This window comes from Peromyscus californicus, unplaced genomic scaffold (genome assembly GCF_007827085.1).
Source record: "Peromyscus californicus insignis strain IS unplaced genomic scaffold, ASM782708v3 Scaffold_22__1_contigs__length_63687245, whole genome shotgun sequence".
In the NCBI taxonomy this organism is placed as follows: Eukaryota; Metazoa; Chordata; class Mammalia; order Rodentia; family Cricetidae; genus Peromyscus; species Peromyscus californicus.
Window position 1 is genome coordinate 27506693 of NW_026294525.1, and position 71775 is coordinate 27578467.

Consider the following 71775-nt stretch of genomic DNA (forward strand, 5'->3'; position numbering starts at 1 on the left):
GGGTGAGAATGGTGGCATATGCCTTTACTCTCAGCACTTGGAAGCGAGGGGCAGGTGGCACATTGTGAATCTGAGGCCAGCCTGCTCTACATTGTAAGATCCTGTCTCAAAACAAAACAAAACAAAGCCGGGCGGTGGTGGCGCACGCCTTTAATCCCAGCACTCGGGAGGCAGAGGCAGGTGGATCTCTGTGAGTTCGAGGCCAGCCTGGACTACCGAGTGAGTTCCAGGAAAGGCGCAAAGCTACACAGAGAAACCCTGTCTTGAAAAACCAAAAAAAAAACAAAACAAAACAAAACAACAAAACCAAGCTTGTGAGGATGGACGGGAACTAGTATGTGAGACAAAGAAGAAAGTCTAGGAAGACTTTCAGTTTGGGACCTGAGCACTTGGAACGGTAGAAGACCACAGAAACATGGGCTTGGGATTCCAGAGGCCAGGAGTCTGTCTGTGGAGCTGTGAAAGTTGAGTAAGTAGATATGCGCATCTGAGGATGGGTAACAAGGTTCAGGCTAGAGACATAGACACTCACGAGAAGGGGAAACGCAATGGAACTGGGCGGATATGGAAGGAAAATCACAGGAAGTGACAACCTGGGCTTAAGGCTCCATTTGTGCCAAGAGGCCATGTGTGTCAAACATCAGTACACCTGGGCAATTGCCTGTCCACAGAATTAGCAAGGTGAGGATTTTTAAAATGCCTTACCACATCTCTGGAGATATGGCTCAGTGGTTAAGAGCACTGGCTGCTCCTCCAGAAGACTAGGGTCCAAGTCCCAACATCCAGATGGTTCCTCACAGTCATCTCTAACTCCCATTGCAGGGGACTCCAACGCCCTCATCTGGTCTCCATTGACACTGCATGAACATAGTGCACAGACGTACACGCTGGCATACCCATACACACAAAATAATAAAACAATTAAAAATAAGTAAATAAACTAAAGATGCTTTATTGTGATAGTGGGATCCTTCTCATCAAATTGTGAAATTTAACTTTGTAATGCTTTATGAACCTTCACATCAATATTCAGATACTAACTTAAATAATCTTTTACCTTTTTAAAGTTTTACCATATCCAGCCTTACTAATGCTACAATCCAGTTCAGGCCCCTGTTGCCTCAGGACTGGATTACTGAGTAAGCCCGAAATGTCCCTTTTTTGTGCCTACCAACAAACCATCCTGATGAGTCATTCTGGAACAAAGCTTTTCTTGAGGAGGTCCCAGATTCTCTGGCTTTTCTCCCAGCATACTAAGAATTTCTCTCACCCATTTCCTCACTGTTATAATTCTTTGTTTTTTAAGAGAAAAGTCCCCGAGTGAGATCATGTGTCTAAACAATTGGTCTCCAGCTGGGAAAGCTATTTGGCAAGGTTGTGGAACATCTTGGACCGAGACTGTAGCCAGCAGACTGGGTCACAGGGCTGGGCTCCACCTATCAGGGCCCCACATGGGGCCATCTTTCTGCTCCTGCAATGTCTTTGATATCTTATGCTCCCATAGCTGCAGTGGTGGGCTGTTCACCCTTCCATGCATTCCCTGCAGTGGTGAATTATATTTCCTGACCCACGAAGCAAAGGAAATCATTCTTCTACCAAGGCATTTCTGTCAGGAATGCTATCCTTGTCACAAGAAATGCCACGCACAGGTCTACCCCTCAGAGCCATGGCCTTCTGACACGTCACGTGTCCCTGTATGCCAGAGGGAACCCTCTAGTACAGCCACAGGTGAGAATGATTTAAGAGGTCTCCTCTATTCATCATAGCTTGACAGGCTCAGTCTCTGCTCCTTTAAAAGGAAACACAAGATAGTGAAAAACAATAGCACCGATTAAGTGGGGCAAAGAACTGATGTTTCCCAAGAAAATATAAGCTACCAAATGGTTAAAGTTAAGCCCGTTTTTAAAACTGACCCAATACCAGCAAGGACACACAGCAACCGGAACTCTCTTTGGCTGTTGTGGGTTTGGAATGCTATGGCCCAATCTCTATAAACAATTACTTCATACAGGACCCGGTGATCTCACTTACAAGTGTTTACTCCAACGGGATTCAAACATACTCCCCCAACCACCCCTAGACACAAACCCACTACAAATAAATGTTTGTAATCGCATTATTCATAATCTCCAAAACTGGAAGCAATCCAAATGGCCACGAAATGATGAAGGGATACCTGGAATTCTCCTCTTAAATGAAAAAACAAAAACAAAACTAAGTCCAAGTATGTAGGGCAACATTCAGCATCTCCAAACAACATTCTAAGGGGAAGCAGCCAGGTCCCAGGCCATAGAATCCAATGGTTCCCTTTAACTAGCATTTGGGAAAGACTGACTTATATAGACAGAACACACATCAGGGTTTGCCAGGGTCTGGTGGAGGGTGGAGCCTGAGACTGTCGAGGAGAGCAAAGGAGCTCTTCACTGTGACGGGAAACATGCTGCAACTGACCGTCATGGTGACGCCATGACCAAATCAATTGTCCCAAGTCAGATAGTGACCCCGTGACTGAATGGATTGTCTAAAGTCAAAAACACACACTTACAAGCAGTGCATTTTGCTGCTTACACTTACTCTGATGAGTCTAATTTTAGAAATAAAGTGCCATGGGGACAGTACTTTGTTTTCTGACCTATCTTTAGTATCTATAATGATAAATAAAAAATTATAAAAATCATTAACAAGAAGAAAGATAGGGGAGAGTAAAGGAAAGGAAGGAAGGAAGAAAGGGAGGGAGGGAGAGAGGGAGGGAGGGAGAGAGGGAGGGAGGGAGGGAGGAAGGGAGGGAGGGAGGAAAGGAAAAGTAAAGTAAGAAAGAAAAGGAAGGAGAAAGGGAACTCTAACTGGGGATTCAGGTTTGACAATTCTTAAGATCCTTTAATACATAAGTTCTGGAACTAGACTGTAGCTCATCCTTTATACAAGCTTCAGAATTTACTTATTAAACATTTGACTTGAAGTTTATCAGCTATGGTATTTTTGGATTTGGTTTTCATAGTCTGGAATGTGAAGTCACTACTTGACTGGAAACACAGAAGACATAGGAAAAGCGTACTTTTACATATCAAAATAGTTTAATCTAGAAGTTCAAACCAGTAGCTCAAACGCATACTCAAGTCTCTTGATACAGAACCACCTAAGGAACATTAGTGGGTTCAACCAGCGAGAATTTAAATATTAAAGGGAATTGCTTCTAAATTACCAGTGCGTTTTGTGTCAAACTTCTGCTGTATTGTGAAAGTGAGAACATGGACTCTGTACAGTCCCAGGGCATAAAGCATGGAGGATAATTCAGTCAGTAGCAAAATTTCAAAAAGAAAAAGAAAATATCTGCAACCAGGAACTATTGACCTAATGAGGAAAAAAATGATACCAAAAAAGAAAGATGTTAGCATGCCAGCCATTCAGCACTCTAGATTATCAACAAACAAGAGTAGCGTTGGAGCCTCTCAAGACCAGGGAGAGTGGGTCCTTATAGAGGAAACCTTTCATTAAATATGAAAAATTTAAAGATAATGACAACCATTAATAAAATTCTGGGAAGTGCTGGGATGGTTGAAATATCTGAAGGCCCAATTTTAGAATCACTTATCAATATCAGTTTGTCTTTCAATGTCAGCTACAGCCTGTCACCATTAAATCAAGCCACCTCCATTCCCTGGAAGTTACTTATTTGTGCCATTGGCCAAGCCTCCCTTTCAATCTCTGGGTGGAAACACAGACCCTACCTTTCTGAGAAGAGGCAATAATAAATAACGCAGATATATACACCATAGTTGATGATCATATAATGTGACCAGGAAAATAAATTGATTTTTATAAGAAGAACAAACACAGAACACAAAAAGCAAGTGGGCGTGAGAATGTTCAACCTCACTTGGAACTTGAGTGGTCCCCATTCAAGCCCAGTAATATGGGAATATAGTAATATAGGAATCCTTAGTACTATAAGGGGACTCAGATGGTAACATGTCAGTGTTGAGAGTATAAACCATGACAAAGTTCCTGACAACATTTTTGGAACTATTTACCTGGTTTGTCTATAATGTTCATATATTTGCCAAGTCATTGTATACTCAGATGGTCACCCAGTAAATAAGAGTATAGGAAAATAGCAAAATGTCAAGACCTGTATTTTGTGTTTGGCAAAAAAAAAAAAAAAAAAAAAAAAATCAAGAAACAGTTTCAATGCTCAGCATCAGAGCAAGAGACAAGCACATGAGTCACTTATAAAATCACAATATTTGACATTTTCAAGTGATATTTTTCCAAAACCAATTATGAGAAGGAAACTGCTAAAATACAATATTAAGTCCGGATTCAAAATTAAGTACTTGGGGTATCTTAGCTGCAAAATATTCTAAAACAGTTTACACAACTGACTAGAGGGGCCTGAGTGGGTCAGTGGTTAAGAGCACTGGCTGCTCCTCCAGCGGGTTGGGGTTTAATTCCTAGCACCCACATGGTTTCCCACAACCTTCCCTAACTCCATTTCCAGGGGATCTGGCCCCCTGTCTTGGCCTCCATAGACACCACCCATGTACCTGGTGTGTAAACTTGCATGCAGACAAATACTCATACACATGAAATAATAAAGTGTTTTTAAAGATTGGAAATAAATAACCAAAAATCTTGACAAGAGTTCTCTATGGGCAACAAAATCGTGTTTCTTGACTCCCTGGTGTTTTGGGTTTTTTTTCTTTACGTCATACCTCTATTTGTTACATGGGAATGCATTAAAAACCACGTCATAAGCCACATTTGAAGATTATTGATTAGCAAAAGAATCCACACAAAAAAAAATTGTACAGCATATGCTAGAATACAGCTCAGTTGCATAGTCCAAGTCTGGTAGGCACACAGCCTTGGATTCAATGGCCAGCCTCTAAAAAACAGTATACGTGCAACGCCACTTATAAAAGGTACAAAACAGAGTAAAAAATTAAACTTTGTTAGAAGTGAGCCTAGAGAGGACAGGGAGTGTGAGGGGGACTGGAAGATGCTGGTTCCTCAGGATTATTCACATTTCAAAGATGAACATTTTGTTCACTTCTTGCGACAAGGGAGTGACTCTGTATTTCATAACTAAAGTTTGCTTTAGGACAAGCATTCCTGTCTACTTTCCAGAAAAAAAAAAAAAGTTGGGGGCGGGGGGGGGGGGGGGGGAGCCAAATTGGACACTTGAAAGACAACAGAGCATCATCCAATTAACCTGTTTTCTTTGTAAAGAGCTTCATTCATCCTACCACAGCACCTTAGGTACAATACAGCAAGAAAAAAATAAAATAAAATAAAAGTTCATCACTTAATTCAAAGCAGCTTGCCAGATTCTCACACATGCTGCCAAGGGAGCATCGAAAGGCTGACTGCCTCCTGCTTAGTGAACCTAACCGTTCCCCCACAAAAAAAAAAAAAAATTACGGTACAGACTTGACTCACCTAGGTGTTTCTACTGCTGAGAAAAGGAGTAACCGTTTCCTCCGGAGCAGGTGAGGCCACCTCCTGTAGCTCTTTCCCGCAAATGGGTGGAGCAAGGGAAAAATGAGAATCCGCAAGCAGGAAAGGAGGGGAGAATAAGCCTCAGTGGGGTTTGGCCAGTTCAGTCCCATGCTGGACGTCCCTGGGAAAGGATTCCTGAAAACCCAGGTTCGAAAGCACGGAGACCAGCCCCGCGCAGACGCTGTCGGTGAAATAAAGCAATATGTATTTTTATAGTGGTGAGGCATGATGTGATGTCTTATTGCACGTGTGCACATGTGTGCAGAGGCCGGAGGTCAATGTCAGCTGTTTTCTCGATCGCTTCCCCCACCTTACTTTTTGACACGGCCGTCCCTGCGGGACCCTGGAGCTCATGAAATAGCTAGACAGGTTGACCAAAGAGCCCCGGAAAACTTGCTCACACCTCTCTAGCGCTGCAAGCTTTCTACCTGGGAATCCAAACTCAGGTCCTCGCGCTCGAGCAGCAAGCACTTGACTGACTAAGGCATCTCCCCAGCCCCAGCGTCACGATTGACTCCTGTATATGTTGAGTAGCGATTGGCTCTGGGTAACCATCATACCCATCTTCAACAGAAGTTCTTAAATTAGAAGAAATATAAGACGTGGAAAAACATAACAGGTAGAATGGACAGCCAAGGGAGGAGAGAGAAAAAGCTTGAGTCTGTTTCCCTGTCCTTCACCTTGGTTTTGCAGTCATGATACCATCCCCTCCAGAAAGTCCCAAGATTAAAATCTTTGCTTCCTCCGTCCTGAAGGAGTGACTCATCTATTCTGCACAGCTAATTACTTTCCTCCTCTTATGGTACAAGTGCTTCTAAAGTAGACCAGAGGCTTCAAAAGGCAAGCTTTGGCTCAGGAGCCTAAACCCAGGGGATTTTTCCTGGGGAACATGAGCCTGAAGTACGGGAGAGCAGGAAATGTCTGAGTCACACATGTGGCCAAGCATGAACCTGCTAAGACAGGACAGCTGGCTTGGGAGTGTGGGAGGGATCCTCTGAGTTGGCCTGCCTGTCTGAACCAGCACTCCAAAGTGACAGTCCACATTGGTGCAATCTGCACTTTCGCATTGTGGGAATCCAATTATAAATTAACCGCTTGTAGAAGCTTCCCGGACTGCTAAGCACATTGTGATGCATACTCTTAACTATTACTGCATCAGAAGCAAACACTGAGAGATGGCCCAAGCCTCAGGGCAAAAAAATGTAGGAAATGCAACCATCTTGCCAGGAAAGATATTCTAAAGTGTTAAATTTTAACTCTGCTGTTAAACTGTTTAAATAGCACACCCCCCAAGAAACTGGAATGTCCCCCAGGAATCTCGCGTTAGGAAAAGAAAAGGTCAGAAGACTTACACCAGCCAGAGGAGGAACTTGTCTCCCATAAGAGGCCACCTTCCAGAGAGATTGGAGTAGAGATGATGCTGAGTTTATAAAGTTTGGAGGGGGGACCACATCCTGACCAGGACTGCTTAGCTATCTGTATCTCTTGCCATGTCAAGACCAAACCTCATGTCAGGACCCTAAAGATGATCTTGGGGAGTCACTGGACCCCTTTTGCCTCTTCCCAATTTGGCCACATTGAAATAATCTGTTTCCTCTGTATTTCTTGAATTGGCCCATTGTGAAGAAGTAGCCGAGCGTGACTTGTGAGGGCTGCCAGTGCCCGGGCTCCAGCTCTAACAACTTGGGAGACAGAAGATTAGATATGGGTCTTGGACCAAAGCCCCTTGCTGAGCAAACTTCCAGGTTTAGCTAAGATTGTGGAAGGTGTGTTCCTCACGAAACTGACACATGAACAAGAATAAAAGCCATATGCATGCCCTTTAACTGCGTGAGTGCTAACAGACAAACAATGGGAGAGCTTTCTTTCCTTGGTAGACCCCAGTGTGCTTCCTCTCTGCTTCTTGTGTAAAGGCTCAGTCTTTGGAAGCCCTGAAAAGGCCCCATGTCCTCCCAACCTTCCAAACTAAATCAACATGTGGAGTTGATTTTCTCTACTTCTACCACATGGGTCCAGAGACTCAAACTCAGATCATCAGGTTTGGCAACAGGCCCCTTTACTGGCTGAACCATCTCGCCACTCTTGAATTTTTTAATTAGCCACATGAAATAAATATAAAAAGGATAAAGAAACAAGTGAAGTTGAGTTTGGTCACCTATTTTATTTAACTACACAGAAAGGAAATAAAATTTATAGTACTAAGGAAAGGCTTTGCTTTCTTCCTCGGTACAAAGTGATCTAGATCTAATTTTATCCTTCCCACTCATAGCACATGACTGTTCGGCTACCCATATTGATTAGAGGTCAGAGGTGGTGAATGGCTACCATCTTGGATAATGAACATTTAGACTATTACATCTTTAGATATTTTTTACTTCAGACCTACAGGCCCGATAAAATTTACTAATTTTTAAACCCAAATCGTTAACCTTCAAAAATAGATTGAATTTATGTATTCGTTCCATTTCCTAGTTGCTATGATAAAATACCTTGACAAAAGAAATTCAGGAAAGGAAGGGCTTCTTCAAGCTCACAATCCCAAGGTTACACTCTACCATAGCAAGGGAGTCATGGTGGCAAGAACTTGAAAGAACTGGCCAGACTACATCTGTAGTCAAGAGCAGAGATCATGCCTGCTTATGCTCAGCTCACTTTCTCCGTTCCTGTATGGTTTCCTGCCTAGGGAATGGTGCTACCCACAGTGGGTGAATCTTCCCACACCAATAATCAAGGTAATTCCCATATAGATAAGCCAACAGACAAACCTGATCCAGATTATACTTCACTGAGAAGCTTTTTCCAGGTAATGCTAGACTATGTAACAGGCAGCAGCAGCTCATCACTTTAATCCATAACCTCCCATCCCTTGTCTCCAAAGTCTCATGTTTATCTCATGATGGAAAACTCAGTCTTACTTTAAATGTCTCCATGGTCTTTAAAGTTTTCAATATTTAAAAAAAATTAGCTGTGAACTTCTATACAATCAAAATCAAGTTAAATATTTCCAACATATACCATTATATGTATATGTATATATATATATATATATATATATATATATATATATATATATATATATATATATATATATATATATACACACACACTTATTCCCAAAGTAAGAAATAATCACAGAAAAAAAAAATCCAGCTGGGATAATACTAAATCCTACAGCTACAAGTCTTTCATCTGGGGTTTGTGATGAAATTAGCTGAGCTTCAAAGGGCTTAGGTAGCTTCACTCCTTCCTTGCCACCTCAGCACACACAGATTCTCCATTAGTCTGAAACTTTCCTTGGGGGACATCTCAGAGTCTTGGCTCTGCAACTGAGTCATCACCTTCATGGATTCATGCACTGGCCTCTCAGGGCCTTCCCTGCTGTGACTCCAAGCTTGCCACACAGCACCAGACCTCAGCAGCTCTACTTGGCTACCTCCATTTTGCATCTCTTATGACCTTCAAAACCAGCACCATGTATATAACACTTTCAACATTGTCAGATTCTGCTGCCAGCTTGAGGTATACCCCAAGTCTTCTTGGACCACAGCTGTATCAGCTTCTGTGTACTGACTCTAGAGTAATACTTTACAGGATGCTCCCCTGCTATGGTACTGATCTCTCTATCAATCACAGCTGCTTCTTCAGCACCAGCCTGAGTACCATCTTGCCTTGAAATTTCATCTGCCAAACAAATCAGTCCTTTGTCCTTAAATTTAACATCTAAGTTCTCAGGATACTGGCAGAGCAAAGCCAGATTCTTGGCCAAACTATCACATGAATAGCCCCTATTCTGACTCCAGATAGAGTCTTTGTTCCTGTCTGAAACCTCATAAGCTGAGCCTGCTCTGTCCATATTTCTCTTAGCATTCAGCTTCCAAGCTTCTACTAGAATGGCCTATTAACCTCTGCTTCCAGCATTCAATAGCTTTTCAGCCCAAAGTTCCAATCTCTTCCACATTCCTCCCACAAAACAGTTCAAAGGACATAAAAGCCATAGAGTCAGGTTTATTACAACAACAGCCTCACTTCTCAGTTCCAATTCCTGTCTTAAGTTGGTTCCCTGTTACTGTGGTCAAAATCACCTCAATAAAATACCAAGCTGTTGTGGAATATATTTTTACACTGTGAGAAGATGTGATTGCTTTAATAAAGAGCTGAAGGGGCAATACCTAGGCAGAAAGAGGCTAGGCAGGACTTCCAGGGTCAGCTCCTCCATGGCCTCTGCACTAGCTCCTGCCTCTAGGATCCTGCCCTGTTTGAGTTCCTATCCTGATTTCCTTCAGTGATGGACAGCAATGTTGAAGAGTAAGCCAAATAAACCCTTTCCTCCCCAACTTGCTTTTTGGTCATGGTGTTCTGTTGCAGCAATAGAAACCCTAACTAAAGTAACATGTCTACACCATATCCTCTGTGGATATATTATGGCTTCCATTTTAGTGTTTTTGTGGGATTCCTTAGTGTGTGAACTAGTGGGTCTCAGATTCTTATGCCTTCTCTTGGGTTCTTTTCCTTCTGTTAGTTTGTCTTGTCCAACTTTGATGTGATAGTTTTTATTTTATCGTATGGTATTTTATTTTGTGATTTTTTTTAAAAAAAATGAATTAATGAATGAAAACCTAGCCACTGGGGTAAATATTAACAACTGAACTGTCATTTATACCTACTAGAAGAGAGAAAATAAGTTTTCTTTAATGGAGTGACACTGGTTATATCAATCATCTCAGGGTAGGCCTCATATTCAGGAGTAGTTGACCAACATATAATGGAATCCATCGTTTTTTGTGTGTGCTTTTATTTGATTATAGCTTAGTGGGGTTTTTTTTCCTTTTGGGGTGTTGTTTTGTTCTGTTTTCTTGGCTTTGGTGTTCTATTGGGTTTTGTGGGTTTTTTTTTTTTTTTTTAAAAAGAACTCAAAGTTGGGTAGGAAGGGGAAAATACCTGGAAGGACTTGGGGGAGGGGAAGCGTAAGATCAAAATATATTTAAACTTAAAAATTGTTTTAAATAATAAAAAATTTAAAAAGCCGAGACAAAAGGAAAAAATAAATTGACAAATCTGTAAACCAAAGGGACAGGGGGGAAAATTACCTCAATAAAAGCAACTTAACAAGGAAGGATTTGTTGTAGCTCACAGTTCCAGGGTATGTCCACCACACCAGGGAAGTCGCAACAGCAGGAACTAGAGAGAACTAGCCATACTGTGTCCCAGTCAAGAGCAGAGAGAACTAGCCATGTTGTATCCCAGGCAAGAGCAGAGAGCAATGAATTAATGAACACACCCACTCAGTTCATTTCCGTCATTCTTATACAGCACAGGAGCATCCACATAGAGTGTATTTTTCCATACCAATTAATGTAATCACTATAATCCCCAATAAACTGTGGTGATGCATTATTATGAAAGTATTTCTTACATTCTACGAGACCGTATTGCTGGGCCTCACACTAGCGTTAATAATAAATACACCTTGAGGTCACTTACGATCTAAGACTGTTATTCTACTGTGCACTCAGCCTATTTATTTAGCCTTCTTTTAAGACAGTGGTTCTCAACATGTGGGTCACGACCCTTTCACAAGGGTCGAATATCAGATCTTTACAATTCATCACAATAGCAAAATTATAGTTATAAAGTAACAATGAAAATAATTTGGGGTGGGGGTGGGCATCATCACAACATGAGGTTTGAAGTGTTAGGAAGGTTGAGAACCACTGTTTTAAGAGAACAATGAACCGGGCAGTGGTGGCACACGTCTATAATCCCAGAACTCGGGAGGCAGAGGCAGGTGGATCTCTGTGAGTTTGAGGCCAGCCTGGGCTACAGAGTGAGATCCAGGAAAGGCTCCAAAGCTACCCAGAGAAACCCTGTCTCGGGAAGAAAAAAAAAAAAAAAAAAAGAGAACAATGAAATCATCAACCTTACTGGCTTTGGATTTCCTGTTTAATCAACTTTTACAACATAAACTAATGCACAGCTGCACTGTTACATACTCAGAGTTGGTCACTAATTCATTTAACCCTTGCATTTATAAACACATCCACAGGCAGACTTAACCTAGACAATCCTTTTGAGACTCTTCCCAAGTAATTCTAGTTGTGTCAGGCTGACAACTAAAACCAACAATTGCAATGTCCAATCCACCTTTTGTTCTAAAATCTTCCACTTAGAGATGAGTCTATTCCTGTAAACCTGATCTAAAGCCATATTTACAGTGAGTGTTTGTGCCAAGGAAACCACAGGCATAGCTCACCAACCCTCTACCGTCAAACTGACGCACACATTTCAAACCACAGAGACAAAAAAAACCAAATCTTTTTAAGTAATTAAGTAATGATTAAAACTTAACACCTTCTAGAAAGGAAGCTCTTTGATGTTGGTATTTAAACGTCTAGACTCAAGCTCAACCCCCCACAAGGTTGAACAGAGGGAAAACAACCAATTCTACCACCCAAATATTATTATTTCCATAATTCTATTTATTTTTTCCTGAAAGAGATATAATTTAAATTTAATATAATCATCATCATCACAACCATTTTGCAACGAAACTGTTAACAGGTCATTTTTAAGAGAAGGCACAGAACACAGACAGCATGGTCTGCGGAGCTGGGACTCAACGTTTGTCCTCACACAAGTCAGACTTGGTGCCCATGTCCCGCAAAGCAAGCTCAGGACAGAACCTCCCCACTTTTCTCAACTTCAATAATTCACTGCTTATCTCTCAGACTTCCAATCTTTATAAGGCAATGTGCCTCGAATATAAGTCAAAACCACACGCTGCACGCAGATTTCCTGCTAATTTACCCTTTTCGGGACATTTTACCTCCCCAAGACCATCAACACATGTTCAGCTATGTAGCGGGGTAGCCTGCTTCTGGGAACCTGGCTGTGGGCCAGCACCTTCCCCAGCTCTCTCTGTGGTGAGTCCTCCAAAATGGCAACACAAAGACGCGGCAGGAGGAGTCTGGAGCAGGAAGCTTCCGGGCTGGAGTTGGGACCTCAGCTTGCCCCTGTCTCCAGCCTCCATCCTTGAACTGAATCGCCCATTCTTCTGCAGGTTCTTCAGGCTGCTGTTAATTCCTGAAGATTTGGCCTCGCCAAAGACTACAATCATGTCAGCCAGTTCCTTAAAATCTGTTCCCCTCTCCCCTCCCCTCCCCTCCCCTCCCCTCCTCTCCTCACCCATTCCCTTCCCTTCCTTTCCCCTCTCTTCCCTTTCCCACTCCCTACACATGAAGCAAGTGTTATAACATTGAACTACACTGCCGACACACTCCTCTCTCCACATATATCCATACCCACACATACATCCCATTGATTCTGTTTCCCTGAAGATCCCTGACTTACACAATCGTGCTTCATATATCACAAGTTTAGTTGGCAATGCAATGAACTTAGCTACTATTTATATTTCACTAACCCTCAAAAATCCCTTCTGAACAGGTTGGTTGGCCTCCCTTGCTGCATGATCCTCATGAACCTTCATACTGAGTGGAACCATGATGATAATTCACTTTAAAGTTGCTCCTTTCCCTCAGTTTCTCTCTCCAGAAGAAGTGTTTGGAATCTGTGGATGTTGCCCATCTTTTGATGTCAGCAGGAAGGAGTCTTGTGGCTCTGTTGCTTCTGCAATCCACCTTGTGATCATGGGGAAGTCCGCCTTAAGATGAAGAAGGACAGAGAAGTAGGGAAAAAGCACGGAGATATCTGTGAACCAGAAAGTCCTTGGTCCTTACACCAAATCCCTGGATCAAGTCTCGTCTAAGGCCCGTCCGCTCATTCCCAGGATTGATGCGTCTGAACACAGACGTATTCACAGGCGTGGCCTTCGCTTTGCACGCTGCCTCTGCTGTTTTACTGAGCAAGAGCCTTTACAGAATTCTCTACTGTGTACATCACCTGTCCCCCAAACTTCAGTCTGTTCAAGTTTATTTGTCTTCTCATGTCTCACCAGAACTAGAGCACTGCCCAATACAATGGCCACTCAGCAGGGTGGTTTAAAACCCTGAGCAGCCCTGGCAACAAAAAAAGACAACAGAATCCCTCCAGCCCTTGACATCATCCACCGAGGAGCGGGTGAGATAGACTCCTGGACCGGAGATACCGCTTTGCCACGGGTAATTTCCCAGCACCCGTCAGTGTTCTTATCTGCCTCGAAAGCCAACGTTGCAGCACATGTCTTCTTAGCCCCACCCTTAAAATCCTGACTTTTCCAGCTGAAGATCCACCACATTGTTAGTTCAACTCTTCAGGTGGTGAGATGCTGGGCTGTGAAGGACTAACGCCAGAAGGGTCTTTAGAGAGAGGTGATGACAAGCTGTTGAAAGAGGAAGAAACGGTGGAGGGTTCATGATCTGGACCACCATCCCTAATCAGCACAATGGCAATCCATGCCAGTTCCCTTCTATAATTTTCTCTTCCTTCCTTCTTCCTTCCTCTCCTTCTTTCTTTCTTTCTTTCTTTCTTTCTTTCTTTCCTTCATTTCCTTTCTTTAAAAAAAAAAAAAAAAAAAGACGGGCAGTGGTGGCACACACTTTTCATCCCAGCACCCTGGAGGCAGAGCCAGGCGGATCTCTGTGAGTTCGAGGCCAGCGTGGGCTACAGAATGAGTTCTAGGAAAGGCACAAAGATACACAGAGAAACCCTGTCTTGAAAAACAACAAACAAACAAAAGACCAGGAAACATACACTAATTTTATTAGAACAATAGCAACGGAAAGTTTCTAATTTCTCAGAAGGAAAATAACCGACAGCCAGGGCCATCTGAGAACTGTCACAAGACCAAACTCTCTCATACGTTCTTGTTCTGAGGGCTCCCAGCCACACTGAAGGTCATCAAGGACAGCGGCTACCAGAGCCACTGAGAAACCACTCTTGTCACTGGGGGCGGCTTTGTGGTCAAGGCCTCAGACAGAAGGCTGAGAGGATGCAGCTTGTGTTTGGAAACTTTCGCTGTGGAAAGAGCGTGTCGAGATAAGGAGCAGAACCTTGTTTCTCCAACTTTAAACAACAAAAGACAAGAACAACAACAACCAAAATTATGAATCAACCTAGCAATGTTTCTTCCATAGTCTGCCTGGGTGTTCTGTGAAGAACCCTTTTTCATCCCCACCCTCCTGGGTGACGGAAAGAAAGGATAGCTAGGGGCCAGGACACTAGCAGATGGTCCAGGTGACACTCTGGGATCCTTCTGTTCCCTTTCTGCTGGAGCAGTAGGTGTCCTTTCTGGTGTGGGGGAGGGAACTTGATGGGGGAGGGAAGGGCCACCCCCACATCACCTCTTATTGAAGCCTTTTTGTTTGCGTTCATAGAACAGGTCTGTCTTAGGGTTCCCCAAGTTGACAAGCTTTGAGCAACGCTCTCTCTCTCTCTCTCCTCCTGAATGGTGCATCAGAGACCATGGGATCGCCACAGATCACACAGCAGCTGTGGCTAGATCCATAGTTACACTCTTCACGCATGCGTACCAGGGTGCAGGGCTTACGAACCACACATCTGCCATCACTTTTTTCAGTTTTCCGGCAGCTGGCACGGACGCTCCGGGCAGCTTTTCCCACTAAGTTTTGTACATATGAAGCAACCGAGTCACTTGCCAGGACCCCAAACACAGGGGAATCTTGGAAATGCAGTATCTGCTCATCTTAATTCTACCTTAATCAAGCAAAACTTAGGGAGCAGTCAAGGTGCGTCAAAAGGCGGATTTTCCATCATGAATGGTGTCCGCTGTTTCTATCTAGTCAGTCACAGCAGAGGCTGTCGGCATGGGGATACAGATGAGTTCGTGGACAACCAGGGGGCCATCAGTGGTTTCCATTCCCTATGGAACAGAACCACTCACTCTCAGCAATAGACAGCTCAGCTTTCAACCCAGTGTGGGTGACCTCCAGACTTCTTTGCTCTCATTGTGACTACTCTGGTGATCACGAGGTGGATCTCAGAGCCCCTTTGCGCCTCCCTGCTGTAACTCCTGTCAGTTTCCATAATATATTCCTGAATCCAGTGTTCAGACAGAGCTGATTATTTCAAGAGGTGCCCAGGGATAGGAGGTTTGGGGATTATAACTCAGAGTCTATTTAGATCTCTTTACCTTTTTATGATATGCAGGAAACGATCTATTACCAGGTTGGTGACCTTGGCCGGTCACGAAGGTGTCCATTCCTTTCTGTAGTGGGTGGTTTTGCCCAGTATCGCTAGTCAGAGTCTCACCTTGAATGTTCACGTTGGGCAAATGAAAAAGGTGTGGGCTGTATATAAAGTGTGCTGGGACCTAGGGCTGAAAGAAGGTGGCTGCAGCTGTGATCAGCCAATGTAGTGGCTGTGATTTTTCCAGCACTTTCTCTCTCCCAGGCCCTGTGACCAGACTCTCATATCTATCTACTCTATGAAGGCGAATACAATGACTGAGCATGAGGCTCCCCAGAAGTGTGACAGTGGACCAAGGCCACACAGCTATCAAACGATGGGGCTGTGATTGGAACCTAGTCAATGTTTTCCTCACTGTTAGTTAGCCCTGCGTTCTGTGGCAAAGAAACTGCATAAATACCTCATTTTGGAAATGACACCCCTTATCTTGGACTTTTTAGAGACACACTGGGCAATTTTGCTTCCCCAAACATCACATTTTTTTTTTTTGCACTTAAAAAAGAAGAAAAGACAAGAAAAACCCAAGTCACTCCTTTTCCTTTCGTGTGGGGTTGTTGTTGCGATTGTTTTTAATGTATGGTCTCATTTAAATTGTTCCTCCATATTTTTTTTTGGCTTAAAAAGCACAAATGCACATGCATACAACACACACACACACACACACACACACACACGTTATGTTTTATTTTGAGAAAGGACTTTTTTGTTGTATGAGCTCAGCATGAACTCTGGACTCAAACATGTCTCCTCCCATCTCAGCCTGCTGAACAGCTACCACTCGACATCCCCACACCCAGCTCATTCTATTTTGGTTGTGAAAATGTGTTTTTATAGTCTTCTACCAAACTGTGAAGGTATTTCAATCTGAAATGAATGACTGAGAAGTTAGGTGGAGGGACAGGGCTTGTTTGGTGGGCAATATGGGAGTTGCAAGAGACAAAAGCAGAAAGCATTCCCTGAAGGCTCCTTGTCTGTCACCTGTAGCAAACTGAAATGTTAAGCAGTACGCATGCTTTGCAAATAAAGGAAACACACAGTTAAAAAGACTCAGTTGTCTCTACCACTATTTGGCAGTTGCTAGGAGCCCAAGGTAAGAGGAGAAACCAGTTTCAAGATTAAGCGCAAAGGTCCCTTCCTATGACAGGATTTCCTGACTGCTCCCAGCCCACTGGGTTAGAACTGACGTTTCCCTGTAGCCATCTCACCAGAGGCGCAGGCATTTCATAAAGCTGCAGCAAATCTTCCATTTTATAAATCCTCCCCGCCCCCCCCAAAAAAAGATTGTCTTGTTCTCTCTTGAATGACAGTCAGGATTGTCCTGACCATGTTAACATGTTCTTCTCACATGACAAGTGTCCATGAAGACAAAATTGCTTACAATAATTTATAGACTAGCAAGACATCACCTTCTCATTGCCCTCTGATTTCAAGTCAAAAGTTATGCAAGCTGGGGTTGGGGATTTAGCTCAGTGGTAGAGTGCTTGCCTAGCAAGCGCAAGGCCCTGGGTTCGGTCCTCAGCTCCGGTTTAAAAAAAAAAAAACTTATGCAAGAAATACACATTCACACGAACTCACTGCAGTAATTCTCTCATAGAGGTCTATGTGTTGAGGCATACACATTCTTAGACCCTCTAGAAACTTAGAAGTGGGTTTGGTGGAGAGGGGGAGGGATGCCTTTTCCTGCTCACTGTCTTATAAGAACCCTCATTAGGAAAGGTGAACTATGGAAACCAGAGCATGGGTTTGGTGATGTGGGTGCTTGGACAGTTCAGATAACAAAGGTGTGTTCTGACAGGAATAAACTGGGAGGGATGGAGCAATGTCTGGTCATTCACATTCTGCTCTTTGTCCCTTGCCTTGAAGGTTCAAGGACAGGTTTTTCTAGCAGACAGCAAAAATAGACCTCTGGAATGAGACTCTCGTGGCTTCAGCAGGTCAGAGAAAATTTTCATGGTCTATGCCAAAAGAGAAGGGCAGGAAGTCACAGGTTCCTGCTTTCTCTTTCCTCTTTCCACAAATGCCGAAACACCACATTCCCCGTGTCCTGAAGGTGAGAGGGGAAACCAGCTTCAAGATTAAGCTCGAAGGTCCCTTCCTGGTGGGACGTACCTAAAATAAAATCCAGTGGCAAACGCCTAAAGTAAAACCCAAGAACGTCACGTAAATCAAGAGTCGTGTGAAATGATGCCATGGTAATGGAGATGTAGCTCATTTGCAGAATTACAGGCCAAAGAGAAATATTCTTATATTTCTGTACAATTAAGATTCTTGAGAAAAGGTCACTGAGATGTGGAACCTGAGAGAGAAGAACAAGGCTCAAAGTTAAAAGTGATTATTAAAGGAGAATTCCAGAACCATTTACCTCCTCCCCAAAGGTACATGCAAGGTCAAGGGTCAGGGTTGGGGGATGGGAGGATGGTGAAGCCTCAGGACCACGGAGATACCTGATAGGTATAAAGCTCGAAGCTCCAGTCTTGCCTTCTTGAGGAAATCTATTTAGACTCCTGACCATAAGTAGCTAGGTCTCTCTTTCTTTGAATTTCCAAGGAGGATTTGTCTGTACTAAGGAAGAAGAGATTTCTCTTTATGTTCAAAGAAAGTGGGTGCCTCTTTCCTTAGGTGTAAAGGTCTAAGCTGACTTTGGGAGGTCCTCTTGCCTGCCGTAGGCACCAGTAGGTGTGGGGTGACTGACACCTGAGGTAAGAATTTAGACAAGAGGAGGCAGGCCTAGCCACATGCATTTGTATCCTAACGCTAGTAGGCTGAAACAGGAGGATTAAGAGTTTGGGGCTTAGTCCAGTTTTATGGCAGATTTTGTCTCCACAACAAACCAACAAAGGACAAAAGAAAGCCTCTTGTTTGCTACAGCTAAGAAATACCTCCTGTAGAGACCACCACTGACATCCAGTACAATAGTAATAATGCCGATATTAAACACTAAGCCGGAACGCATGCCCTCTTTCTCTCTGTCGACCAAATAAAACATATCTCCTGTTTGAATCCAATCACCAAACTGCCAATGTAACTAAGAAAAAGCACACCCCACTTTTGAAAAACGAGCTGTCACATCATGATTTGGTAGCAGTTCAAAGACTCCTTTGCCCAGGGAAAAATATATTAATTTCTGCTTTCCTTTTAAGACTCCCACTCGCCAACACCATTCCTGAAAATTCATTCTTCAGCCGACGAAAAACTATTTTAGGGTCAATGCATCTATGTGGAGTGCCAGTCCCAAAGTTATCAAATTCTGACGCCAGTAAATTAATTGATTTAATCGGGACCCAAAGCCATGTGAAAACAGCTGCCTAGATGATGCGGACAGGTAAGAGCGGAGAGAAGCTTTAAAGCAGCTGGAATCAGAGCAGCTCTGGCTAGGAGGAGCCTCCTTGTCTGCAAGAAGCGAGCAAACAGAGAACAATGTGGGGCACAAGAGTATGGAGTTCCCTTTCTGGTGTGTGGAGGGGATGGGAGTGGGGGTAGGGTGGTACGCACTGAAACAGGAAGTAATGGGGCACTGGGAACAGACTGTACTTCTCTAGGTCACTCAGTTCTTTTTAGCAACATTTTCTTTTTTTGAAGCCAGTATTTTGAGTGATGCTGGGGGCCATCTTCTCAAACTGCACAGTAGCTATCCTTTTGGGAGGTGGACCACACAGGGCTTCAAACTATGCTCACTGGGCTCTTGTAGCTGCAGAGACCCGACACCCCAGGAGACAGGGGATGTTGTAAAGACAAATGGGAAAGCCAGAAGAGAAAAGTAACCAGTGAACTAGTCTCGGGAAGGGGGAGCTCAGAGTATACAGCAGCTCCACCAAGCCTCCCAGCTGCTGCAGTTGTGAGACCTGGACAAGGCGTTGCTCTTGTCCCCATCTCCCACCCAAACAAGGGATCTTCTTTGCTTGCTAATTTTCCACCCTCTGTGCTTGAGTGGCAGCCTCTGCTTCTCTATTTTCCTCTTCTGCGCTGTGGTTTACACCCCAGCTCCTTCTCTGAAAGAGAACTTAGGACGGCCTGACCCTGGGTGAGATAAAATTCAGCACGATGAACAGAAAAATCAACTCAACAATGGTTTCAACCAATAAGCATTTATTTTTCTCTCCACGGCAACCATGCAGAGGTGAATGGTCATACACATTGGCTCAGCGACTCAATGCAAACACTGATGACTCAGGCTTCTAGTATCCACAGTCTTCCAGTTTTGTGTGTGGTGCATGAGTGCGTGCATGCGTGTGTGTGTGTGTGTGTGTGTGTGTGTGTGTGTGTGTGTGTGCGCGTGCGTGCGTGCGTATGTGCAAGGGTACATATGTGCTTGCATATATGTGCTCATTTGGGTGTGCAAGTGAGCATGCATGTGTGTTCACTGGCATAGGGCGCCAGAGGTAGACTTCAAGTATCTTCATCAATCATTCCCCAGTATATGTTATGAGGCGGGGTTTCCCATTGGTCCTAGAGCTCATCAGTTCAGCTAGACTGAGTAGCCAACGGGCTCCAAGAATCTACCGTCTCCTTTTCCCACCACACCCCCATCGCTGGTGGTACAGACTTTTTGCCTGCTGCTGATGTGGATGCAGCTGATCTGATTCAGGCCCTCGTGCTTAGGTGGCAGGCACTTTGCCAGCCAAGCCATCTCCCGCGTCGCATCGCCATTTTTAGCTGTGGCTTTGTTTTCTCCTCAGACGGATTGCATGAGGGTTGCAGATTGCCACCGCCCAGTAAACATCACCATGTGTACCCTCAAAGCAGGGACTCAGAAAAGGGTCAAGGCCAGCCTGTTCTCTGGTTTCATCTGTTCCCATGGTGCTCTCCAGTCATACACATACAGACTTTTGCTTACAGATCATGGATCAAAAGGAAGTCGTATGACTATATGTAGCTACACCTAAGGTCAGAAAGGTAGCATTGAGCGTTTAGAGGCGCAACAGCAAGAAAGCTGTGAGATAAGAGATTGAAGGGAAAACAAACAAACAAACAAAAACCTCTTGAAGTGAGATGGTGAGGTAGACCTGCACATTGCAACTCTCCATGTAGCCTTCTAAGAGAAACCATGTGAGGTGTCAGTTTCCAAAGAAACAGGGCAGGGGATGGGGGGGAATCACACTCAGTACCTGTGGCTCTTCCCAGCCCATCTCACCCCATCCTCACCTCTAAACCTCTCCAGCCCAGGGGCTGGGCTTCCCTTCCCTTCCCTTCCCTTCCCCCAGCTTCTCTTTCCTATATAAATCAGCCATTTTGGCCACTAGCTCTCTTGGTTCTTCTCTCCCTCTGGGCCTCTTGGCTCCTGGCTGGCTCACTTTTGACCTTCTGGTCTCTTGGTCTGAGGCTCCTCTCTTGGTCTGCTTGTCCTCTCCTCCCTCTCTCTTCTCTTCCTCTCTCGATCTCCCCACTTCTTTCTCTTCTCGTGGTCCAGTGCAGTCTAGACCTTCCCAGATGCCTCCGGCTGTACTCTCTCTCATATCTACAATAAAACACTTCTCAACCTGACCTAGGAGGGGTCATGTCCTCCTTTTCATTCAGTGGGTGACTTTCCTGTCCCACAAATAGCTACTTTGAGGCAGAGGATGGCATGGCAAGATCAGATAATAGTATGACAAATAAGAGAGGTATGCTAGCAAAACCAAATAATGCTTTCCTTAGCATAGCATACTGATAACATGTAAACACTTTGACCTCCCATCAGTGACCCAGTTACATCGTAGTCAACCGTAAATTAAATTACATATGATGTCACCCTATATTTCTTAATAAGCTTTTTTTTTCTTCTTTTGATTATTTGATAAAGATTGATGGGCTGTTAGATACTTGTCCAGGGCTAGGAGATGTGGCAGTGAGGGAAAGAAGGAGTTCATCTTTCTGGTAAAATTTCTAGTCACTCTCAGTAAGAAGTTTATCTTTCCAATAACAAGAGACAAGTTAAAGAAATATGTGTGCTACACGTTTACCCACATATGATTTCTTAAATCTCATATTAAGTCCCTTTTTTGTGTTCCTATAAGCCTGCTGCATTCTTTGGTAATTATAAACACAATTTCAATAATTATTTGTAGAGATCATGTCACATACATTTATACATTTTGGGAAAAAACATAGTGTGTATACAGCACAGGTGAGTGTATATAATTCACAGCGAGCTCTCCAGATGGTGATAAATACTGCATCACACAGAAAGTCAGATAAGGAGCAGTATGGAGACAGAGGCCTGGGGAAGTGTGTGGGGTTAAGAGTATTGGCTGTTATTATAGACTGGTGAAGACAATGTAAACCTCTGTGCTCTAGCTACAGATTCTCAAGCCCTCTGTTTTAAAAGAAAACAAGCAAACATGTCTGCCCTGATAAAGGGAAGGAAATGCCACAGCCGAGGCACAATGTGTGTTACTAACTGTTGTCGCTAGATCATGCTCTGTTCCTAAGCTTTCAGTTGGTGTTATTTGGCTTATTGATTTTTCTCTAAGCCATGTTGAGTTTGGCCTTCAAACCGTAGCTTTCCTCCTGAGCAGTCGTTCAATGTACATTTAGCTTTGGATGATCCACCCTCACCCCAAATTTGTTTTCATGGTTTAAAAACCTACCCAAGGCTACAGAGGGGACCAACATATACTTGGATATTCTCCAATGATTAGGCATTGGAAATTTATCAAAGAAGCCAAAACACTGGTCATTTATTCCTTTCTCTATTTACTTCACAAAATTTGTATAATTGGATTTTTAAAATATATAGATTTTATTCGTTTTCCTTCTAATCTTATTAGTCTGTAGAACCTAACTCTTCCCACCGCCCCCCACACACACCCCAAACCCCAAATTTAGCAGGCTACAACATTGTAACTTCTTTAAGAAAAGATCTCCTGGACTGCAGGTGTGGCCCAGTTGGTGGAGCGTTTGGAAGCATGCATGGAGCTCCGGGATTGCACTCCAGCATTGCCGAAACCTGGTATGATGATGCACACCTATAATCCCAACACTCGGGAGGTGGGAAGATCAGGAAGGCAGGAAGATCAGAAGCTTAAGGTCATCCCTGGCTACTGGGTGAGTGCAAAGCCTGACTTCGATACATGAGGCCCTGACTCAAACAAACAAACAAACAAACAAGACAAAACAAACCGCCTTTTTTCCCCATTAAAATCCAGACTAAACCATTCCCCTGTCCCCACTCCCCACTACACACACACTTAAAATTCTTTAATCTCATGGTTCTCCTTGAGAACCGGCACAGGTATAGGTAGTGCCCTTTCCATGCCTGTTCCCCAGTGAACGCAAGCTCCATGGGGGTAGGTGCCATGTCTGCTTTGCGCAGGTCAGCATTTAAGGGCATAGCTACCTTGGGTAGCCACAGAAGCACTCAAGAACATTTAGTGAATTCATAAGCATCCTCCGCCTCCCAGGGGCCACAACAGTGCTTTGGAAGGATGCTCTGCAGCGGCTGATGTGCTTGTGAATCTTTGTCACCGGGAGCACGACCAGTAGTCCACCTCACCTGCCAGGCTTCTTCAGGAAAGTGCTTCAGCTAAAGTCATGGGAGGCCCAATCATGTCCTGTTCTAGCTTGTATTCAGGGCTGGTGAGGCATGGCTTCACTTCTCACACTCATCTAGGGCACCCCTACAAGGCCACCCCGACTTCAGAGCAGCTTGTGAGGTTGGGATGTCCTCTTGCTCTGCTTCCTCCCACCCCCACCCAGCAGCCCCTTTTACAAGAGGTTTATCCCAGCAGCTCTCCCTAAGAAATGTTTTGCATCTTACTCTCCAGTTCCTCAGCTGCTTCCTGAGTAAGCCAGCCTGCGATAGCCACTACAACAGAGTCTGCAAATTGCATACTGTGGTCTATCCTACTCCATACTCCTAAACAGCAAAGTGCAGTAATTTATCCTTGCACCCATACAATGACTAGAAATGTCTTTCTTGGGATGTAGATCATAAACACATCAAAGGAAATAGTCTCGCAGACAGTGTAAAGCCTTCCTATTCTAAATGTGGTCCTAGCTCCGAAAATGATGGTATTCACTGTGTACTTTTCCCAGAAATTCAGAAAGCTGAAGATTCACCTGAGTCAGATCTACTGAATATGAACCTGCACAAGATCACCAAGGTCTATACTGACATCAAAGTCTGAGGAATACTGGGCTATATGTAACACACATAGCACACGTTAGCTGACAATTCCTAATCTGCACAATGTCTTCATAACCGTTTGCCTAAAGATAGGGCTTTCTTTCATTCAGCAAAGACCGAATGTCATGCCAAGATTTCAGCCTTATAGAGCTTGAATTCTAAGAAGCAGAGAAAAATTCATAAATGCGCGTATTGTAGTGTGTGTGGTGGGGAGTAGAAAGGTGTCCTTAAAAACAGAGCGGGATAAAGAGAATGGGAGAGTGGGTTGCAGTCTAAAATTTTTGCAAAGACGGTGATAAGCAGAGCACTGAAGCAGCGTGTTTGAGGATAGGTCTAGAGTGTTGTCTGTATTAAGGGCATAGGCACTAAAGTGAATGTAAGGGAATGAGAGAGGCAAACTGACAGGTGCGGGAGGTTACAGAGGCAAAAGGGCTGATCTCTTGATGAGAGATTACGTAATAATTTGCCATTTGACAATTCATTATTAAAATGGACATGCACTTTTTTTGTGGTAGTTGTTTGTTTCTTCTAAGAACAAACTGCCTACCCAAGCACATTGGATTTGCATTGTGGGAGTCCGCACAAACTGTTTTAAAAAAACCAGAGGTTCAAGTTCCGCAGACAAAACTGGCAGGAACTGGGGAAGGCTTTTTCGAACTCTTGTAAAACCTCAGACTCCATGACGCCTAGATTGGTAGATGGATGAGATAGATGGCCATGGCGTCTGGGTTGTGGATCGAGGCAAAAGTCTGCAACCCCAGGTCACTACAAAAACAGAAGGAGGAATTGCGGAAGGTGGTGTCAAGTTTAAAGAAAGTAACCTTTGGATTAGAGTTCCTCACGTATCCCAGAGACCAGGGCCTGAATACAGACGAGGCACGCCTAGTTTCAAGCCTCAGGGTAGTCCACCCCTCCTCCAACTCAGTTTACGGCTTCCGCCCACGCCCTACTCCACGAGCCAGACCTCGCCCACGCCGGGCGTCCTTATCCACGTTAGACCCGTCCAGGACCCGCCTCCTCTTGCAGACCCCGCCTCAAATCCCATCCTCGTCCCCGATCTCCAATCAACGCTTACAAATCGCGTGTTGGTCCCGCCCCTCTGCCCAGACCCCGCCCTGACCCCGCCCCTGATGGTCCGCCTCTGCCTCTACCTCCACACTTCGCCCTGACCAAGGCTCCGCCTCCCTCCAAAGCCACGCCCCTTACACGCCCTGCCTGCTCTCATAGGCTTAGACTTTGACTTTGGTCCCGCCCATCCCTCCGGCCTAGTCCCCTACACTTAAGCGCAGCGGGCGGACGTGACGCCAGTCCCGGGCCAGAGGCCGCGGGGGAACGCTGTTCCAGCTGTCTCTCGCTCAGGGATGGACCCGCAAGCCGCAGCTAGCAGCATGTTTCTGCTGGTGGTCCTGATGCTGTCTGCCGAGGCCGGGAGCGGAGCTGTGACTAGCCTGGAGAATCCAGAGCCGCCCTCCGGTAATGACTCGGAGCCGCTGCGGGCAGGGCTGGGGCAGGGTTGGGGCAAGGTTAGGGCAGGCGGCCAGGCGGGAGGCTCCCGGCCGGGAAGTCCCTCCCAGTCCGGCTGCACCGCTTTAGGCAAAGCAGTCTCGGGTCCAGGGACCTCAGGGGCGCCGGTCTCACGGTGGTTTACACGCCACTTTCGCCTCTTTCTTCTTTGCCAATACAACAGCACAAACCTTTAGTGACTAAAGTTTAGTCTGTTATAGTTAGTTTCCAGGGCAGCGTTTGGCATCGGGTGTGCAACTCACTATGTATAGACTTTATTTTCCGGTTGTCCAAAACCTTTGTGTGGGAGAGAAGAAAGATGGGCCAACTGATATTAAGGAGTTCTGATTTGTCAGTCTGGCTTTTTAAGTGTGAAAGTGTTTGGGATGCAAGGGTTCTTCTATAGTGTAACTGCTCAGAGCCTCTGATTTCACCTGCTTGTTCACATTAACCGGGGAATACATGCTGGGGATAGTTTTCAATGATTAGAGCTCTAGAGAGAGCAATACAACTTATCATCCACTCCCTCCCAGTCCCTAGTCTTAAGTGTCTGAGGTGTTCCCAGTTAGTGGCTGCTGGAAGGCCTGGGGGGATCCAACCGCTTTAACTCCAGGAGCTCCAGTTAGGTGTGCCACATTCCCATTCAGCCCTGCCTTGACTTGATCTTCAAAGGTCAAGTAAAACTATTCACAATAGCTAGGAAAAAGCCACCTAGATGTCAGTCATCAGAAAAACGGATAAAGAAAAGGAGATGCATATACAAAATGAAATTCCACTCAGGTATAAAGAAAAATGGAATCATAATTGCAGGGGAAAAATGGAATCAGAATAGTGTTAGTTGTGTTAAGTGAAAATAAGCCAGATTTGGAAAGACAAATACTATATTATCTTACCATATATAGATTCTAGATTGTGTGTGTGAAAAGGAGACCATGACAGGGGAGGGAAAGATCTTGAGGGAGGAGAAACAAAAAATCAAAACAGGGTAATAAAACACATGGGACGTGAATGCAGAAGGGAGGGTCCTCAGGGTAGGCAGGTGACCAGAAACAAAGAGGCAGGAGCAAGTGGGGGGGGGGCAAATTAGAGAGTATGATGACATGTATGTAGTATGTATGAAAATGCTGTGTTAAAATCTATTACTTTGGTAACTTAACATTTTAAACTAAATAGAGGATGCACTCATTTAAACAAAAAAAAAAAAAAAACTGTCGTGCTGGGCGGTGGTGGTGCATACCTTTAATCCCAGCACTGGGGAGGCAGAGCCAGGCGGATCTCTGTGAGTTCGAGGCCAGCCTGGTCTACAGAGCAAGATCCAGGACAGGCACCAAAGCTACACAGAGAAACCTTGTCTTGAGGAAAAAAAAAAAAACCAAAACCAAAAAACTGTCAAGCAAAGAAATCCTTAGTCATCCCTTAAGATAGATAAGGGCTAGGGAGACAAACCATGGTTAGGACTTATTGAGTGCTGGGCACTGTCTTAGCAGAGGGCATAACAGATCTATTTTCTTACCTCCCATGTAGTGTTGCTGGTATCTGCATCCATAGTGAGGCACACAGGGCTGTCCAAGAGGTAGAGGTCGCTTCCTAAGTGGCAGAGTCCACGTTCTTAACTAGCCTGCCAGCAGCCATTACCCAGGGCAAATTGCCTGTCACTGTGGGCAATTGCAGTACCCAGTGATAAGAACTTGAACTTACAGACTGCTAGAAACCAAGATAGGGGTCCCAAACCCCATCTAGGGGACTCTGGGAGGATTTCATAGAGAACCTTAACCCAGAGGTCTAGAAAGAATCGTGTTTGCAGGGATGTGAAGTGGCATGCTAAGCCAGCAGGTTGGTAAGTGTCTTATCATAGAACGTGTGCCAGGGGAGCAGGAGGAAGTTATTAAAAGTTGTGCCGTGTGTAACAGCAAGGGATGGAAACGTGGCTTTAGCTGACTTAACCCAAAAGAGAACTGTTCAGAGAATCCAAGTCAGAGTTAAGCAGAAAATGAGAGCTTTCAGCTTGGCTCAGGAAGCTAGCACTTGGAACACAAGAAGGCTACCACTTACCATTTCTCATCTCTAGTGGCCTGGCCATGGACAGATTCCCTACTTGGCAGGAATCATGGGTGCCAGGTGCCGGTAGCCTTTGAGTTTTAAAATCCTGCAACTTCTAACTGAACAAAATCCCAGGGGAAGGGAGGCTCTGATTTCCCTAGCTTCACTGAGTGCCAACTGGTGTGGAAAGGATATTGTTGAAAGGTGTGGCGTGGAATTCTCAAAAATAGAAGCATAGTGTTCCTGACAGAAGTGCAGAGCCTGAGCCAAGAATATAAAGTGCCCACCATTCCTGGGGTCCACGGGTGATTTTGTGCAGGTTCAGATAACGCTGTTTAGAAAGGCCAGGCATCATGTACAGTAGCTTGAAGAAGAAAGCCCCTTCGGCTGGAGCTCAGTGTCAAGTGTCAGGAGGATTCCACGAGAAATGACTGTGTGATGGAGGAGAGGGTGCCTTTTGAAGGGATATTGAGAAGGCGGAGTCAGTTGGACTCTGGAGGTGGGTGGAGACTAACACAGCTGCCTGGCAGGGGCAGTGCCTTAGATGGAGTGCCAGGCACTTCCTCCTCCTGAGGTGCCTTCTGTGTGACTTCATGGTTTTCAAGTCTTCAAATCCTGCCCTCTGTGATAAGATCTGTGCCCTTCTGAACTGCACCCTAGCATTTTATAATACAGGGTGAGGCAGCCCTCTCTCTCTCTCTCTCTCTCTCTCTCTCTCTCTCTCTCTCTCTCTCTCTCTCTCTTTTTCACTCTTCAGGACATTCGGTAGATCCTTAAGTGCATTTCTTTAGATTTCTGTTGTGTTCCCATGTTTGTTTGTTTTTTTTATTTGTTTGTGTACTTTTTTTTTTTTTTTTGAGGTAGTATCTCATTATGTAACCCAAGCTAGTTTCAAACTGAACTCCCTGGCTCAGCCTTCTTCTGAGTGCTGGAATTATACCCCCAGGCCACGGCACCAGTTCCTTTAAAGTGTGAACTTCTAATTCACAATCCCTACAGATTTTGAAAGAAGACATTTTGATTCTAAAACAAACCCTAAGAGACTGAAAACAAATAATAGCTTTTAGAAGCTAACATACAAAATATAGCAACACATGGCAGTAGTGTAGATGGTTTTGTTTTAATTGCACGGGTAATCAGAATGAGATTTTGATCAGTATGAAATGACTTCTTGAGAGAAAGGAATTGGTTCATATGTAATTTTTTTTTTTTTTTTTTTTTTTTTTTGGTTTTTCGAGACAGGGTTTCTCTGTGTAGCTTTGCGCCTTTCCTGGAACTCACTTGGTAGTCCAGGCTGGCCTCGAACTCACAGAGATCCGCCTGGCTCTGCCTCCCGAGTGCTGGGATTAAAGGCGTGCGCCACCACACCCAAGGCATGCTGCTGCCTCCCAAAATAGAAGTTGAAATGCATAAAGAAAAACAGCTCCTCCCTCAGATTGTGAATGACCCACTCCAGAGGGAGAGGGTAGTCATAAATTTATTTTGACAAAAAATAACGAAACCTTGGTATTTTCTCTGTAGATGAATTTCTCATTCCATCTCTCAGTTCACAGTAAGAAATCACCGTGGTGAAAACAGAGATGTCCCCATGCTTTTCCCATCTACAAGCCAGTAGATCTTTGCTCTGAAAGCCAGTCTCTTGGAAAAGGGCCCGGATGATTCATTTCACTATGACCTTTGGTTTTGAATTGAAGGAGTATGGGAGTGAGATCTTCAAATAATTCTGACCCCTTCTCTGAAAACAAGTTACAGAGAACTCTGTTTTTAAGAGATCACAAAATCTGTAAGGTTGTTTTAGTTTGTGAAACCATTCTAGCATAATCTTAAACTCCACAGATTATAGCGCCTCTTTGCTTTCTCTACATGTGTTTTTATTTATACAGTGTAAATATATCTGGAATAGAAGTTTGCTGTGAGCCTTAATTATTTTAACTACTCTGCATTGTAATTTAAAGGTCAGGTGATAAAATCTGAAACCTCGTGACAGTGGTCGTGTAAGTTTGACAAAGACAAAAGTGGTGTCTAATAACCTAACCACATGGTTTCTCTTCTGGTTATATTAAACCACAGGTGATGTCTTTTGGTATAGTAACCAAAAGTTTCTCTTTAGTAGTAATTCCTGCTATAATGCACTGAAACGTCTTCCTACTACCTGTTTGCTTGATGTGGGCTATATGGTGATTTGAAGGCTAGCCTGGGCTACTGTCTCGATCAAGAAAGTAGATACTCATAGTTAGTAAGTCATATTTTATTATGATGAGGGTCATCACTCAAGGTTCACACTCTAAATTCTTATCTATAGTCCTAAGCTTATCTGCTCACTTGTGCGACGTATCTTAACCGAAGGTCAGGTCCAGTCTCTAACAGAGGACTCTGATTCGAGGGTCAGGATCCTGGGGACAACTCTTCCAGCCACAGGGCAGGTCAAGGTAGTGTCTCTCCAGGTGTGCAGAGCAGAACGTTGCTCTTGGTCTCTGCTTATATGCTGTCCAGTGGGCGTTGTGGGGTTCTAGTTGTGTGTCTGTTATCTTGAGGGAGTGATGTCACTGGGTTGTGTTGTGGTTATCAGGTGCAGCCTTGGGTGTAGTCGGGTTCCTGACGAAGCTGTTTTTACATGTCAAAAAGGCCTTTTTTTTTTTTTTTTTTTTTTTTTTTTTTACTATGCTCATTACATCTACAGTGTGATCCTTTCTATGTGCCTTCTCGTTAAAAAAGAGGATCTTGGGTGCTAGAGAGATGTCTTGGGGTTAAAGACACTCGCTGCTCTTGCAGAGGACCCAGCTTTTGTTCCCAGCACCCTATGGCAGCTCACAACCATCTGTAACTCCACTTCCGATGGATCCGATGACTACAATGTGCTTTTCAGGCCTCCACCGGCACCAGGCACTCCTGTGACGCAGGCAAACGCTCATGCACATAAAAACAAATCTTAAAAACATTAAAAGATTTTAAAAGGAAGTAAAGAGCTTGTTAAAAATGGGAGGAGGGGCATCCCTGTGCTGTGGAGGCAGGAGGCTTAGCGGCTCTGGCCTTTAAGGATGTACAAGTAGAAACTGTGCTTTCCGAGCGAGCTGTGTGAGCTAGCCCAGGAGGGGCTTGAGCAAAGTGTTGAAGGCGCCCCCTGGTTTGGGCTCCTTTCTTCTCAAAATGCCAATGCTGACAGACTAACTCTGGAAGAGGCTGTTGAAAAGAAGGCAGGGCACCAGGTCTTCTGCTGAGGTCCCTGATCCCTTGGCAGCTTTGTGCAGGGCAAGAGGTGAGGGTCTAGCCTCAACTCTTCTGCATGCAGCTGTCCACTTTGTCCAGCACCATTTGTGGAAAATGCTGGCTTTTCCTCGGTGTGGTTTTTTTTTTTTGTTTGTTTGGTTTTTTTTTTTTGCCTCTTTGTCAGAAAGAGGTGACTACAGAAGCCTGGGCTTACATCTGGATCCTCAGTTTTATTCAGTTGATTAATGTCTCTGTTTTCATTCAGGTCCTGTGCCGTTTGTATTGCGATAGTTTTGTAGTATAGTCAGAAGTCAGGGAATGTGATATACCTCTAGCAGTGTTTCTATTGCTTATCATTGTTTAGGCTACCTTGGCTCTTGTGTATCCATATGAATTTTAAGATTGTTTTTCAATTTCTGTGAAGAATTGCATTGGAATTTTGATGGGGATTGCATTGAATCTGTACATTGTTTTTGGTAGGATGGCCATTTTTAGAGTATCAGTCCTGCAAATCCATGTGTATGGAAGGTCTTTCGTCTTCTGGTGTCTAATTTCTTTCTTCATTGTTTTAAAGTTTTCATTGTACAGGTCTTTTACTTCCTTGGTTAGGTTTATTTCAAGATAAATGGTTTTGTTTGTTTTTTAGGAGAAAGGTCAAGCTATTCAAAATCCCAGCCTGGGTGGGAGAAGGGCTCATGACCCACCCCCCCACTCCTCACCCCCCCCCCCCCAGAGGAGCTCTTGGCAGTTGTTGGCTCCTGGGGAGCAGGGGAGTCAGTTTTATTCAGGGATAATCCCCCCCCCCCCCCATAGGCTGCTCCCAGCAGATGGCCCTAAGCCCATGCAGGCGGCACTCAGGGACTCAGTGCCCTTAAAAAACAACACAAAACAGCTCCTGAGATTGGGTGATGAGGGATATGGATGGAGGGAGGGAGTGGGGATAAATTTGATCAAAGCCTCATGTGTCCGTCTGAAATTCTCACAGAGAGAGTGAGGAGGAGAGTGAGGAATGAGAACCGATGGTTTGACATTTTCAGGCTCTGCAGAGGCAGCTGATGCTGAAGTTGAGAAATGGCTTTTCTGAAAGTAGTTGAGATTCATTATGATCCCCGTCCTGACCTGGTTTTTCAGGCTAAGATCTCACAGGCTGGCTGGCCTTGGAATTCTAAACACTCCCATTCAAACTCCACTTACATGCTGGCATCACTGGTGTGCTCCCCGACACCCGGTTCTGTAAGTGTGTTGGTTTGGTTTGAGATTGTGTGTGTGTGTGTGTGTGTGTGTGTGTGTGTGTATGTGTGCTGATTGATTTAGATATGCTGTAACCACTGTGTGCTGCTTTCTTGGTAGTAATGTTGAATTGTTCTGGAGGGAAGGAGTAGCTTTTATGTCTTCGTAAGCTATCGATTATTAACTGGAACTGGGCTGTTTGGGGAGGTTGAAGTACAGACACACCCTGTGAAAGAACCCCCTCCTAAAGGAGCCCCAGGTTTCTGTGTTGTGAATGGCCACAGGCAGTCTTACAAAAAACAGGAGAGAAAGGAGCCAGGCGAGACCACTATTTTTAGGCTTGCTCTCAAGGAAGTTACTTAGAAAATCAAAGCTGATGGGTACTGATGTCCCAGCATGCATCTGTGGTGTTTCTGGGAGCATAGTAGATAGTTTTCAGTTGTCTGGCTAATGGCCCCAGAAAGATCAAGAAAATCTGCTGAGTGTCTGGATCTGGGGACAGCCATTCCATCCTCCACCTTCATAATCTCAATCTTTGCCATAAACCTCACCCTACGTTGATCATAATAGAAGTTAGGCATTTCCCCTCCCAAACACTAAAGAGCTACTTAAAATTATAAACATACGAAGCACTGTTTCTCAACTGTTATGACCAGTGGATGCTTCCGCGGTAGTTAGGCAGATTTCCTTGTGCTATCTAGAAAAAATAGGAAAGGTGTATTCCCCCGGGAGGCAGTGTTGAGAGCCTGGTGGCATTTTAGAGTGAGAGTGGGAAGCCCTGGTGCAGCCAGTTCTTCTACGGACATTGAGTGCAGTCTGTGCTGGCAAATCCCGAAAACTCTAGTGCTTCCGATGAAGTGAATGAATGATTGGTATTACAGTAGGCAGTGCGCTGCTTTATCGGAACCACTAAAATGCTGTGGGAATTGGTTGTCTTCTGCTGTCTTTGTGTTTCCCGTATATATTAGTTCATTTTCCCATTGCTGTTTCAAAATAAACCAACAGAAGCAACTTCGGGAAGGAAGACCTTGCTTTGACTCACAGTCTCGGGGTTGCAGTTTGTTGTAGGGACGCAGGGTGGCAGCAGAGGGTAGGAGGCAACTTATCACATCCAACCCAGTCAGGAAGAGAGAGATGAAGCCGATCCTCACTTCTCCCCCCACCCCTTTCTCTTTTTATTCAGTCTGGGACCCCTTAGAACACTGGTTCTCAACCTTCCTAATGTTGTGACCCTTTACAGTTCTTCAGTTTTGGTGACCCCCCAACCATCGAATTATTCTCATTGCTACTTCATAACTGTCATATTGCTACTGTTAGGCATCACAATGTAAATATTTTTTTGTAGATAAATAAATAAAAGTTGCCAAAGGGGACTCAACCCACAGGTTAAGAACCCCTGCCTTAGAATGATGCCTCCCACATCCAGGGTGGGTCTTCCCTTCTCAGCTAAACTTCTCCAGAAACTACCACCCTCGAAGACACATACAGATGTTTCTCTACTGGGTCACTCTAAATATATTCAAGACGACATTGAGGATTAACCATCACCTCTTATGTCATGAGGGTGTTTACATAACCTAAAGTGAATCGGAACTCCTCTGTACATTTTCAGTAACACGCATCCTATGAGTTTGCTGTGATTGAAATGATTTCAGTATCTGCTGGACTGACTTCCGGTTTCCTGTGCGTGTTTGTCTAACATGTCATTGACTAAGGTCTTCTGTTGTTGGTGTTCCTTTCTAACTGTGACCCGTGTTGTTTTTGAATCTCTTCCAGTGCCTGTACCAACTAATGTTCTAATTAAGTCTTATAACTTGGACGCGACCCTGTCCTGGGAATACCCGGACATGCCACAGACTCCTGTCTTTACTGCACAGGTAAAGAACTATGGGTGAGTATTGTTCATTGATTATTTCTATTCTGTTTTAATCAGAATCCTTGCATATTCCATAACTCCATGTTCCTCCATCATCCCTCCTTCCCATTCACCGAACTTTAATCAGCTGTCTGTGGACGTCACAAAATGCTCAGGATGCTGACTAGTGAAGTAGAGAAGTGCTGCTGCCTTCCAAGATTTCCCTCTAGTCTCTTAGGAAATCTCTCTTAAGAGTTATTAGCTGTTAGCAAAGAATACCCAAATGCGTTGAAGTAATGTTAGTGCGGGTAAACACCACCTTGACAGTAGTTTAGCAGTATTTCAGATTAAATACTTATAGGTCAAGTGGACTCAAATGGAAAACAAGACTTCAATGTGGATTTGTCTTCTCATGATTTAATTGAGGTTAACAACTTTTGATAGGCATGCTATGAAGGCAATCTTTGTATCTACCATACAGATCATAGTGAATGCTTATCCCAGGCATGGTATCATGAAGCCTGGTCATTTGACAAAGGTGTTAGCACTCAGATCTATCCATTGTACATTCTTTTAAGTAAATAACCTGTGGGACAAAACACCATGAGGACATGAATATCCTATTCTATACAAGTCCACAGATATTTCAAGAGCTATTAGTTACTATAACTCTGTCCTAGTTAGGGTTTCTATTGCTGCGATGAAACACCATGACCAAAGCAACTTGGGGAGGAAAGGGTGTATTTGGCTTACATTTCCATATCACTGTTCATCATCAAAGGAGGTCAGGACAGGAACTCAAACAGGGCAGGAATCTGGAGGCAGGAGCTGATGATGCAGAGACCATGGAGGAGTGCTGCTTACTGGCTTGTTCCTCATGGCTTGCTCAGTCTAGTACCACGAGCCCAGGAGTGTCCCCACAATAGGCTGGGCCCTCCCCCATCAATCACCAATTAAGAAAATCCCCCACAGGCTTATGTTCAGACCCATCTTGTGGAGGCATTTTCTTAATTGAAGTTCCCTCTCTTTTTTTTTTTTTTTGGTTTTTCGAGACAGGGTTTCTCTGTGTAGCTTTGCGCCTTTCCTGGAACTCGCTTTGGAGACCAGGCTGGCCTCGAACTCACAAAGATCCGCCTGCCTCTGCCTCCCGAGTGCTGGGATTAAAGGCGTGCGCCACCACCGCCCGGCGAAGTTCCCTCTCTTAAATGGCTTTAGCTGGTGTCAAACTGACATAAAACTCTCCAACATAGTCCCTTAGTAAATTGACAGAAACATTAAACCCTGAAAACATATTGTATTTGAAAACTGTGAGAGACAGAAACCCTCATGCATAATTAATGTGAATGGAAATAGATCTGGCCCTGGGGGAAGAACTTTTATCTGACAAAACTTAATATGCTTACCTGGGCACGATTTTTTTGTGGTGCTGGAGATCAAACCCAAGGCTTTACACTGGCTAGGTAAGCCGTCTACCACTGCGCTACACCACCAGCCCCCATGTTGCATTTGTGTGTGTGTGTGTGTGTGTGTGTGTATGCAGTAGTGTGTGCATGTATACACACATACATGTGGAGGGCAGGACAACCTCAAATGTCAGTCCTTGTGTGTTTATTTGCTTGTGTGTTTCTTTAACGTGGGTTCTGGGGATTGAACTCAGGCCCTCATGCTTTGCGCAGCCAGAACCTGATTGGTTGAGCTGTCTCCCCAGCCAGGGTTCGCTTTTAGATCTGTTGATTCCACATGACTGCTACAGAAATGGATTACTGAGTTAGCTTTGTAAAATATGAAGGAAATTTCATATTTTATGGCCCTAAATGTAGTGGCTTCCAGACTATGTTGTTCAATGAAAAGAAAAGGTAAGTTCTGTAAGGCAGATGCACTGTGCTCCACTGGAGAAGATGAATGAGATGAACTGTCTGGGTGGATGTTGTCTGGGAATGAAGGGGCGGGAGTGAAAACCCTCAAGCCAGTGAGTTTGGCTTCCTGCAAGAATGGGTAGCAATGTTGTGGGAACCTATAGGAAGAGCCTCGTGTTTTCCTTAGAGTTGCTGCTTCCAGGGTTAAGCCAAGAAACAAAATGAAGATTTTTATTGGGGTTTGAGGGAGTTTGACTTGTTTGATTGGTTTGGCAGGTTTTTGTTTCATCTTTCTGGGGCTGAGGTCCAACTTATTCACATAAACAAGCACTGTACCTTCAAACAACAACCCCAGCCTGGGAAGACAGAAAAGCAATTAGAAAGTCTCCCTCGTGGTAGAAACAGATGATGGGGACATGTCAATAGCCATCCCGAAGCAGGCTCTTACTGGCCGAAGGATGGGACAGCTTAAGCAGCAATATCAATAAGAACGTGATAAATAAGAAAGAAACCCCATTATCCATATTGTCATTAAATAATGATGAAGTTGGGAAAATGCAAAGTTCTTTTGTGGGCAAGGAACTTCTAAAATGTTGTGTTTTGTCAAGTGAAGCTGATACCTTAGGTGTTATCTCCCTGTAATGCCTGTAAATTTTACTAGAAAGATAAATCTAAAACAAAACAAAAAAACCTGATCACAATGAAGAGCTTTTGTAATGTGTCTGATTTTGTTTTTTTGTTTTTTCGAGACAGGGTTTCTCTGTGTAGCTTTGCGCCTTTTCCTGGAACTCACTTGGTAGCCCAGGCTGGCCTCGAACTCACAGAGATCCGCCTGGCTCTTCCTCCCGAGTGCTGGGATTAAAGGCGTGCGCCACCACTGCCCGGCATGTCTGATTTTGTAATTGATTCACATCTGTATTAACGGGCTCCATAATGGTTTTAAAACTTAAATATGAAATGTATTGTATGAGTTCTGTCTCTTACAAAGGAATTTACAGCAAGGGTTAAGTATGCCTTATCTCAAATGCTTGTGACCAGAAGTATTTCATATTTCTGGCTTTTTTTCAGATCTTGAAAGGTCTATATATACCTAAGTAGATATCTCAGGGGTGGGACCTAAGTGTAAACATGAGACTTAGGTCATATGTACCTTATCCACATAGAGCCTGAAAGTAGCTGTTGTAATTTGTTATGGTGTTTTATCCATTTTTTAAAATTGGATAATTTTTGTAAGGATTGGACCCAAGGCTTTGCACATGCCCCACAAACTTTCTGTCACTCATCTAGTCTCCCCTAGTCTCTATGATATTTTGAACAACAAATTTCATGCAGGAAACAAACAACTTTGCATGGTGTAGCATCTTTCCTCTGTGACATCAAATGGGTGTTCAACGCCTTGAATTTTCGAGCCATTGGAATTTCCGAGTTTTGGGGTTAAGGATGCTGGGTTTGTACATTCCATTCAAGACTAAGGGTTTCTTCTTTCATCTGCCTTCTCTGTCTTATTTTATTTTAGCTCTTCCAAGCATCTGGCTGGATGCAAAGCAAAACACAGATGAATGGCTAAAGCTTGTGTGGTAATAAGATTTCCCATGTGTCACTTCACTCTTCCTGTTCATTTCAGGAACGAATGGGTTGACGCCTGCATCAACATTTCTGATCATCATTGTAATATCTATGAACAAATTCAAGATCCTGATATGTCTGTCTGGGCCAGAGTTAAAGCTACTCTTGGACAGAAAGAATCTGCCTACGCATTGTCTAAAGAGTTTATTATGTGCCGACAAGGTAAGTAAGATTGTATGCATGGGTAACTTCTTGAAATTTTTATTTACTTATTTATTTTTATGTGTATGGCGCTTTGCCTGCATGTATGTGCACCACATTCATGCGGTGCCCTCAGAAGCCTGAAGAGGGCGTTGGATCCCCCTGGGGCTGCTATTACAGGTGTTTGCTAACTACCATGTAGGTGCCGGGAACCAAACATGGGTCCCCTGGGAGAGCAGCCGGTGCTTTTAACCACTGAGCCATCTCTCTATCCCCTACATGGATACATTTTAATTCTGAAGTACTTATACTTCTGTGTATGTTTGCTTTTATTGATGGTTGCTACAAGTGTCTAGTAAACGTATGACAGAATTTGAGGAGCCAGTGTCTTTTCCTTCTAGGCCCCACAAATAGCACTAAACTGGCCTTCGCTTTCCCACTTGAAAACCGTTTAACATCCAGTCCATTCAAAGCCTGACCAGTGCTGTTCAGCATGGCTACACTAGCCTTTCTTTCCCTGTCTGATAGGAAATTTATTTCAAAGTTAGATCACAGAGGACGTGGCCGTGGGACTCATTCCTCCTACCTCCCTTAAGTCCTTGAAAACCTTGGGAGCATAAATACCAACTTAACATACATTAACATAATACATAGAGTTTCCAGCCAGTGATGGTGGTCCACACCTGTCATCCAGCAGGCAGGCAGGAGGCTCAGGGAACAAGGGCTAATGAAGAGTTTGACGTCCGTCTGTCCCAAAGAAACACAAGTGTAGAGTTCTTTCTTGTCTCTGAATCCAAGTTTCAGCTCTTTGCCATTCCAGCATCCTACCGGTAGTTTACTGGTCTCAGCTCTCACTCCAGCTCCAGAGTGTTCAGTATCAGTTATAATCTTGGGCGGGGCATCCCACCTTAGCCTATGCCCTAGTCTGATAGACCTGATGGCATCCCTTCCAGCTTCCCTTCCTTCCTCACTCACCCTCTGTGCCTGGTTACTTCCACGCTGGCATGCCTGTGGTGTCCACGTGCCTTGATTCTGCCCCAACTCTTTGGATATATATACTCCACTGGCCCTATCTTTGCTTACTTTAGGTATTTTTATTCTCTGGGTTCATCTGGTACATGCCATCTGTATGCCAGATTTGTCTGCCACAGCTTTATCAAGGACTTTCTGTGTCCCAGAAAGTACACCTGAGGTACACTGAAGAGTCCACACCAGACCTGGGTGGAAGACAGTATGTGCACGGTACATCGGAGAAGCACATACAAACGTTCACCGCACAAGCCCCATACATCAGAGACACAGGTTGTGCACAGACTACCTGAGTCTCCAGTTCTGATTTTCACAGTAAAAACTGAATCATGAGCAAACTTTTTAGAAGTTTGCCAGACACCCGTGGGTGTTAAAGACACTGGGTTTCAATGAGGAAGATAACTAAAGAACTTTCCAGGAGCTGGACAGATGGCTCTGTGGTTAAGAACACTGGCTGTTCTTCCAGAGGACCTGGTTGTAATTCTAGCACCTACATGGTGGCTCACAGCCACCGGTCACTCCAGTTCCAGGGAATCCCAGACCTCTTCTGACCTTCACAGGCACCATGCATGCTCATGATATGTAGACATACATGTAGGCAAAATATTCATACACACAATATATATATATAGTGTGTGTGTATATATATATATATATATATATAATATATATATATATATATATGCCTTTTCAGAAACAGTTTTTAGAAAACAGGTTCCTTAAGCTACAAAAAAATAAGGATAAAAGAGAAGGTATTTCCTTGAGTTTCTATTATGTTTACTTACGTCGGGGTGGAGAGCTCGGGAATGAACCTGGGTCCTTATGTTGCTAGGCAAGCGCTCCACCCGTGAGCTACATCTCCAGCTTGCTAGTTTTACTTTTTACTTTGACACTAATTTGCCTAGGCTGGTTTCAGACTCATTCTTCAGCCCAAACATTGAGCATAATGGTCCTCCTGTGCTGTCCTTCTAAACAGCAGGTATTACAGGCGTGTACCACCAGCCCAGCCTATTCATCTTCTAAAAACCAACGTTTCTGACTAATTGTATCTTCCTAAAGACAAAGTCAGAAGTGAAATTAAATCACTAAAGCAGAGTTTAGGCAAGAGAGCTTCTCATCTGAGATTTATTAAACACTGTATTCTTAGAATGTCTTCTAGCTCTTCACAGAGTTGTTGAAATGCATCCATTGATTTGGGTAGATTTAATAGCTGTGCTGGGAGGAATTATACTTTCCTTTTCTTCCCAGGGAAAGTTGGACCACCTGGCCTGGCCATCATCAGGAGGCGAGACCAGCTCACTGTCAATGTGTTTCACCCGGCGGTTATTGTAAACGGGGAAAGGCGTGGGATCATGTTTGAGGATGAAAGCGCCTGTCACACCTTCGACTACACCATATTTGTGCAAAGAAACAGGAGTGGGGAGGTGTGTGTTCCTCTTTTCTCTTTTTTAAACATAGGAATCATTGTATTGCTTGTGCAAGCTGCTGTCATAAACTGTAAGGTAGACTGCTGCTCATGCATATGCAGATCAGATTCGTGGGTCATAGATTTCTGGTAAGGAAAAAACAAACTACATAAATACTATTGAAGGGGGCTCAGTATGGAGTTAATTGCCAACACCGGCCAGCAGATGCCTTTAAGTTTTCTCTTTGCGTGTTTAATAGCAGGGCCCTCTCTAGAATGTTGCTTTCTCTATATACCTGTTTCTGCTGGTGAGTTGGAGATCATCTTAGGATTTTTTTTCTTTTTCCTTACTAGTAATATACAGTATATAAAATAATATGCAGCCATGATTTATTTCTGAAAGGTAAGCTAGCGGTACACCACCAGTGATATAATTACACTTCTGCGGCAGTGGTCTGGAGTCCATACTTTGATTCCAACTGTACTCCCTCCGTTCTGCTCAGTGTCACCGTTTGTTTGTTTAATGGTCATCAAAACCATACGATGTGCCTTCTAAGGACACAGAACTACAGAAGCAAACGGTACAAACAAAACTCAGGATATCCCGGGGCAGCAGAGAAGGGTGGGGGCAGCCTGCAGGGCTGGAGCAGTGGCTTTGAGTGGAGGGGTCAGAGGACCCTCCCAGGAAAGGTGACCGCTGGAGCCAACGCTGGGGTCAGAAGCTGGTCCCTGCAGCTGTACGTGGGGACATCATTTGAAGCATAGGACCTGGGAAAGGCAGAGATCTCTGCAGAGGCACAGTTGGCATGTGGGGACAGCACCAGGGGCCAATGAGCTTAGGGGAGGGGTCCAGGGAGCAGGTGTAAACAGAGCAGGCATTGGGGGGTGGGGTGGCTTTTGTTTTCTTCTCTTGAGCGATATGCTGCTTGCCCATGGCTCACTGGAAGTTCCATGCACTTTCCCAGAATGCCCTTCACCATTTCCTTCTGGCACATTCCTGCTTACTCTTTGGGTTCAGGGGTTGTCGGCTCCTCTTTGTATTCTTTCCATACGCCATAGGTTTTTCATTTCGGGTGGCTCAGTTGGTTTTTCCTTGTTCCTTGTAGGAGTCATCTTACAGTGCTCCTGACTTTCTGTTACAGTTCTTACCTCTTATCTGCACTGAATTGTTAGGCACATTAAACCGACACTGTAATACACATGTATTAGTCACCTGAACGAACACCCAGGACAACTAGCTTATGAAGTGGGGAAGTTTATTTAGCTCAGTTTTAGAGACACAAAGGGTGATGTTTGCATCTGCTCAGCTCCAAGCACATCACAGCAGCACGTGTACAGGTGATGACCACTCTTTCCCCCTTTCTCCTTGAGCTGGGAACCAAACCCATGACGTCATACACATGGGGCATGCACCATGCTATGCACCACTATCACGAGACATTTTCATCTCAAAGCAGAGCAGAAGTAAGGGAGGCAGTGGCGGGGGGTGGGGGATCTTAATACATTTCAAGGGCATGACGCTATGTGTTCATTATTTTCTCATCACTGTGACCACATATCTGACAGAAACAACTTAAAGAAAGAAAGGTTTATTTTGGCTCAGTTTCTGAGGGTTCAGTCCATGGTCACCTGGCTTCATATGCTTGGACAGACATGTTGGAAGTATGAGGCAGGAGTAGCCAGGACCAGGCACCTCAAGGGCTAAACCCCAAATGACCTATTTACTCCAGTTAGACTCTACTTCTGAAACTTTCCAGAACCTCCCATAGTATCACTACCAACTGAAGACCTAGGCCTTATTACATAAGCCTGTGAGGGACATTTTAAACTCAAAGCATAACCACTTGCCATGAGGCCCGTCTCATAAAGGTCTCAGCCAGGCACACCCCAGGATTGCCACCTCAGAGACCCACCCTTTAATATACAGGCCACACTGGATACCTAGCTAAGCCACGGCAGTTGTGTGTCCAGGCCTGAGCACAGGTGAACATGGGCTCTAGCTAATAGAATGAATGAACTACAAATGTACTTGGGACCTTTTTATGTACTTACTGCACAAGGACCCTGAAGCCTTCGTATAGCTACTTTCTTATGCTTCCTGTGAAATGCTTTCCTCTCTCTCCAGCTGCTTCTGATATTCTAGGAACTGCATAACCTATTATTGGCTAGTTCCACAGCCCCTGAACATGTCCATTCTTCAAGTCTTAAACAATACCTGTTCCCATAGAGAACATTTTAACAACTGTATTTCCTCATGCTGGGTTGAAGTCACAGATCGACTTATAATTTGATATCAAAGCTGGTTTTAATTTCATATTCCCTCTATAGATGTTTTCCTTCAACGTTTAACTAGGGTAATGCAATGATTTCCCCCCTCAGATTAAAGAAGCCATACACTTTCTTATTGTTGTTTTTCCATGTAGATCCTCTATACAAGTCATAACATTGATATAGAAGATTGCAGTGAAACTCTGTGCCAGTTCAACATCTCAGTGTCCAAACTGGATTCCAGATACTGCGTTTCAGTAAATGGACACTCAGAATTCTGGGACATTACAACAGAAAAATCAGAAGACGTCTGTACTCCCCTTTTCCAAAACCACAGAAAAGGTAAGCTCTTGCCCCTCCCCTCTAGATGAAGACAGAGAATGTTAACTGAAATAGGGCAATGTGAAAATAAATGGATTGATTTATAACTTAAGCACATGTCTTTTCTTTTAAAAAATATTCAATAATCCCTTTCCCCAGAAAAGCTCCTAATTAAAAACAAGACAGTTTCTCTGGCATTGAAATGTACTACAGCAACCAAACTAAAAAGCCACTAGATGGCTGACCCAGGAAAGAAAAGATACGTAGCAAATATATGAAATTATGTACACAAATATCTGTATTTCAAGTGGTAATTTGAAAATGTGTTAACTTGAGAAAAGCCAGAAGAGGACCATGAAGATGTCACAGTGGGTGAAGGTATCTGCCTCCAAGACTTACGGCCTCAGTTGGGTCCAGGACACATAGTGGAAGAAGAAAGCCAACTCCCTCAAGTTGTCCCATAACCTCCACTCAAGGGTGTCGGCATGTGCATGCAGACATCCACACACAAATAAGTTGTGTAGCTTGTTTTTAAAGTTAGAAGAAACAATTACCATCAGTCACAGCTTGGGGTTTTCTTTGTATCCTGGTTTTATCTTGGGTTTCTCCACACAGCTGTGATGTAGTGTGTCGTGTATATAATTCTGTGTACTGCGCATGCTCTTTGGGCTTTAAAGGGAATCTCTTCCATAGAGGAGGACATTTTAACAGATGCCCTTCTATGAAACACAGCAATGATCAGCATGGCACGATGTCCCCAAAACTGAAATAGTGGTATTGACATCTTGGGGATAACCAACAGCCGCTGACTTGGAACGTAAGACATGCTAGGTAGAAGGGAACTCATGCCAGGCACTGTAAGTGTAGCCAGCCGCCCGTGACCGATGAGGCTGTGGAACCTAGATAAGAGCCTACTACTGCCCCGTGCCCAAACCAGTGTACTTCCTAACTGTTCTGAATACCATGCTTATGCACCCACAGATAAGTGCAGCTCTCACCCCTTATCAAAAAAGCTTCTTTTTTCAGCAGACAGAGACTGTTACGGAACAAAAAGCCACAACTGGCCTTAATGCAGAGAGCAGCTGAGGGGGGTGCCAAGCACCCATTGATACAACTACAACCCTACACCTGAGGCTCAGGGAGTGTTGCAAAGAGGGGGCAGGACAGTTTTCAATCTCACCAATATGGCGGCCTGAACAATGACAACACCACGTGACATGCCAAGATGGATGAGTGGAACCTTCCAAGTCCCCACCCCTAGAAGAAGAGCTATAGGCGATGGTTGACTCCTGAGAGAGGGGCAGTCAGTCTTCCCCGGGGCGTGAGCTCCCAATTATTTCTCCAATATCGAGTGGTCTGCCCTAAAAATATACACCTTCCGGCAGCTCTACCCAGTCTCAGCAGGTTGTATTTATATATTTCTATGTATGTATAACATGCGTATGTGTAGCGCTAAGGAAAAAAGACAATAGAGATACTTGAGAATCTCAAAGGGTAGCTGGAGGTAGAGAAAGACCAGACGCACTGGCCTGTCTGTGGGAGGGAGGAGCAGGATCTGCTTGGTGGGGATCCGAGATGATCAAAGTACACTATATACATATGTGCAATGTGATAATGAAGTCCACTATCTCATACAAATAATAAATGCGGATGAAAACTCCTGAAAAGAAGCTGTGTCTGCAGGGACTGATGGGGATTTCAGTGCTATAGAGAAGCTGGAATTTTATAGATTCAGAGGCTAATTACTTGGTCTTAGGGTAATTTAGCCTTCTGGAACAGCCATGCCTTGCCCCACTCTGTATCTGAACTCACACCTCGTGATAAGTTAGTAAAAACCTCTCAGAAGCTTTTCACTTAGAACACTGTCTTCCACTGGTCCTAGAGCTAGGAATGTCACGAGCATCATGGACCTGTAAGATAGCTCCCACATCTCAGTGTATCTGCCTCTTGGCTGCACCCACCAGGGTAGTTTAAACTTGCCTTGATGGGTGGCTTTCGTTCTGTAAAACTATGAAAACCCCTGAAACTGCTTCCACATTGGAACATGAACTTTGGGGTAAACTAAATCTGTGTTCCTGCTCTTTGCTCACTCTAGAGTAAACTATCTCTTGTTCTCTTTAAGGTGAGAGCTTTGGTTTTTATGTCGACAATAGTAAAAATGGGAAAAATACCACATATAGTATTTCTCAATACCAATTTTAAGTATTTCTAACCAAAGATGAGGTACTCTAGTTGGCTTTCCTGTGACTATTCTTCACTAAAATGTTGATTTTTTTTTTTTTTTTTTGTGACTAGTCACTAAAATGTTGGTTGGAGACTCTCTTAGTAGTTCGAGTTTCTATTGCTGTGATAAAACACCATGACCGAAGCACCTTGAGAAAATCAGAAGGAAAGACTTGTTTTGCTGACGTTTCCACATCACTGTCCATCATTGAAGGCAGTCAGGGCAGGAACCTGGAGGCAGGAGCTGATGCAGAGGCCATGGACGGATGCTGCTTATTGGCTTGTTCCTCATGGCTTGTTCAGCCTGCTCTCTTACAGAACCCAGTTTGCGAATATACATTAGCAGGAAAAAAAAAAAACACTAATTAAAACCCAAACAAAACTCTTTACAGTTTACTGGAATACCAATGCAAGTGTAAACTAAACATACCCGAACACTGGCCATTTATCATAGCCCTATAAAACTAGGTACGACTTCTGCTAACTTATTAAATGTTTTATGGTAAGATTTAACCCTTCTGCTGAGATTCTGTCAGTCATTCCTTAATGTAAAACATTACCAATATGCATCCCATTTACATGCTAGTGTTGTTCGAATCTTAGGTGGTCTTTTAATAAAAAAAACCCAGAGCCAGATATTGGAGTGAAAGCTGAAAGATCAGAGGAGCATGCCACAGCCAACCTCACCTCGCCAACTCCTCAGCTGATCCTGTTTCCACAAATCCTCAGACTGAAAGCCTCTGAGTCCTCACCCTGAGAAAGGGTCTCAGCTGAACTGCTTTAGTTCCTGTTTCCTCACGCCTTATATACCTTTCTCCACCTAGCCATGTCGCCTCCTGGGATTAAAGGCTTGTGTGCTTCCCAAGCAAAGGCATGAGATCTCAAGTGCTGAGATTAAAGGTGTGTCCCACCACTGCCTGGCTCTGTTTCCAGTGTGGCCTTGAACTCACAGAGATCCAGATGGATCTCTGCCTCCTGAGTGATAGGATTAAGGGTATATGCCACTACTGCCTGACCTCTATGTCTGATCTAATGGCTGGCTCTGTACTCTGATCCCCAGATAAGTTTATTAGGGTACGCAATGTATCACCACATGCTAGTCATCAAAAAACAGTAGATAGACACATTGATAAAGGTAAGACTGTTCCCGTGTTCACATATCCCCAAAGAATGCTGTCTTTATGTTCAATTTAGTTTGAGGCCATTAAATTATATGAGTGTAATTACCTTATCAACAAAATTTATCAGTTGATAGGTATCATAAACTGACTATGGCAACACAGGCAAGCACTGAACTGAATAACCATTGTCTACAGAGAACCAAGGATCCATTGTATGTGTTGTTACCATGCATTAGTGTGTATGTTAGCGGCTCAGTGTGGTATTTCTTCATACGGTATTGCAGCGCTGATCAACTCCAGCTCCCCTGTTCTCCCGCCCTTCTCCAGACTCCTTTCCCCACCCCTGTCCATCACTATTCTACACTTAGATGACTTTGGCTTTTTGAGAGAAGGTCTCTCTGTGTATAGTCCTAGCCAGCCCAAACTTTCCCTTTAACCCAGCCTGGCCTTGAACTTCTGGCATTCTTGCCTCTGCCGACCTAGTATTGGGATTACAGCCATGCACTACCATACCTCATGAAGACTGACTTTTTCAAGTTTCAAAATATGAGAGAACACTCTGTACTTGTGTGGCCAATTTTGCTTAGCATGTTGTCCCACAGCTCCATCCATTTTCCTGTAAATGACAAGATTTTAACTCATACGTATGGCTACATAGTATTGGTATGTATGTATATATAGTGTATGTGGGTATATATATGTGTGTGTGTGTGTTATACATTAGAAGATATTTTCCTCATCCGTTCATCTCCCCCTCAGGTATTATGAATAGTTCTGCAATATACATGGACATACGGTGATCTCTTTGCCATTCAGTTTCATTTAGAGAGATGATTTGCTATTGTAGTTTTGATTTGCGTTTTCCTGGTGGCTAAGGACGTTTATCATCTTTCCATGTATTCGTTGGCCATTTTACTTCCCAGGAGTGTGTATTCATTTGCCCATTCTTTAATTGGGTTACTTGTTTTGTGAGGTTTTTTTAATTCCTTATGTTAACTTTTTATCAAGTGAGTGAATGGATACTGTTTTCTCCCGTTCCCTTCACTCTGCAGACTGTCCCCTTTGATAGGCCTGATTTTACAGGATTCGTTTGCAAGGTCTTTTGTGTCCTGTCCAGAGCATCACCTATTCCTTTGTCTTCAAATATTCCTCCTGTTTTCTACTCTTAGGTCCATCTTGAGTTGATTTTTGTGGAAAATGTGGCAAGGATTATCTTCTCCACGTGGCCGTCGGGTTTCGCAGCATTTATTGAAAGGGCTCCTCTTTAGCTGTCTGTAGCTAGTGGGGCTCGTTTCTAGGACCCCCGCTCTGCTGCGCTGGGCTGCACATCTGCTGGTCTGCTCCTAGCATGCTGCACTTTGTTACCATCCCTTTAGTTTGAAATCAGGCATTTTGATTCCTGCAATTTTGATCTTTTTGCTTTTGTGGTGAATTTTGTATGAATTTTGGGATTGTTTTAGTTCTATGATGAGTATTATTAGTATTTTGGTGGAGATTGCATTCAAACTATAGACTTCAGTGCTGGTACAGATGTTTCCATCAATACTCTAATGCATAGATTTGGAAAGTCTTTCCATGTTTTGTTCTTTTGATCTGTTTTTCCAATTTTTTTTTAAATTTTCACGGGCAGAGTCTTGTACGTCCTTGGTTACATTTACCCCTAGGCAAGGTTTTGCTTTGTTTTTCTTTAAGCTATTGTGAAGGGGATTGTTTCCATTATTTTTTTCACCAAATTTAATATTGATGCTGTTGTTTTTATATTTTGATTTTGTATCCTGTACCTTTATTGTTTTCATTTATCGTTTTTTAAATTTTATTTTATATTTATGGGGGTTTTGTCTTTATATTTGTCTAATGGACCACATGTATGCAGTTCCTGAGAAGGCCAGAAGAGGGCATCAGATCCCCTGGGACTTGAGTCACATGTGGTTGTAGGCTGCTTTGTGGGTGCTAGGAATTTAACCCCCAGGTCCTCCAGAAGAGTAGCCAATGCTCTTAACCACTGAGCTATTCCTTCAGCCCAATGGATGTCTTTTTGGATGATGGAAAGCTAGGCTGAAATGTTAGACCAGACATGTAAAATTTAATATTAATAACTTTCAGGCCATTCCATGAAAGCTTCAAATATGACTTAAAACAATGTAGTGCGTTTTGTGCTAATTTGCATTAGGCTATTTGGAAAACAAAATCCTACTTTATGTACAAAATTGGTGCACTTATCCCAAATCCAATTTTGTAAAAAGCCTAAATAGGAAACCAAAGGAACTAATGTGATGATGGCATGGTGGCAGTAGTGTTTTGTCCTCTTGTCACAGGAATAGGTCTTGTGTGCTGTCTCCTCAGCCCAGTGGGATTTCAGTGGAACTTCTAATACAACACTGATAATCACTATTTATTTATTTATTTATTGCTATCATAATGATTTACTTTGTTTAACCACAGCCCATAATGGACATGGTGTAAGCATTCGTTAAGCAGTAATGTGTAGTTGCTATTCCAAAGAGGGGGCTTTCGAATAGAAACAAGAGTTATGAAATGCTGTTAAGGAGACACACACCTGTCACAACATTTAGACTACTGTTTATTTTTAGAAGAAAGGACTCTGGGAAATGCTGCTGCTGCTCCTTTGTGAATAAGAGAGCAGGGTGAGAACAAAATACACAAAGGGTGTGTGTGTCCACACAATCTTTACTGCTGTTGGATGCTCGTCTGTGGGCCTGAGCATGTGTGTGCAGGTGGCTCCTCTGTGTTTTTATAGGCACACGAGTCTTCGGATGGATAAGTGGTAAGGAGTTCTGAGGAGCAGAGCTGGATTGTTTTAAGAGTTATCAGCAATGTTGCCAGAATTGATATCTTCTCAGGAGAGGCTTTTTAAAAATGCTTTTTTAACTGAGGGGAATGTGTCCCTCGGTAACACCCTGCTGTGAGGCTGTGAAGATTTTTCAGAAGCTGTTTCAGCTACCTGTGTCATGGCAGTGTAGTCCCAGGATGCTTCAGCCCTGGGAAGAGCCTGACTTCTGGCTGGGGTACCCTGAGTTTTCAGTTTCATTGCCCAGTTCTGCTCCAGTATTCCTTCAGATACTGATGACATTGACATGTACATCTGCTGAAGAATGGTGCTAAGACTTTTTGATGCAGAATGTCTTGTCGTCTATTTGTGATTGTTCCTTTTCTTTTTTCTTTTTTAGATTCGATTTGGATTCTGGTTGTTGTACCTATTGTCCTCTTTCTAGTAGCTATCCTGGTATTTGCATATTGGCATGTTAAGAAGAATCCATTTAAAAGAAAAAGCATAATGCTACCGAAGTCCTTGGTAATATATTTAATTATTTATTTAATTGTACACCCTAACATTAATCTGAACCTTCTTTAACAGTCCCTTCAATACTAAGTATCATTCAGGAAAATGACTAGCATTCTATTTAATCTTGTTATAGTCATTCCACTGGACACTAATCTTTCAGTCTGCCGTATACCCAAAGCCCCATATATTTCACTGTGTACCAGGTACCTTTTTTAGAATGTTCAGGATGAAAACTGACAAGTTTGGTAAAGAGCTGAAGGTCCAGAAGGAACCGTTCACGCTAGTCCGATCAGTGTAAGTGTACAGTGCAGTAGAGACGTGTGCAGGAGCCGGCAAAGACCTCGCCCCACTTTCGAGGATGGGGCTTAGTTAGGCCTCTCCAAGAGGCAGTGATATGGGAGAGCCAGCCTAGAGCCCCCAAAACTTGGCTTTTGAAGAGCTGCAGACACGCAAATACTTCTCGCAGTTGGCATTTAGAAGGGAAGATGGCCCAGAGTGAAACTATGACATTTGACATTGAAGTGTAGTCACACCCCAGTCTCTTGAGATGATTTAAAGACTGCTTGAAGGTAATGAAATGATGACATGTTGACTCAGACATGACAGGAATAATATCTACGATGCTCAAAGGGCGCAGTGGGATTTGCTGAAATTAACTGTCTCTAAGGTGGCGATGGACTATATCTGCAGTAAGTAGACAGTACATATATGCTCTATCCATCCTCCTCACTATAGGGAAGCAAGAGACCACCTTGTATTGAGCCATCCCTTCCTCATTAGAGCAGGAAAATGACCTGACCCTCCAGCCGTCGTGGTCAAGACGTAACTGCATGCCCCTTGCAGGAAGCTGCTGGCCCAGCAGCCTTTTACATAATCCTTCCAGTCATTCATCCTGAGGAAATAATTTCATAAATAAGAATGTGTGAAAGATGCAGCATATTCTGTGCCTGTTAAAGAAAACATTACTCGAAAGAAATGCCGAGTCACTGACATGAAATGTACATGGGGAAGACACTTGCTGTAGCTTCCCCACAGACACATAGAAGATGGTTTGAAAAAGGCAATGTGCATTTATGAGATATTTAATGACTTCCTATTTTTAGTCTTAAATAAGTTCCATTAAAAAGAAAAGAAAAGGCCGGGCGGTGGTGGCGCACGCCTTTAATCCCAGCACTCGGGAGGCAGAGGCAGGCGGATCTCTGTGAGTTCGAGGCCAGCCTGGTCTACAGCGCGAGATCCAGGAAAGGCGCAAAGCTACACAGAGAAACCCTGTCTTGAAAAACCAAAAAAAAAAAAAAAAAAAAAGAAAAAGAAAAGAAAAGGACTGGAGAGATGGCTGAGCAGTTAAGAGCATTGGCAGCTCTTCTGGAGGTCCCGAGTTCAGTTCCCAGCAATCCCATGGTGGCTCACAGCCATCTGCAATGGGATCTGATGCCCTCTTCTGGCATGCAAGTGTACATGGAGATAATGGAGATAAAGCACCATATACCTAAAATAAATAAATCTTAAATTATTTAAAAAAAAAAAAAAAGGAAAAGGAAAAGAAAAGGCAAGCTGGGTGTGGTGGCTCACATTTAATCCCAGCACTTGGAAGACAGAGGCGGGTAGATCTCTGTGAGTTTGAGGCCAGCCTGAGTTCCAGGTCAACAGGAGCTCCATAGTAAGACCTTGTCTCTAAATAAATAAATAAATAAATAAATAAATAAATAGTCAAGCCACATGGTGGCTTACATTTTATGTCCTAGCATTTGGGAAGGCAGAAGTGTCACAAAGGAGTTCCGGGTTATCCTCTGCTACATAGTGACTTCAGGACCAGCCCAGGCTACATGAGACCTTGTCTCAAACAAACAAAAAGATCAAGAAAAAAAAAAAATGCAGTGAGCATATTTTAACTAGTTTTCCGAAATATGTCATTTGCTTTTTAGGCCTTTTCTTTTTTAACAGGCATTTAAGCTCAATAATTTTCCGTCTTGCTTTCTTTCTACTTAGCTCTCTGTGGTAAAAAATGCCACTTCAGAGACGAAACCTGAATCCAAGTATGTATCACTTGTCACATCGTGCCACCCAGCTGTTCTAGAGAATGAGACGGTGATCTGTGAAGAGCAGTTGTCCACAGTGACGGTTCCAGACAACCCAGGAGCAACAGAATGTGAAGAACTTTCAGATGAAACCACGGCTATGAACCCTGCAGGAAGCACTTCTGAGGTGGCCCCTGACGGCCCTCCCACCCCCATACAAAGGGGCAGTTCTTCTCTTTTGAGTAGTGACCAGTCGGAACCCTGTAGCATCACCACCTATCACTCCAGAAACGGCTCCGACAGCGGCCTCGTGGCATCAGGCAGCTCCATGTCTGACTCGGAATTCCTCCCACACACTAACCCGGAAACAAAGACCGAAGAGCTGGAGCCCACACCCGTGCGGAAGGCCCCCACCTCCTTTGGCTATGATAAACCACACGTGCTGGTGGATGTGCTCGTGGATGAGGGCGATGAGAAGGAGTCTTTGATTGGGTATAGACTCACAACTGATGCCAAAGAGCCATCCTGAGACCACCTGAGTTCAGCCAATGGCAAAGGATCTGATTTCCCTAGGTGGTTTTACTGCTTTGATTTCATGAAAAGAAGTTGTACCTCAGCTGGTATTAACCACATGGAATGTCTTGATTTAGATCCATGTGTAAGGAACCTGTGGGCTGTGCTGGGTTTACTCCGAAAACTCCAAGACTCTTTCAAAGGAATGTGTTGTTGCTTACGAGCTCCTTTCTGGGTGCATTACCAGCGGTGAATTTTCCTGTATTAACCCTGCTTCCTGCAGCCGCTGCTACTCCATCCTTATCACCTCAAGGGACATGTTGGACAGTTTTTTTTTTCACATGTCTTCATATTGTAAGTTCATGTATATAGCATGTTTACAAGTTTCACTTTGAAGGAAAAGCTGAAAGCTACTCAAAGTTGGACTTAAAGTTTAATTCCAGCTGATAGAATCAGATAGAACGTATCAGTGGAAGTTTGTACATATTTTTTATGGAGCATTACTTGTTATTTTTAAGTAAAATGTTTTGAAACCAAAACTTACTTGGGTATTCATTTATTGAATCACTTGGGCCAATCTTTCAGTTATGTGGCATATTTTTTATACTATTTATTGTTATGCATTAATGCTGTAGAATTATTTTCTATTTTATATGTATCTAACCTTTAAAGTAATTCTAAAAATAATCTCTTCTTTTAAAATGGGTTAGGAATGGAGGGGTGCTCAATGGGTAGGAGCTGAACTTGCTGCAGAGAACTGGGGTTCAATTCCCAGCACCCACATGGTGGCTCACAAACATCCATAACTCCAGTTCCAGGGCATCCAGCACCTGCTTCTGACCCCCATTGGCACCAGGCACACACATGGCATACAGACATCCATACAGGCCAGACATTCATATATGTAAAATCTAAAAACCCTTATAGAATGTGGCATTTCTATAGTAAGTAGTCAATGAGGAAAAGCCTGTTCCGAGTAGTTCAGAACGAAAAGCAGGTCTCACCAGACAGCGGGGGATCAAGGAAGCTTTCCCTGTGCAGTGAAGGAGAAAGCCTTGAGTGCTGAACGGAAAGAGAATGGTTGACAAGTAGGTGCCGACAGTTTCTGTTTTACAGGAACGATAGAAATCACTAAGACAGTAGAAATATGACCCCTGGCTGGAAAGATTGCTGCATGGGTGTGGTGCAGGACATGCATGAGGCCCCGAGTTCAGATCCTCAACACATAAAAAAAGCCAGGTATGGCTTCCCCTTCTTGCAACCCCCAAACAGGAGGCACGAGGATTCCTAGCTCTCACGGACCAACCAGCCTAGTTAAAAACAGAGCATCAGGTCCAGAGAAGGATGTATCTGAGAAGGTGAGTTGGAGAACAATGAGGAAGATATTTGAAGTCCAGTCCTGGATTCTGCCAAATGTGCTTGGTACCAACTTTCTGTGTTAATGACTTGATGTGTTCATGGGACCAAATACCTGACAAGAAGCGATCTAAGGAGAAAGTGTTTGTTCTGGCTTATGGGTGGAGGGGCTACATCTCATCACAGCATGGATAACTCAGTAGGAGGAGCAGGAAACCCAATAGTCGCTTTGTACAGACGTTGGGAAGCAGAGAGGCTGAGAGTTAATAGAAAGGGGAAGGGGTGATTTAAAAACCTCAAGGCCCACCTCCAGTGACCCACTTCCTCCCATAACCTTCCACCTCCTAAGATCATACAACCTTCCAAAATAAAAGTGTCACCAGCTGGGAAATGCATAGACATGACCATTCCAAGGTATAGTTAAGGGGAAGATTTTATTGGTAGATATGAGGAAGAAAACAGCCAGAAGCATCTGAAAGAGTCCAGAGGAAAGAGAGGACCAAGAAGGGACCAAGGGAAATCAGGGAAAGCATAGCCGAAATAGCAGGGTTATAAGGAGAAGGGAGTAGCTGGGGGGAGGTTTAAGGTAGGAGGGTGGGCCAGAAGCGCTGAGAACAGCATGGACTCTGTCAGTACTGTGATACTGAGGGAGCATGAGGCCAGCCTGTGCCTTGGTATGCTAATAGGGACCACAGATAGCCATTTGTCCTTTCTGCCACTGATAAGGGAACTGGCTCCTTTGGTGGAGGAGAACCAGCTTCCTGAGTTCCTGAGGAATGCTTGCTTTTGTCTAACCACCAGAATTTGGGAATGAAATTTCCTTTGGACTTGACAGGGACCCAGTGTTCAAGCTCATGAGCTGACAAGGAAGCTTTCACATATTTGGAATAGCGTAAAACATATCCCATGCAATGATGGTAAGCGAAGAGGGTGACAGATAGCCAGCTGGGAGGGAGTAGGCCTGCTATGTGGAGTGAGCAGATGAAAAGCCACTGTTAAGGCAATATTTAAACAGGCACAAAGGAGGTAAGGCAATGAGCGTGTGCATCTCAGGAATACCATTCAGGAGAGTGAGAGGGACTGTGTCTGGCATGTTAAGGCAATGTCAAAAAGGCTCTGAAGTCTGGAGAACTGTAGATAAAATGGAGAGTGTGCAGGGGATGACTTTAGAGGTAACAAAGTCAACTCATGGAGGATCCAATAAAGAACTGTAAAATTTTTGATTTTCATTCTCATTGAGATGGGCAGGTTGGCACGTTCTTGAGGGAAATGTCCTAATTTCATGTTTAAAAGGAACACCCCACTTGATGCACTGGACAGTCTCAGTAACAGGAAGGCTAGTCAGGAGGCCATGGCCACAAGTCTGCTAAAACATCATGATAGCAAGGACCCAAGATTATGATGGAGGAAGAAATGGCCAGCCATTCAAATTCCAGTGAAGTTCTTTCCAGGGTCGCCAAGTGCTTGAAGGTACTTTTGAAAGGACCTAATGGTTGATGATACCACAAAGGGTTTCCAAGGTCAGTGAATGACCTTGATCAAGAACAATCAAAATAGGCTCCCTAATCATGACCTGAACAAGGATGACAATAGTCAAGTAGACACTGCCTCCTGAGCAGTAGAGGGCAGGAAGGAGAGGACAGAAAATGTGTCGAAAGCTAGCATTTCATGACTGAAGCAAGGAGAGCAGGGGGCCCCCATTAACTCATGAATGTTCTTTTGACACAAGATGACTTCAGATTTCATTTGCCGCAATCCTGTACGTATTCCTTGGCTGCCAAGTTAACGGAGAAAGTATAATTTGTCTTTTTGTCTACCCAGCGAATCGTTAGCGATGTCGGCTCTCCACGGGTTGTCATATTACTCATCGAGAGAGCTCACTGAATGGTGACAAGACTGATTTGGTGTCTGAAATGTGACCTGACAAAAGCTTGGGGTATGGAGAGAATTTAGTTCTTAGATACATTTTTTTTTTTTTCCCTGTGATTTGGATGCTAAGGATCGAAGCCAGGATCGAGAACATGCTAGACAAATACTCTGCCACTGAACTACCGTCCCAGCCAGAATTCCGTTCTTAAGGATTCTTACATAGCTCTCTCCCCTTCCTCCCAACTTCTTATTTGTTCTCTCCAAAGTCAGCAGCTCTGTGGAAACTCTAATCTCACTCTCTGCTGCTCAACGTCACACTCTGAACTCAAATATTTCCTCCTTCTCCTTAAACTGGAACTCGGAGCAATTTAATTGCTTCAAAATAGGATTCATTGATGGTGATGATATTGAATATCATCTATGTTCAAATCCAGATGATCACCTACCATTTAAAATATCAGGGCTGGTCCTAAGTTTAAAATCCAGTGGGCAACATCAGCAAATAAGTGGAGGATGATACTGGGGAAATTGTGAGACAAGGTACACCAGAATCATGGAAGGGGAACACAGCATATGATGCATGATTCTTCAAAGAGGTAACCTTCTATACAACAGCGGCTTCCCTCGGAGAAGGGGAGGGCGTAGATTCAGAAGTCTGACAAGCACCGGGAGCTGACCGGGTTATCATCGCACACCTCCATACCATCGGCATGCATTACAGCTGTCCTCAAATAACCCTGCTGTGTATCAGCAGCACACCCTATCCTGTGGTTCTACTGTGTTCTCCCCCAGCTTCCTCCAGCTCCAGTCCTAGCTAGTCCCTGTGGTGAAGAACAGAAGGCACCTTGCAGCTGCCTGCTCAAACCTTTTCTTTCTCATTGAAGATAGAGAGAGACAGGGGAGACATGGATAGAAAGTCACATCCCAACCTTAGCTCAGTACTGTCTACATCCCTGACCCCTCTAGAACTCAGCATCTGGAACTCAAGGGCAGTCTCTGTCTTATTTACTGCTCAGAACAATGCCTGCTCTGTGGTGGGTCAGCACATATTTGCCAAGTATGAATGCACGAGGGGATGAATGAATGAATGAATGAATACCACTCAGCAGCCATCACCAAAGGAGCTCTTCAAAGAATTTGGATGAATCTGCCTGCATACTATTAGGTTTCAAACCTGGGGCAAAGGGCTGACATGCCTATTTATCATATCAAAGCCAACCTGGCTGCTAGGTTCTCCCTGCCATCCCTCCAGTTACAGGGCCCTCCTGGCTGGCATACCCTGCCCCCCAGCCTGAACTCTCCATCCCAGAGGGCTGGCTGCTCCTCCCTATACAATCCGACCATTTTGGTTACCCACTCTCTTTGTAACTTTGGGTCTCCTGGCGGCTGCACCTGGCCCCTTCTCTCCTCTCTTCTTTCCCTCCCCCCTCTCCTCACAGGGCTCAGGGTCATGCCCACTCTGGACTCTCCCAGATGTTCCTGCCTCTGGCTATGCTCTCACACATGTCTACAATAAACTTTCTCCTCCACCATACCTAGGAGCATTTGTATCTTTCCTTTTTATTTCTTTTTTTTTTCTTCCATTCATATACGATGGAAAGGAAGCCAGAGCGCATTTCATCTTTTGACCTAAAGAGCCTCTTCAAAGCAGGAAAAAAAAAAAAAAAAAAGCAAAACAAAAACAAAAAAACTATGACTTTATTGTGCTTATATGCCAAACTTTTCAATGCCTCTAAAAACACAAGGGGAATTTTTTTGGTGATGCAATATCATGAAGCTTTGACGGAGCGGATGAGCTGGTTCAATCTGATTTCACTCGAGTGATGACACAGATTTGATACCGCTCAAACCCATAGTCCTCCACGGTCACCTTCTTCAGGCATCCTTTGGTTTGGCAACTTTGAAGATCTTCCATGAGATGAATGGCTGGAAACTGTGGGCTGGAAATGGGAAAGGGAGACATTTATTGGAAGGGGCTCAAGGCCTCCTTGAGAAGAAAAAGCTAACAGTATAGCACTGTGGGGAGTCAGGAGTGTCAAGGAGCCTGAGTCATAAATACCAGGGAGACTGAGAAACTATCCAAAAAGAGTTGCCTATAACTCTTTGAACAGCTGCCAGGGGCTGGGGCAGCTCCACCTGCCAATCATATTACTCTGAAGTCCTGGTCCCCATAAACCATCCTGCCTCTTAAAGCCAAATTCCCTCAAGATTCGTTCAACTCACCTTGCACAACTCCTATCCGACCCTACCCTAAGGATTTGCTATCAAACCTCCAGATAAACATTCAGGGGTGTGTGTGTGTGTGTGTGTGTGTGTGTGTGTGTGTGTGTGTGTCTTTAGTGGTAAAATAATGTAACAAAATACCTTTTTTTTTTTTTTAAGGGAAACATTTACCATTGGTTGAGCCTACGGAAGTGACGGTCCATGTGTGGATTTTTACAGTTCCCTCTTCTCAGCTGTCTCCTCACTGACAGGAACATTGGTCGCCAGACAGGCACACTTGCAACCATGATGCTGAAGCAGTACTTTCTAGGCTTCCTCATCAGGTCCCTCCTGGCCAGTGGAACAGGTAAGTACTTGATTACTTCCTTTTAATTGGCCACTTTTGAGTCTGATCAAGACAAGGAATGGCTTGGATGATTTTCTGGACTCTGTAAGGTCACCAAATGGTCCCAGCAGACATGGGGGTCAGTTGCCTTCTGTATCCTGAATGCATAGCTCCATAGGGATTGAGTTAAGGACAGAGAGGTCACTTTCACAGTAGAAAACAATTCATAGTCTCACTCTCTCTCTCTCTCTCTCTCTCTCTCTCTCTCTCTCTCTCTCTGTCTCTCTCTCTCTGTCATTAAGTGATTATGAGCACAAGACACAAGACCCTAAGCCACATAGTCAGGACCTAGGTTTCACCTGCCATTTGTTGCCTAGAAAAACAGGCATCTTACTTAACACCCTGTACAAGACTTTTCTCATCTGTGGAGTGAAGACTGTAGGTCACTGCGTAGACTTAGAGTTAGTGTGTATGTTAAGAGCTGAAAGCAGCCTCCCCCACAAAACAGAGACCACAAACAAATTGTGTTTACTGAGAATTCTTCAAGAACATTTATCAAGACAAACCTCTCAGAAAGGCCCCTGGTGTCCCAAGTCAATAGATGGGGACTGTCACTTAAGTGGCTTAAATAAGTGCCTACAACTAGGGAGCTGTTCTATGACTCTACATTAAAGCAACCCCAGCCTCTATCTAACAGAAATATGGGAACTACAGTAGGCTATTCCTCTTGTCCTTGGTAGCAAGGACTTACTTAGCAGGAATTCAAGGGCAAGCAAAATGACCCTGCTTCCCTACCATACCACATCTGTATCCTTGGGCATGACGTGTCACTTTGTTGAGCCTGTATCCACACCTGGAAACACAGTAATAATAATATCTCTCTAACCTAGTTGTCTGGGGATACCTTGAAAAGAATGAGCGCAGCTTCCAATGAATATTTCTATCCGTTCACTAGTAAGTGTCAAGAAGGAAGAAGTTGGAGGAGGCTTATTATTCTAAAGGCTTATTATTGCTGTATTCGTCTGCCTCCACCATCAGCTCTTCTCACCCAGGACTTTACTTTTAGTTTTCAGTAGTAAGGAACAGCCTGTTGAGTCAACCTGGGCACAAAACCAGCTTTAACACTTGCTCCTGGGCAGATTCGTCACTTCTCCAAGGCTCAGTCTCTAGACCATGAGAGGAAGACTTCAGCGGTATCTTTATCAACAAGCAGATGGTGGGAAAAGCCTCTGGGTGCTTTATGCACCGTGAGTTGTTACTGAGGACAGTGGTGAAGTGAAGCTGTTAGAAAAATCAAAGACCTAAGAGACAGGGGGCAAAGAGCCAACCATCGTTAGCAAGTCAGCTCTGCGTGGGTCTTCAAGAGATGGCGCCTGTCATCTCCTGATCATTTTTATATATTTAATAGGATTAAGCAGATAGTGATCTGGGTTCACAAAATAAGCCTTGGGCATGGGCTTTTTCCAAGTCCATACCATATTCATGCATTGCAGGAGGCCTTCAAAACATATACAAAAAAAAAATAGTAATAACAATGTCAACATCATTCAGCAGGTAAGAAGAAATTCCCAAGGAAGCCATCCTTTTCTCCCTTGTCAGAAACTTTGGACCCTGAAATAAATCTTGTCCTAAATCTCTGGCATCTGTAAGATTAAATGTAGTTATAGCTAGGTCATCCATGTCATATGGTTTGAAGAAGAAAACACAAAAAATCCTGCCATGTAAAGTGTTGCCCTTTCCTGCCTATGACCTCACATTCTCACCAGAGCCCACAGCAGGTCTTGGCTAATGCCCGCTACTGTAGGTCAGTGAATCTGAACAGCTAGCTCTACTTGGGTACTTGTAGCAAGTAGACAGGCGATGGGTCTTTCATCATAGTTGTTACATCCCATCGCTTTTTGGGAATAAACTATTCTTTCCATGAGTTTTAGTTCCTTTACCCATGAGGGAGTCCTGGGGGTTGGTGGTATCATGACCTTTCTTTCCTAGTATGAAACACATCATTCTACAATTTTACCTTAGACTAAGGGTATATGTAGCTCAGTGGCAGAGAACTTGCCCTGAGTTCACTCACTAGAACTGGAGAAGGGAGGGGATTTTCACCAGGCATCAAAATCATCATACTTAAGAGTCAACAATGTTCATTTCTAACTCACGGTCACTAGTGCCTTCACTTAGGGTGACTCCCCAAGGACCCCTGATGCAGAAATTACATGAAAACCTTCTGCCTCTCACAACAATAGTGATCACAGTAATGTCCAATGCTGTCCTTCTTGCCACTTTAGAAACCTGGACAGTCCATGGATCTCTGAAGCCTCAGAAGGTCCAATTTCAGTCCAGAAATTTCCACAACGTTTTGCGCTGGCAGCCAGGGAGCTCCCTCACCGCCAATGGCAGTGTCTACTTTGTGCAGTACAAAATGTAAGTAGATTCAGTTGGCAGAGAAGACCCCGGGGTCATATGTTCTGGAGTGCAACGGAGTGTGAGGAGCTGAAAACCTCTGGATTTTGCTGTATTTGGCTTTTTGAGGAGTTCTGGGAGGGTTGAGAAGAAGCAGAGGTGGGGACAGAAGGTTGTCCTGTGACACAAAGGTGTGATGATGTGTGCTGTCTTTAAGACTGATACGTCAGCTCTAGGGAGCTCAGGAAGGAGTCCTTCAGCTACATGCATTTCCAGCACATGACAGCTTTTCAGTTTGTCCAATGAAGGTTGGCAGCCACTTGCTCAGCCCAGAGCAAACACTCATTAAGACGAAACTACTACTGGTGGTTGAACTTGAGGCAAATGTGAAAGTATGCAAAATATGTTTTTAGTTGGTAAGTTTGTGTTCGGGTAGGTTTACTATCGAGAAAATTCTTTGTAAGTATTAATGACTTCTGTGAGCATGTCCACACACTAGGACACGCAGCAGCATGCTCCTGTCATGGAATCTTCATACCTGTTTTGCTAGGTCAATGCCAAAACTCAGATGTAATCAACTCCGTTCCTTTGTCAAGGCTAAGAAATAGTCAGTCCTGATTGGAGAGAGGCTGGTATTCAGCTTACACATTCCCTACGGTTTTTTGAGGTTTTCCTTTTCCTCAATAGTTTGGGAACTTGGCTAAGCAAAAGGCAGAAGCAATTGCAGCTTAGCTTTCATGGTCTATAGTAGAAATTCAGGAAATCAAGGGTAGATATGAGCCAGAATACCGCCTCTTAATCCATAAATCCATCCATGTCCCTTCAGTTGGGGTGGGCTAGGGGGGGGATCCTTGCTCAGATTTTCCTATCAATTAATTTCAAAAAACAATTTCCCTCTGTAAAATGTAGAAATCTTTTCAGTAAAAGTTTCTCTATTTTTAAACTATGGACCCAGCTGGAGAAGCTTGCGGTATGTAGGAAATAGGGACTGATGCTCTATTCCTATGGTCTCTGCAGGCAGTACAGATGGGTCCAAAACGAGCCTGTCTGTGGCCAAAGTAATAAGAGGATTTGAAACTGTTCTACCAAAAGCGAAGATTCAACTTGAGGCTCCACGGGTCTTTAATCTATAATTCTTTAAGTTTACATAAAATTCAGCGTATCTGGGATGATTCCTGCACAAGACATATGCATAATTTTGAGAACTTTCATTTGTTTGTGTGGCTCATAGTTCATTAACATCTGCACTATTTTGAATACAAGAAACACACAATCTTACAGTAAAGGAAACAGGAATAGTCAATCACAACAGATGTGTTCCCCTCACAAAGACAATGTGTCCTCCATAAATGATAGTCCAAGCTCATCAAAATGTGCTGCATTTGTGTTGCAGCTTCTGTTTTAATCCTGACACCGTGAAGCTGCTGCTATTACGTAGACTATAGAGGAGTATAGGGACCAGCAATATTGCTCATTATTTGGCTACAAAATAAGTCCTTCAACCAGGGACCTTCCTCCCCAGCTTCCCGCTTGCCACATTCCATGGTCTTAGGAAAGGAAGGCGTTAGTCTTCCCTTGGGTTGTCACACCACCCATGGGCTTAGGCTGGTCTTTTGCTTCACCCCATCTTTGCAGTGTTCTTTCTCCCAGTCCTTAGCACCAGAGGTCCCTAAGGAGTGCCCAGTGCAACTTCCACTCAGTTGTTAATAAAGAGCTGAGCCGTGTGTGTTCATTCAGTAAGCATCGCCTGAGACGGCATGGAGTAGCAACTTCTCGGAACCAGCCTTATAACTCACCAGTAAGCTGATGAGAAGTGGAAGGGGGAAGAATTGTAGAGTTGGGGCTTCAGAAGTGGTAAGGATGTGGAGAGAATAGTTAAAATGGAAGTCTGTCTACACACCAGAAGAAACACACTGTTACATTAAAGGAAATCAACCCTTCTGTTAGGGAGGTGGAAGGCTTCAAAGTTCAATTTATCTTTCAGCAGGCTGTTGCCTTGGTTAATGTGAAAGAACTTTTGTGCATTCTTGAAGATGGCAATCTGTAGAAAGATTAACGCACTGGAGAAACGGGAGTCCTCAGATGGGAGAGAAGAAACTCACATCCTTGTGTTTTTCCTTCTTCAGGTATGGACAGAGACAATGGAAAAATAAAACGGACTGCTGGGGAACCACAGCACTCTCTTGTGACCTGACCAATGAAACCTTAGACCTGTATGAGCCATACTACGGGAGGGTGAAGACAGCCTGGGCTGGGAGGTACTCCGCCTGGAGCAGGACACCCCGCTTCACCCCGTGGTGGGAAAGTGAGTTTCAGCCAGTTGCTTGCCTTTTCTTTTCTGCCTTTGAAGGACCTCTGGGTGGTTGGCCTGGTCCTGTGCTGTGCTAAGTAAGACCCATGCTGTCGTATTGATGGAATCCTCAGGACTACATTAGGCATTCACTTTTATTATGCTTATTTGACAACCCTGGGAATCTGGGGCAGAGGTTCAGCCAGAGGTCCAGTACCCTGCTTACATGTGAACTTTTCAATCTATTAACCCCAATGCACTCAGAAGCAACAACTATCTCTCTTTATCCCAAAGCTTTCTCACTTCCCATACCCTGTCCCTCTTATTTACAGTCCATGTAAACAGCACTTTCCTTCCCCAACATTTGTAATTTTTAAAAAAGATTTATTTATTTTATGAATGTGTGCTCTGTCTGTATGTACAACTTTATGCCAGAAGAAGGCATCAGATCCCACTATGGATGGTTGTGAGCCACCATGAGGTTGCTGGGATTAGAACTCAGGACCTCTGGAACAGCAGCCAGTGCTATTAACTACTGAGCCATCTCTCCAGCCCCGTAAAAAATAGTCTTAAGTGCTAATATTGTAAGTCCAACAGACATTTACCAACCTTGCTACCAGTATTTGTGAGAACATGTCCCAAGACCTGAACTTCCTTCTGGTTAACATCTGTAACAGTTCGGTTCCCCTGGTCTGAAGAGTCTGAGGGCTCATCTGTCTACCTCTGCTAAGTGATGCAATGTCCAGTTAGATTTAAACTTAGTGACTTAGGTTCAAAATGCTAGATGCAATGGAACTCAGAAGAAAGGTTCTTTATTTATTATCTCGAGCTTTTTACTTAGGACATGAGCCGAAGAATGTAAAAACCTGTCTATGCTCTCTAGCATCTTGTCTGGCTACAACTTGAAACTCGAGCCCAAGACACTGTCCATAGACAATCCTCTAACTGAAGTAAAGGAGGAGGCTGCATGACTGAGCTGGTTTGCACCATTCAGGGGACTTGTGGGCCATCTGTTATATTTAAGCCGAGAAATGGGGTCAAGTTCAAATGTTTCTCGAAGTCTGACCCATCAAATAAGAACAGGCAAGGGGAGACTCTGGCTGTCTTACTTAAGTAAGGACTATATCAGTTAACAAGAGTTTAGGTTATTTCTATATGACCCCTTCTCAAAAAAGAAAAAGCCTTGGGGGGTGTTTTTTCAAAGCTTCACAGGGAGAAGAGAAACCCAGTGTCTAAAACAGTGAAGCTGAGCTCCTCCTTGGCGCCCTTGAGAAGAGTCCCACCTGACTGCTCACTTTCATCTTGGCCCTCTTCTCCTGAGGGTATGCAAAGATCCTGTTTTGAAAAACAGGTTTCTAAGATCCGAGGACAGTATGTTCCCAGAGCCTGCCTTACTGGCTAATGAGCCACCTGTATGCACGGGCGTTCCCAAGACCAACTCTGAGAAGCATCATGTCACAGTTCACTGAGCTCTGACTCCTGATGTCTATCTAGAAACAAAGCCGCTAATAAGGAAAATCGTGATGTTAACAGTGTCGTCCGGTGCTTGGTGAGACTTCAATTATATGATACCAGGATTTTTTTGGATTAAAAATATATGGCTACAGCCGTATGAAAAAATCACCTTGCCTCCTCGGTAAACTGGCAACACGACCACTCCATGATGTGGTTAAGGGGAAGGCTTTTATTGTAGATATGAGATAGAGAACAGCCAGAGGCCTCTGGAGCAGTCCAGAGCCGATGGGGAGAATGTCGTAGACTGAACATGGCCAGCAGACATGGCCATGGGAAAAGCAGGATCAGAGGTGGGGGAGGGAAGAGGGGGAGGGAGGAAAGGGAGAGGGAGGGAGGGGAGAAGAGAGGGAGAGAGGGGGTGCATAGAGAGCAGAGAGAGAAGGAGAGCATGGAGAGAGGAAGGAGGAAGACAGGGAGAGCAAAACCAAAAGTTATACATGAGAAAGCATGGAACAGGTACTTGTGATACTGAGGGAGCCTGAGGCCAGCATGAGCTTTGGTGTGCTAGGAGGCAACACAGAGAACCATTTGTCCCTTTGCGAGAAATGGAGTTTCCTTTGGACCCAACATCTCCTATGTTCACACAGCAACTATTTACAAGGTACTTACCGCACTGTCATCTGATCCAGAGGGAATATGGCAAGCAGAGAAACAGACAAGTGTCTTCCCAGAGTTTTCTGCTTAGTAGGGAAGACACATATTAATACATTAACCACACACCCCCCCAAATGGTACCTGTGATGGATGCTGTAGAAACAAAATGAGCTCTGTGAGATCCCAGCTAAGGAAGGACCTGGCCAGGGGTGTCAGGAAAAGCGACGCTGGAAAAAGACATTTGAGCTGATCTCAAGATGAATAGGTATTAAACAGACAGAAGGAAGTGGAGACATCCCAGGCAAAGGAAAAGGCATTTGCAAAGGCCCTCTTATAAGAGGAGGCGGAACATGTGTTAGGGACTGAAAAGCAGCTGGTACAAGGAAGCCAGACACGCAGTGCGTCAGCCTGGAAATGTAGCAGTTGTGAGAATTTTCTCTTAGTGAGTTATGACTTCCTCCAGAAAAGGAAATGTATTTTAAAACTCGTATTTTTGTGACACTGGGAATTAAACCCAATACAGTGCATAGCACAACAAGCCCTGTAGCGCCAGGCAGTGTCCCAAGCCTCACAAGATGTCATTTTGATTTCATCATCCGACTTCCCAGGAGACGGCATTATCAGCCTTGTGTTTTGTTGAGATCAGTGTGGCTGTGTCAGTGGAAATAGGTTATAAAGAGCGCACACAGGATGCAGGAAAGGGAAGTGGTAGGCTACTGTAACAGGCTACAGGAAACAGGCTGTGGCTTGAATTAGGATCACGAGAAGGACTGTAGAAAACGTAACACTGGGTGGACAGGGTGAGAGGTTGGATACACTGGAGAGGGAGAGCAATGTGTCAAAGATGGCCTCTGTGTCTCTCTGGTACAGCTACATAGACCAGAGATTCTTTTTTGATGCAATTTCATGGGAAAAAAGCAGTCTTGTGGCATATTGGGTAATCAAGAATATGAGTTCAATTTTTACTATGTTGAATTTAAGATGCTTGGAGCCACCCACATGAAATGGCTGTACAGATCCAGTTCTCAAAGCTAAGGACACCTTCTGTTAAAGACACAAATCTGGCCGGGTGGTGGTGGTGCACGCCTTTAATCCCAGCACTCGGAAGGCAGAGCCAGGAGGATCTCTGTGAGTTCAAGGCCTGCCTGGACTACACATCGAGATCCAGGACAAGCACCAAAACTACACAGAGAAACCCTGTCTCGAAAAATAAAACAAAACAAAAAGACACCAATCTGTGAGTCACTTGCATATACTGCAATGGACATTGATAAATTTGGATAGGAAAAAAATGTATTGAGTGACAGGTACTGTTTTGTGAGTCTAGACATTAAGGATATTTCTCCAAAAGATGCCCCAGCAGGAAAAATTTTAGAAGATTTGTAACAAATAGCCAAAGCGATAGGAAGAGATTGACAATCTGGTATGTTCACAAACACCACAGGGAGATGGTATTTCCAGGACAGGAGTGTCAGGGCTGGGGGTCTAGCTCATGTAGAACATGTATGGCCCTGCACAGAAAAAAATAAAACAAAACAAAAACAAGAGGAGGGTTGCCAGAGAGTTTTGGTTATGTTAACAGGTATTTCTAAGTCTGTACACACTCCCACAAAAGGTTAAGAATGCTGGTGTTTTTTTAAATTAACAATAGCATTAAACAATAAGAATCCAAGATGATGAATTGAGACATTCAAAACACATGCCCTGGATGCTCGGGATCACGAGGCTACTTCTGTAATCATTGCCTGGGTCACGAGGGACAAACGCTATATAAATATTCTAGTGATGAAAAAAAATGCACAATTGTATTTTGTAAACACAGAGTCACACTAAAAAAAGGGTGTTTGGAGATGCCAAATGTGATAATAATCTTAAATTTTTGTCTAGCAACAATTAAACACATATCATAATGTCCCACAAAACTAAACAGGACTGTTCTTCACATCTGCACGTGATGGCCAGAGAATTTGGAGCATGAAATGTGCAAGCAAGGTTAAATCTCGAAGCTCTTGGAGTGGTAAAGTGTAAATCCAGGGACATTCCTTCTTCTGCAAACAATCAGACAATTCAAGATGGCTGAAAACTCAGTTTCCTTTTGTCCCAGATTAAGTAGCCAGGGTGGGAGGTGTGTATTAAAAATGTAGCTCTTCCAAACACATAGAAGAGAAAAATGATAACACAATGAACTTACAAAATATAAAAAAAAAATCTCTGAAACAAAAATTGTGGATTCAAGCTCAGGTCAGATACAACTGAAGAATAAACTCACAGACAGGAAAACAGGTCTGGAGAAAAAAAAAAAGAACATTCAATATGTTATCCTGAAGAAAAAAATTTAAACATAAGAGAAGCTAAGATACATGGCAAACAGAATAAAAAAAGTTAGCAGATACTGAATCAAAATTCCAAAAGAAAAAGTGCACACAGAGCTCTGTATCTATATGGGTAAGATATGTGTCTATCTATCTATGATAGCTTTCAAGAATTATAAAAGATGTGTATCTATATAGTGAAAATTACAAAGAATTCCAAGTAAGAAAATCATCACTGCAAAATTTTAGTGAATCTGAAATCAATTAAAATAATAATATTATTATTAATAGTAATCTGGTTATTGGCAGCAAAATGCATGAAACAAAAATTCTCTTTTTATCCAGCCATTCCCATAATATACAACAAAATTCTGTTGAATTAATTTAATAGCTACAAGACTTTGAATAGTTTTTTTTTTTTTTTTGGTTTTTCGAGACAGGGTTTCTCTGTGTAGCTTTGCGCCTTTCCTGGAACTCACTTGGTAGCCCAGGCTGGCCTCGAACTCACAGAGATCCGCCTGGCTCTGCCTCCCGAGTGCTGGGATTAAAGGCGTGCGCCACCACCGCCCGGCAAGACTTTGAATAGTTTTAAAGCTGCTCTGAAATTTTACCTCTTTAAGGAACTTGATAATATCTTTCTTGTTCTAAGACCCCCTCTACGTAACTTTTATACTGAATTTTCTAACAAAATCATAGTGTTGACAAAATGATTGGCAGACATTCTCTCAATATTGATCTAGACAGAATCTTATCAGTCTTTTGCAAATGGAAGGAAAGTTATCTTCATAACGATTTTTGACACGTTTCTGAACACAGCAGTGACTTATCATGATGCATAGTGTCAATTTATAACATTTAACTGTTTTGCGTGCTTTATCAAATTTGCTTATTCTTTCTCCAGCAAAGCTAGACCCTCCAGTCATGACTGCAATCCAAGGGAATGCATCTTTGCTGGTCCTTCTCCGTACCCCAGAGCTGCCATACAGAAACCAACATGGAAAAAATACATCTATGGAAAACTACTATGACTTAGTATACCGAGTTTTCATAACTAACAATTCACTGGCAAAGGTGAGTTCAGAAGAATTGATGTCGGGTCTTTTGTTTGCTTAACTAACGTTTTGCTCCGATCCCACGACCTGTCTCTTTGATGTTACGTCTCCGGATCGTTCCCTGACTTCTTACTCTTTCATCTTCGCTGAGAAGCAGTCAGGATTGATGTGTGCATGCATTCCTGGGTGTGGGGTGTGTGTGGCAGATATGTAACCTTTCAGATAGTCAGCTTGCTTCTTTAGACTTCCCTGCATATTGAAAAGTTAATAATGTTTCATTCCATTTGTCCGATGTTAGTGTTTATTTCTACTAGCTTTATACTCCCTATTTATTTTAGTAGCTTTTGAATCACAGTATTATTTAGCAGTCTTGGGGGGGTTATTTATTTATTTATTTATTTATTTATTTAATATTTCCGGTAGCAGTTTCCCCTCCCCACCCTTGTTTAGCAGTCTTGCTGTGGCAGTTTATATTAGAAAGTCCACTGCCAGCACCTTTACCTAGGTTCTATGGTGAACGAAATGTCCCTTTTCTGTATCCATCTAAGTCAGGGCGTGTTTAGTTGGAAGGAAGAAAAAAAGCCAAACAAACAAACGAACACTCAAACTCGTTCAAATACAAACGAAGAGGGCTAGTTCAGCCAGAAACAGGAAACAGGTGCTGCCAGATTTTCTAAAACTCAGAAAAATGAGACGGGAGGCCAGGTCTGCAGACTCGCTCTCTGTCTTGACCCTCACTCTCCCCCTCCCCCACCTTGGGTCACATTTGCCACCGCGGTAACCCTTGCAAGTCCATGCCATTTCCTGACTCAGAGCTCAGGTACTTGAAGATGAGACTCTGACCACGGCTCGGCTCCCTTCATCCTTAGCCTACGAGGAGAAGGCATGTGGCTTGACCACTTCACAAGTGGCTTCACCCAGTTACGGCCCAGGGCTTTGGGGAAGGAGGCTTTACCTGAAGGTTGACAGTGATCACCTACAACTCACTGATTTCAACAAAGGAAAAAGCGAATCAATGGCTCACGGGAGACCGTTTATCATCTGATTTCTCCCCTCGTGTAGGAACAAAAGGCCTATGAAGGAACTCAGAGAACGGTTCGAATTGAAGGTCTGACACCCCATTCCAGTTACTGCATAGCAGCTGAAATATATCAGCCCATGTTAGACAGAAAAAGCCCAAGAAGTGAGCGGAGATGTGTGAAGATTCCATGAGTCAGTCTGAGGCGCTCTGCAGGGCAGAATCCATCTGAGGGTGGGATGGTTCCTGCCTGCAACAGCCTGCTGAACGTCTGTTTCTATTTTCTTGGAGCAATGTCTACCAACACCTTTCAAGGATTTCTCTGTCAACACTTCCTTTTCTGTTTCAGTTATAAAGTAAATTTGAACAGATTCAAAAATTAGAGTTTAAAGAAGAGATAAAGAATAAAGAGCTTGTGATGGGGTGTGTCTTTAATCCCAGCATTGGAGAGGCAGAGGCAAGCAGATCTCTGACTTTGGAACCAGCCTGATCTACATGGAGAGTTCCAGGCTAGCCAAGGCTACACAGTGAGACCCTGCCTCAGTATAGTAAGATAAGATAGTAAGATAAAGATCTTCTATAAAACACAGAAGTTTGTTTCTGAATATAGCAATCCTAACAATCGTTTTTTCTGTTAAAATTGCAAAATAAGAATAAAGGAATAAGAGGCATTTAATAAAATGTTGCAATAATTTTTAAAGCATTATAAACAGGCAATCCTGCATCAATATTTTTTCTGCTTTGCCATAGATACATTGATTTAATATTTTATATGAATGAATATATTTCTGTACATCTCTATTTTACATGAATATATTTTCATAATTTTATTTCTTATGAGGTATTTCTACTTAGTGACCAACACTTTAAAAATAACCTCTCATGGCTCCGAATTAATCTCTAGATTAAGATTTTCAACAATAGAATGTAAATATTGCAGGAAGTCTCCATAATACAATTTCTCCTCACTTAACACATAATGTTAGTAAGACTACCCTTTCTGGCTTTGTTTCTAATATTGCCTTAGAACTTCCCCATGGTGTCAAAGTGGAGCTAGCATATATGTATCAGCAGCAAAGACAGAAGAAACATATAGACCACACTGATAACTCAGCCATTCAGGCAAAGGGGTAGCTTTCTGTCGGAATGATAGTTGTGTTGAGGACAGTTGGAGTCCATGTAGGAAACTTGGCTGGAAGCTGAAGGCAGACAGTGGATGCCTAAATTGTTTCTGAGATTATAAAGAAAATCAAAACCCTGTGAACTCCACTGCCTCTCCTGAGCAAAGCTCAGGTGGCCTAAGGCTCAGAAAGTGGCTAAATCTTTCTGTAACTCATTGAACTTAAGATATCTGCTAGCGAGGAGACGTGTATGAGAGAACATTGTGATCTTCATGAGAGATGCTCCAAAATATAACTTCTAAAAATACAATGTGTTAAATGGCCACAGACTGTTCAAAATGTGAGAGAAGTATGTGAAGCAATATCTGGAGCACTGGCTTTGCTGTCGTGTGTCTTCAGAAAACATTTGAATTATTCCATTTTTATTTCTTTGTGTGGCTTAGTACCTTTTTTATGCTTTTGTACTTTGGGAAGGGGATGACTTGAGGAGGAGGACCCCATCATTGGGACTCAGGAGCGTGTGTCACGGTGGCAGCAGTGAGGTTGTAAACTCAGTCATCTGAAGCCTCATGACACAGAGACCAATTGTTAGCACATGAATGTTGTCAGACAAGAGAGTTTTGCTTTGATTTGGTTTTGCTTTGGGTTTGCCTTCATGCCTGAGCACAGCCGTGCTTATATAAGTATGAAATGCTTTGAGAAACATTACAATGTTCACATTCTTGACTATGTTAAGAACACATTGTCATATTATTTCAATAAAGCTCACTTCTTACTTTACACATTGAAGTAGTTGTTATTTGGTGTGAGTCGGTCTGATGAAATCTCACTTAGTCATTTGGGGTTTACAGGAAACTACAGCTAGAAAGGAGCCCTGTGAGCAAGCCTCCAGGCACTTCTTGAGAGTGTCCTGCCATCATTATATTGAGCAACTGAAAATATGAAAATATGTATTTGAAGTGAACGTGCCTTCTGTCCTGCATCTGAAACCATATTGTACCCAGGGCTGATAATCCTGAAATTGACTCTATTTAATTGGTTCAGACATTTGCCCCTTTTTCATGCCCATCCCTCATCTTAGCAGGAAGCCCAGGACTCCTGCATGACATCCCCACGTGTTCTCTCCCTTTCCCTGTCCCTGTTTGTCATCTTCTGAGAGACCACCTCACCTCCATCCCTGACATACACAGAGGGTAATCACCTGGTGGGACACGCCTTGGGAGTTTAGGGCAGAGTCTGTTGCCAGTGCTGGAACCATGTGCTGTCGGGATCAGATGAGAACCATGTGCTGTCGGGATCGGATGACCCTGGAACTGCCAAGGGCAATGGTTCCAGCAGCTGGAGAACACAGGGAAGAGAAGGAAGCCCCCAAGGATGACAGAGCACTAGGGAGAGAGGATCTTTGATAATATAATCCAGCTGAACTGAGAACCAGCTCTATTTCAGAACTTTGGGTCTAAGTGGACAAATAATTTTTTTTGCTACTTTAATTGGACTTGAATTTCTGTCCTTTTCCATCAGAAGATCCGTAAATGAGACAACAATACAAATGTGTGTGGCAGAGATTATGTACTATTTACCAAAGTAACCTTTGCCCATCATTCTTTAAACTTTCCATTTTCAGAAGAACATTCTGGAAAGGGTTTCTTTCCATAGCTGACACACTGGAAAGCCCTACAGGAATGTTTCTGTTTATTCTGGTCAGGACTTTACGAGATGGTTCCAACCACAGGCTTGTGTTTTCAGCAAATGCTCATTTGGCTATACCACTTGGTCCGAATTTCCGTTTCCTTGGCTCTAAATACAAGCAAGATTTCATTTCTACTCATTAGAACAGCGAGTCAAGGGCCCATGTGATAGTGTCCAGAAGCCAGAGACTGTGTAAATACAAAAGACCAATAGCTCTCTTTTGCTCTGTGAATATAATCTTCAGGAGCAAAATGTCTTTTATTTTTAAATTGAGAGACGGTCTTGCTCTATAAAAAGCCTAAGTTTAGGCTCAAATTTATGATCCTCTTTCCTCAGCCTCACAAGGACTGATATTACAGGCACAAGCAAACAAACTCGACTCAAACCCGTTTTTCCTTAATATTCCAAATTCAGACCAGAAATGATTTGTGACATCCTAATACATGGGCAGGGCAGTGTTAGCAAATGAACTATGGATTTCATCTATAATGTTCTCAGGGCTTGGTCAAATAATTTCTTGCATGTTATCTCTGTCTATCTCTGTGTCTCTATGTCTTGTCTGTCTGTCTATCTCTGTCTGTCTATCTGTGTGTGTGTGTGTGTGT

The 71775-nt window shown here is 43.6% G+C and overlaps 2 protein-coding genes across 2 annotated transcripts; both read left to right on the forward strand.

Annotated features, from left to right (window-relative positions):
* Positions 1 to 25015: 25015 nt before the first annotated feature.
* On the forward strand, positions 25016 to 51949 carry Ifngr1 (interferon gamma receptor 1). The gene is made up of 7 exons (XM_052751127.1): positions 25016 to 25219; positions 33503 to 33617; positions 37062 to 37225; positions 39482 to 39657; positions 42062 to 42248; positions 48760 to 48884; positions 50865 to 51949. Exons 1-7 carry the CDS (start codon positions 25108 to 25110, stop codon positions 51420 to 51422), a joined length of 1437 nt encoding a protein of 478 aa, XP_052607087.1. The 5' UTR covers positions 25016 to 25107; the 3' UTR covers positions 51423 to 51949.
* A 5082-nt stretch (positions 51950 to 57031) lies between these two features.
* Il22ra2 (interleukin 22 receptor subunit alpha 2) lies at positions 57032 to 71694 on the forward strand. The gene is made up of 4 exons (XM_052751133.1): positions 57032 to 59600; positions 61706 to 61884; positions 67192 to 67361; positions 68405 to 71694. The coding sequence occupies exons 1-4, from the start codon at positions 59317 to 59319 to the stop codon at positions 68552 to 68554; spliced, it is 783 nt and encodes a 260-aa protein (XP_052607093.1). The 5' UTR covers positions 57032 to 59316; the 3' UTR covers positions 68555 to 71694.
* The last annotated feature ends 81 nt before the right edge of the window (positions 71695 to 71775 follow it).

Bases quoted from the DNA above. Each gene is read 5' to 3' on its own strand.
- Il22ra2 (XM_052751133.1), top strand. From the start codon at position 59,317: ATGTTCATTTCTAACTCACGGTCACTAGTGCCTTCACTTAGGGTGACT. The intron at 59,601-61,705 runs GTAAGTAGATTC...TTCCTTCTTCAG, and splicing joins TACTTTGTGCAGTACAAAAT to GTATGGACAGAGACAATGGA. The intron at 61,885-67,191 runs GTGAGTTTCAGC...TTCTTTCTCCAG, and splicing joins CTTCACCCCGTGGTGGGAAA to CAAAGCTAGACCCTCCAGTC.
- Ifngr1 (XM_052751127.1), top strand. From the start codon at position 25,108: ATGGACCCGCAAGCCGCAGCTAGCAGCATGTTTCTGCTGGTGGTCCTG. The intron at 37,226-39,481 runs GTAAGTAAGATT...TTTTCTTCCCAG, and splicing joins GTTTATTATGTGCCGACAAG to GGAAAGTTGGACCACCTGGC. The intron at 48,885-50,864 runs GTAATATATTTA...CTTTCTACTTAG, and splicing joins TAATGCTACCGAAGTCCTTG to CTCTCTGTGGTAAAAAATGC.